At 31.1% G+C, this 62,760-nt stretch overlaps 6 protein-coding genes across 8 annotated transcripts; 1 reads left to right on the forward strand and 5 right to left on the reverse strand.

Annotated features, from left to right (window-relative positions):
- Positions 1–20,552: 20,552 nt before the first annotated feature.
- Positions 20,553–22,488, forward strand: LOC8286425 (cyclin-D3-2). The gene is made up of 4 exons (XM_002524873.4): positions 20,553–21,386; positions 21,509–21,710; positions 21,845–21,975; positions 22,069–22,488. Exons 1-4 carry the CDS (start codon positions 20,877–20,879, stop codon positions 22,339–22,341), a joined length of 1,116 nt encoding a protein of 371 aa, XP_002524919.3. The 5' UTR covers positions 20,553–20,876; the 3' UTR covers positions 22,342–22,488.
- Positions 22,489–28,212: 5,724 nt separating this feature from the next.
- On the reverse strand, positions 28,213–29,796 carry LOC8259087 (ADP-ribosylation factor 1). 2 transcript variants are annotated; one of them, XM_015722811.3, is made up of 7 exons: positions 29,692–29,795; positions 29,422–29,577; positions 29,239–29,309; positions 29,007–29,126; positions 28,758–28,876; positions 28,515–28,596; positions 28,213–28,430 (listed from the first exon to the last, which is right to left on the reverse strand). In XM_015722811.3, exons 2-7 carry the CDS (start codon positions 29,567–29,569, stop codon positions 28,425–28,427), a joined length of 546 nt encoding a protein of 181 aa, XP_015578297.1. In that variant the 5' UTR covers positions 29,570–29,577; positions 29,692–29,795; the 3' UTR covers positions 28,213–28,424. The 2 variants fall into 2 exon arrangements, with proteins under 2 accessions (XP_015578297.1, XP_015578296.1); XM_015722810.3 differs by lacking the exon at positions 28,213–28,430 and having other exon boundaries at positions 28,506–28,596; positions 29,692–29,796.
- A 1,321-nt stretch (positions 29,797–31,117) lies between these two features.
- Positions 31,118–31,964, reverse strand: LOC8285587. Of its 2 annotated transcripts, none has more exons than XM_015722815.3 (2): positions 31,661–31,964; positions 31,118–31,552 (listed from the first exon to the last, which is right to left on the reverse strand). In XM_015722815.3, the coding sequence occupies exons 1-2, from the start codon at positions 31,670–31,672 to the stop codon at positions 31,322–31,324; spliced, it is 243 nt and encodes an 80-aa protein (XP_015578301.1). In that variant the 5' UTR covers positions 31,673–31,964; the 3' UTR covers positions 31,118–31,321. The 2 variants fall into 2 exon arrangements, with proteins under 2 accessions (XP_015578301.1, XP_002524921.1); XM_002524875.4 differs by having other exon boundaries at positions 31,652–31,923.
- Positions 31,965–32,773: 809 nt separating this feature from the next.
- On the reverse strand, positions 32,774–35,213 carry LOC8285588 (microtubule-associated protein RP/EB family member 1C). The gene is made up of 6 exons (XM_048376309.1): positions 34,955–35,213; positions 34,687–34,842; positions 34,488–34,591; positions 33,564–33,783; positions 33,374–33,487; positions 32,774–33,298 (listed from the first exon to the last, which is right to left on the reverse strand). Exons 1-6 carry the CDS (start codon positions 35,060–35,062, stop codon positions 33,023–33,025), a joined length of 978 nt encoding a protein of 325 aa, XP_048232266.1. The 5' UTR covers positions 35,063–35,213; the 3' UTR covers positions 32,774–33,022.
- A 1,918-nt stretch (positions 35,214–37,131) lies between these two features.
- LOC8285589 (probable LRR receptor-like serine/threonine-protein kinase At4g37250) lies at positions 37,132–47,914 on the reverse strand. Its single transcript, XM_002524877.4, has 5 exons — positions 47,778–47,914; positions 45,555–45,611; positions 43,030–43,201; positions 38,320–40,205; positions 37,132–37,971 (listed from the first exon to the last, which is right to left on the reverse strand). The coding sequence occupies exons 4-5, from the start codon at positions 39,989–39,991 to the stop codon at positions 37,286–37,288; spliced, it is 2,358 nt and encodes a 785-aa protein (XP_002524923.1). The 5' UTR covers positions 39,992–40,205; positions 43,030–43,201; positions 45,555–45,611; positions 47,778–47,914; the 3' UTR covers positions 37,132–37,285.
- On the reverse strand, positions 46,827–48,729 carry LOC8285590 (putative oxidoreductase TDA3). Its single transcript, XM_002524878.4, is given in 3 exon segments — positions 46,827–47,280; positions 47,778–47,845; positions 47,847–48,729. Coding segments are annotated over 3 exon segments (1,257 nt in total). The 5' UTR covers positions 48,659–48,729; the 3' UTR covers positions 46,827–46,903.
- Positions 48,730–62,760: the final 14,031 nt, after the last annotated feature.

Genomic DNA, 62,760 nt, shown 5'->3' on the forward strand with positions numbered 1-62,760 from the left:
TTTAATTAAACATGTTGTAAATTTAATAATAGAAAAACTATAAAAAAAAAAAAAAAAAACTATATCTCCTTGTCAATTAAGAAAGTAAAATTAGGTTCTTTTTGTAAGCTGGAGAAGTGATAGGGAAGACTGCAGGGTAATTCACTTTGAAAAAAAAATGAATTGGAAAGTTACCATTTCTATGTCATAACGTCTTTATTGTTATTATTTCAAAAAAAGAAACTTCTTTATTGTTATTATTTCAGAAAAGAAAAATATCTTTAATGTTATAAAATATATATTTTTATTTTGATTAATTATCATCAATATCTTAAAATTTCATGACGAATATTAAAGAATGATGTTTCTATATTTGAATAGAATGAACATAATATTCACATATGTTGTGTTAATATTTTTTAAAAGAAATATGAATATTTCATTAAAAAGAATTAATAAGCACATCTTCATATAAAAAATAAAAATAAACATTAAACATCAAGAAATACAATTAAAGAAATCTACTCATAACAATTATCAATTGTGTTGATGGAACAGTAAATTGTAATTCTGCGATAATAATGCTCTACTCGATAGCACTAGACCACATATCTACTTTATAGATGTCTATTGACATACCTAATTGTTTGGATGTCGGATTTAATTTTTTATTCTTTTTACCGCTCCGATAGAGGGAGAACTCAACACCTCTGTAACGGATGATCATAAAATTCTTATAGAAGAAAAATTCAAAATTCTCATAATAAAAAAACATAAAATTCATAAAAAAAGCACTAATATTTATTTATCAAGATTAATTAATAATAAAAGAAATTATCATTGATCTAAAAATGATCGGCGGTGGGTCAAAAGATAAACATTTGATAAAGAATAACAAAATAAAAGAAACGTTATGGTTTTTTTTGTCTTACATTATGTTAATATTAGATAAAAAAACATGTGACTTTTTTCTCTTCTAAATGCCCCAAAAACAATTTATTCATAAAGTTTCTTTTTTCACAAATATTCTCATTCATTCTCAATTATGGACATCTTTTAAAAATTAAGTAATGTGAAATGTATTACATTTCTTTCATTCCACAAAATGTAACATTACATTTTAAATATCACACTATTCAAATTTATATTACTCAACCAATTCTATCTATTGGAATCTAAAATTGGTTTACTTAAATAACTTTAATAAGGTAAAACTTAAAAGAATACATAATAATTATTTATTCGAAACTGTTATGCAATTTAACTTCTAAAATTTTATTGTAGATATATTTAACCTTTGAAATCTTAACAAGTAAAATAAGTGTATTGAAGAATTTTGTATTGATAAAACCTTGATGAGTATGTTACAAATTCTGAGTTTATTTACAAATGATGAAGAGTTTATATTGATGCTTGTATATGTTCAACGGCTATTTTTCTGAGAGGGGAAAGGTAGAAGTGACCTTTCCTGCTTTGCAGGAAAGGTTGCTCCCTTTCACCCTTGGTCAGTAATGAGAAGCCTGCACAAGCAATCCAGCTTGTGCAGTCTCTGAGGCCATGCCTTCCATGTCCCTCTTTCTGTTTTCTTTAACACTCCCCCTCAATCTGGGTTCATATAGATTTATTGAACCCATCTTGCTGAGAATGGACTTATGACTCTGCTTGTCCAGAGCTTTTGTAAATATGTCTGCCAATTGATCTTGACTCTTGACGTAAGGAGTTTCAATTTCTCCTTTTTGAACCTTTTCTCGGATGAAATGACAGTCGACTTCGATGTGCTTGGTCCTTTCATGAAACACTGGGTTTGATGCTATGTGCCAAGCGGCGTGATTGTCATAAAACATTTTCATAGGCTCCATCGTTTCTACTTTCATGTCCTTGAGTACTTGCTTTACCCAAATGAGTTCACTAGCCGTGGATGCCATCGCACGATATTCTGCTTCGGCGCTTGATCTAGCAACTACGCTCTGTTTTTTGCTTTTCCATGTCACCAAGTTTCCCCCGACGAATATACAGAATCCAGTGGTTGACTTTCTATCACAACTTCCAGCCCAATCCACATCTGAGAAACCAACTACATTAGTGGAGCTATTTTTCTTCATCCAGATTTCCTGTCCGGGTGTTCCTTTTAGATATCTGAGGATCCGATCAATGGCTTCAAGGTGGCTGGTACGAGGAGCATGCATAAACTGACTTATCACACTAACTGCAAAAGAAATGTCAGGTCTAGTGACAGTTAAATAAATTAATTTCCCTACTAAATGCTGATAGTGTCCTATGTTGGTCAAAGGATCTCCGTCTTCTAAATTGAGTTTAGTTTTAGTTTCCATTGGAGAGAGAGAGCAGGTTTGGCTCCTATCTTGCCAGTTTCCTTTAATAGATCAAGGGTATATTTTCTTTGGGATAGATATAAACCTTTGCTGGACTTTGCTATTTCTATGTCTAGAAAGTATGACAACTGACCTAGATCTTTAATGTCAAATTCCCTTTTTAGACATTGTTTGACATTTTCTATCTCTCGATTATCACTCTCGGTTATTATGATGTCATCAACATATACCAAAATAATAATGGTGTGTGTGCGAGTGTATCTAACGAACATCGAAGAATCAGAATCACACTTATTGAAATTGATACTTAATAGAAAACAGCTGAGTTTAGCATACCATGCCCTTGGAGATTGTTTCAGACCATAAATTGCTTTCTTGAGCTTACATACCAGAGATAAGTCTGAGTTTATCTTATACCCTGGAGGAATGGCCATGTAAACTTCTTCTGCTAAGTTTCCTTGAAGGAAGGCGTTCTTGACATCCATTTGGAATAAATTCCAACCTTGATTAATTGCTACTGAGAGTAGGATCTTAACTGTGTTCATCTTAGCCACTGAAGCGAAGGTCTCTTGATAATCAACTCCGTAAGTTTGAGTGAAGCCTCTAGTCGGCCTTATGTCATCAATAGTTCACATCGCTATTGTGTTTGATCTTGTATACCCATTTGCACCCCACTGGTTTTTTATTTGGTGGAAGAGAGACAACGCTCCATGTATCATTCTTTTCCAGGGCTAGAAGTTCTTCTTCCATAGCTTTACACCATTTAGGATCGGCATTGGCTTCGTAGAAGTTTGTAGGTTCGAAATGATTGGAGAGCTGAGATAGATAATTGCGATATTGTTTAGATACAACATTATATGAAATAAAATTCTGAATGGGGTACGTCACCGTATGAGACACAGAGTCTCTAAATTTCACAGGTGGTCTGGTTTGTCGACTGGAACGTCTCAAGGCAGTTGCTTACTCTGAGACTTCGTGAAATGAAGCTTCTTGTTCTTGTGAGTGGTTATCTCCCCCTGAAGGAATGTGCCTTGAGATGTCAGGTGGCTGTTCTGGGAGTGGACTGTGATCAAAGCTGCTAAGAGAAATATCAGAGTTAAACGGAAAAAGAGAATGAAATTCGACACCGGTAGGGTTGGTATAATAGGACTCATTCTCGAGAAAAGTGACATCCCGAGAGACATAGGTCTTGTGAGTCAACGGATCATAGCACTTGTACCCTTTTTGGGTGGAGGAATATCCGAGGAAAAAGGTCATGACCGAGCACTTGTCTAGTTTGTGATGGCGAGTGACGTGCACATAGCACACCAACCCAAAGACTCGAAGGTGACCTAAATCGATTTTCTGACCTTTGAGAATTTCCAAGGGACTCATATTTTTTAAGGTGACTGAGGGAAGTCTATTAATAAGATAGGTAGCAGTCAGGAGGGCATCCGACCAAAAAGAGGAGGGAACATTATGTTGAAATAGGAAAGTACGGGTGACATTGAGGAGATGGTGATTCTTTCGCTCAGAGACTCCGTTTTGTTCGGGTGTATTGACACAAGTAGTTTGGTGAGTAATGCCATGTTGTTTAAAAAAGGTGGAAAAATTTTGATTGATGTACTCCGTACCATTATCGGAGCGAAAATTTTTTATATGAGCATTATACTGATTTTTGATAAAATAGTAAAATTCTTGGAATCGAGAGAAGACTTCGTTTTTGCCTTTTAACAAATAGAGTCATGTAGTTCGAAAATAATCATCAATAAAAGTAACAAAATATCGAAAATGATTGTATGAGGTAACGGGGGCAGGTCCCCAAACATCGGAATGTATTAATTCAAAAGGTTTTTCAGACATGCTTGAAGATAATGAAAAAGGAAGCCGTGTGTGTTTGGAAAATTTACATACATCACAGTGGCTAGAATCCAAGTTAAAACAAAATAATTTGTTGAGTACATGGTCGGAGGGATGCCCTAATCTTCGATGCATAAGCATGTCTTGGGGAGTTTTGGACACTAGACATTGCTGGGGAGGATCAGAAAGACAGTATAGGCCAGTTTCTAGGTGTCCCTTACCAATCATCTTCCCGGAAATTCGATCCTGAAAAAACACTGAGGATGGTGAGAAAATAACATTACAATTTAAATCGCGAGTGATTTTTCCAACAGATAACAGGTTAGATTTAAATTCTTGTAAGAATAAAATATTCGAAAGAGATGAATTAAATAAGTTTGAGGTGCCAAAACCCTGAATTTTAACTTGATTTCCATTGGCCATACGTCGAGAATCTTTGCTCTGGTAAATTTTCTTTAATTTTGCGGGATTCCAAGTCATGTGATCAGTAGCACCTGAGTCAATAATCCAGTCATGTTGATTAGATGCAGTATTATTTTTAAGTGACTGAGAATTAAATTGAACCAAACCTGACCCATCGGGTTGAGAAAATCCAAACTCGTGGGGTTGCTGGGCCAAGGCTTGGAGCTGGGCCACAATGTCCTGAATTTGGGCCTGGCGGGCCTGCTGAGAGGAGGGCAGATGGGCATGAGGTAAGCTGGGCTGAGGCGGATGTGGCCAGTTGAGGACATATAAGCCCGAGGCCGAGCCAGAGAAGGCGGGCTGGATCGGCATAGGGTCGAGCTACTGGGCCAGACTTCTGAGTCAGGTCGGTGGAGCCTAGCATGTCCGGGTCGGGTCTCGGGTCGGGGCATCATATAACTTTCAGCATATGACGCCCCCACACCCACACCTCTTCGCCTAGGGTTTTCTTTCTCCCCAAATTTTCTGCCTCCTTTCCTCCACGCTGCCGAGCCTTCCCGCCCCCGTGCAGCATGTCCGGGTCGGGTCTCGGGTCGGGGCGTCATATAACTTTCAGCATATGACGCCCCCACACCCACACCTCTTCGCCTAGGATTTTCTTTCTCCCCAAATTTTCTGCCTCCTTTCCTCCACGCTGCCGAGCCTTCCCACCCCCGTGCTAGTCGCAGCTAAGGGTAGAGGTGCCAGTAGCCGTCACGCTGGTGACCTTGCTTTTTGCAGTGGTTGCAGCGTTCGATGGCGCTGACTCCTCCCTTCTGTCGATCGAAGTCGCAGTGCGTGGAGTAGGCTCTGTTGTCGGTGGTCTCTAGAATCTCGTTCATCGAGTTCCTTCTTATTTCCTCACGCTGAATCGAGGCTATTATGGCTTCGATCGATGGTAGTTGAGGAGCGAGCAGGATCTGCGATCGCAAGCCCTTGAAGCTTGAATCCAGACCCCTCAGGTATGTGTAGATGAGATCTTGTTCCACTCTCCTCTGTAGTTCTTCCAAATCGTTTGATGGTGGGAGGTAGTTTTGTAACTCCTTCCACCTGGTTAGAATTTCTGTTAAATATTCGGTTGAGCTTTTGGTACCTTGAGCAATCTGGGACAGTTCTTGCTTTAATTTGAATATATGTGCAAAGTTATTTTGGTGGCCGTAGAGAGTCTTTATTTTTTTCCATATTGCTCTCGATGTCTCCATAAGGATACATAACCAAGCTATTTTGTTGTCCATTGCGTTGGTGAGCATGGACATGACCAAATGGTAAGATGATTGCCACTCTTCTAGTTTTTCTAATTCTTCTTCTGTTGGTGCTTCTGGAATTGCTGGTTTTGGCTTTTGTTTGTTGCCTGTGATGAATCTAATTTTTTTTCTGGCACTGAGGGCGATAAAGATGGATTTTGACCACTCGAAATAGTTGTGACTGCCCTGCAGCACAATATTGGTGATTTTGGTGGTTTCATTGTGAGCCATGATTTGAGTGTTGAGCTGTGATTTTTTTTTGTGGCTGGGTAGGTGATGACTGGCTTAAACCAGCTCTGATACCATGAAGAATTTTGTGTTGATAAAACAGTGATGAGTATGTTACAAATTCTGAGTTTATTTACAACTGATGAAGAGATTATATTGATGCTTGTATATGTTCAACGGCTATTTTTCTGAGAGGGGAAAGGTAGAAGTGACATTTCCTGCTTTGCAGGAAAGGTTGCTCCCTTTCACCCTTGGTCAGTGATGAGAAGCCTGCACAAGCAATTCAGCTTGTTCCATGTCCCTCTTTCTGTTTTCTTTAACATGTATCTTTATCTATTCATCAAATTATGTGCCTTTTCTTTCCCTAAAATAAAAGTAGTTTACCTTGATAGCCACTTTTTTCTTTCACATTACTTATACTTGCACAAATTGTATTACATTTCAACTGAATTTTTCTTTTTCCTATCGTTAAATCGAAGCAATTTGACTTTAGATTTGGTTTATGGGATTTATTTCATTTTCAGGAATGTTCTTTGTATTTTACAAAACAGGATGATATAAGAGTTGGTATAATTTTAAAAATCATATTATAATTTGTTGAGAATCAAAGCTCTCTATTAAGGAAGACATTTAAGCTTCTTATATCATATAATGGTTAGAAAGTTTTGAGATTTTATCTACTAAAAACATTTCATTACAATGAATAATAAGATTGATTCCAATAAAATATTTTACAAATTAGTTGGGTTGGATAAAAATAAAATGTTAATCACTAGAGGGGATTGTTGGTATAATTGAATTTTGATAGAGCTTGAGGCGTGCAAAAATGACATTATTTTTAAAAAATTTATTTTAATAATTCTCTAAAATTCAATAAGCAGTAGGAAAAACAAGTTGGTAGTTAATCCACCAGAGAAGAAAAAGAAAAGTAAGAAAGTTATGTATCAAAAAATTTAATAGATGGTTGGTATTTATAGAGTCAGGATCCGAAGGTGACAATACAACGTTTAAGAAAAATGATAAAAGATATTTTTTTAATAAATAAACATTAGGAAATAAATAAAATAATGGCTTAAGAATAGGTAACTAAAATGGTTAAATTAAAATATGAATGTTTTAAGATAAAGAAATAAAATTAAAAAATTAATAAAAATTAAAAAATTAGGTTAAATTAAGTTCAAGCTCATTTTGCGTGTAGAGGAAAAATCCACAAATTTATATTTCAATTAAATTCTTAATCTAATTTTTATGCGTGCTAGTTCACTATCCCACAAAACTCTTTACAAGTTTAAAAAGAATGATTTCTTTATAAACAAAAGTAGAGACTTGACTTTAAATATGTGAAATAAATAATTTGTTGAAATACAAGACATATATCCAACAATGATTAAGATTGAAAAGAAAAATCAAAATTATTAAGTCATATTAATAATGTTTTGGTATAATTTAAGAAAAAGACATTTCCCATTCTCTTGGTAGGTTGTAAAGAAGCCCAAGCTAGCATCAGCCTGACCCAACTCCAAGCTCTATTATAATAATAATTATTATATATTAAGACTAATATTTGGAGAGAAAGTGGGTCTGAAAAAGCTTTATGTTTGATATGAGCTTGAAAGCTATGGGCTGAAGACCCAGAATACAAAAATGAATGCTATTTGTATGGACAGTGGGGGTATCATATGAACTTCTTTGGTAGCCTAAGAGTACACATGTCGAATTAGATATCATCATCATCATCATCATCATCATCAACATCATGTGTTTGTTCAAAGTTCAAACACTACTGCAGTGATCATTAGCAGTTACCATTTTGCTTAATTAGATTAACAGACGCTCATTACTGTGTTTTGAGGGGCTCAAATGTACTAAATGAAACGACCAACCATTGGGTTTCTTTCTTATGCCTACTTCCTAGTGTAAGAAGACGAAAATTCAACTCATGATACTCATTATCCTTTAAACATTTCGGAAATACTAGTAAGATCGGAAAAAGAACAGGAAGTGTTTTTAATTCAATTAGGATTTAAACTAGCAATCTCCAAACTCTAAAAATGATTTTAGTATTAAAGGTAAATTTTAAATAACTATCATGTAATTTGTGACGGTTTTTATTTAAAGGACATGATTTTTTTTTTTTTTTATCAAATGAGTCATCCGTGTGTTTTTTTTTTAAGTATTTTTTAGATAAATATTTATATTTTTATTATTTAATATTATTAAATTATAATTTTTTAAGCAATTTAACATATAACAATGTATTAAGAAATTTATAGATATATCAACAATTTATATAACAATTTATTTTTTAAATTTGATTAAAATTAAAAAAATATATTTTCATAATTTTTTATAATAATAAAATATCTAACTCGATAATATATTAATTGAAAATATTTATTTTATCAAATATTTATATTTCTATTACAGTCTAAAAAATAAAAAAATTAAATATATGTAGAAAATATTAAAATATGAAACATATGTCACTCATTTAATACAAAAATATATTTATCCATCGGGTGTAAAAATATCAAACCAAAGAGTTAATTTTTAAAATTTATTTTAATTTTAATATACTTGATTGGTATAATTATGTATCCTATATGTTGGTTGTAATTGCTTTTAGATTACTCGTCTTTTATTTCTAATATTTTTTTATTGTCAACAACTCTAATTCTCTCTTTTAGTTTTGGGATTAAATGACTTGCATGTCAGATTTTTTTATTACATCATATTAAAAGAAAAGTCTTTATGCCTTTCCCCATTCAATCGCCTTCCATCTAGACACTTGTATAATTATATGTGGAATTTTGTTTCTGAACTTGATAAGATTATATGTGGTTATGACCAAGAACTCGTGTCCTTAAACTAGAGATGATTAATGAAGGATCTAAAATCAGCAGAAACATTAATGTCTATTTAACACAAAAAGATGGCTTCCCACCATCCACCATAAATTAGTCATCCTAAAGCAATGAACACCCACTAACCAAAAAGATGCTACGAGTTTTAAGTTGACAAATTCTTTCTTTTCTTTTATACCCTTTTTCTGTTTCTTTTGGGGTGAGCTTTACATTTAGTTCAGCATGCAACAGTGAAATCTCAACACCCACTGCAATGATATTAACCTTTTTTAATGATCAAATGTGGGTGAAGAATGAAGCAGGAAGCAAGCTATAGGTAGCACAGCATGGTGTGTGTAAGATTAGTCAAACTGGACAAAAGATCAGGTTACTGGTGTGTGGCTCATATTGAGCTCAGTCGAAACGATGGATGCCATGATTGTTTATAGATTCCAAATGAATATTTTGTTGCTCAGGTGGATGGCAGTGACTAAAGCATCCTTTCATGCCTCTATTTTTCCCTTTTTTTTCTTGTTGATTTACGGCTATGTGGGCATTGATATTAAATAGCCAACTAATACAGTGAAAGGACACGGTTGCGAGTGGAGTAGAAAAATCATGATTATTCACAGACCGGTCTCAATGGTGACCCGTTGGATTTATTTCTCAAAAATATCTCACCTGCATTGTCTTTTATTAGAAAAATTTATGTATGGATTTAATATAGCTGAGTTGATAGATAATTTATATATATATTTATTAATTTTAAATGATAAAATATATATTTATATTTAATATCAAAACGTAAAATATTCTATATATTAATTACGGTGTATATATAAAATCTAGATAAAAATTTACTATAAAACGAGAAAAATAAAGGGTTCAACTTAAAATATTCATCAAGAATTATAAAAAAAAAAAATGCTTTTGCAAGTTAGGCCTCAAATATTCAAATTTAAAAATATGATACTTAGATAGATACATATTACAATTTTATTACTAACTATACATTCTTATTTTCTATTAAAAAGAGTTTTAAAAAATTTATTATCAAAAACTAGAAAATTATAAGCAATTAGTACTAAACTGCAATATTTTTTCTTCTCCAAATCCAATACCATATAATCTATAATTAAATTGTAAACACATGGAAATATTTCTCTTCAATAAATCCAATATTTCTTCATATAAATAAAAGATGATGTTGCAGCCAGATTATATTTTAGTTAAGAAAATTAAAATTAAAATATTTTTAAGTAAATTTAAATAAAATGAGATAAAATTTTAAGAAGTTAAAAAAATAAGAGGTACTTTCAAGTAATTAATAAAAGTGTGTGGAAATTAGTATATGCAAAATGATGCTAAAAAAATAACCAAGTAAGAAAAAGGAGTTGAAGAAAGAACATTTGACTTCAAAAAATAATGATGAAGTGGAGAGAGAGTAGTACTAAATTGACTGATAACTAAAATGAAGTAACAGGCGGTATAATATATGATATTGGTGTTAGTTGTTGGGAAATCAAGATTAGGAAAAGGGCACATGATTCAACTCCAAAAAAGGAAAGGCAACGTTGAATGCAGAGAATTATAGTAATAGTACAGTAGTAAGCTTTGCTGTGTTTTTTAGTGGAAAGTTAAAATTGAGGTTTTGCTGGATAACACAACCACTGGCTCCTCTTCCTCTTTGTTTCACCTTCTGTTCTGCCTCGCACCTCGAGCCTTCAAAGTTCATAAAGACCCAAAAGCCAGAGAAAAAAAGAGAGAAATAATAGCTCTTGTATAGTATACCTGTGTGTTACTATTCCATTCATTTCAGCCTTATTAAAAGAAAACCCTGCATAGCCAATCAAAAGATGGTTTGTGTGTCTGTTATTGGCAACTGTGAGAATTTGGTTTATTACTATTGTATAGTGAGTAATAAAAAGGATTATTGATAAATGTGTTACCAATCCACTTATAAATACAATTTCTAACAATTACTATTTCTGCTGTATGATTTTATTAATAAAAATCATCTATCTTTATTTTTTAAGGAAAAGACAGAAAGAGATCCACCTTCTTTCCTTTTTTTTTTTTTTTTTCTTTTTATGACCTTCTATACAGTTCCTAGCTTTACAGTGAAACATACAATTAAAGAATGCAAAAGAGCAAAAAAGAAATGCAAATAATAAGTTTGGATACAAAACATGCCTAAAAAGATCATTAGAGAGTGGGAGACTTTCTTGGATAGGTTGTTTAACATCCAGGTTCTTGCATGAAAAATACAAAAATGACATTGGAAACGGCGACGGAAAGTGTATATATATGCATATCTCTTTAATCTGAAATAGTCATCATTACGCTTATAAAACCCTATACTAATATAAAGCATACAAAAACATTTTTGCTTTTGCTTTTGCTTTTCCTTTATATATATACACACACCAGAGATCAGCTGAAAATTTTGGGAGATGCATGCGCCTTTTTCTGGCTTTAGTTTGTCTCTGTAAAAGTTTTGTAAGAGATGGTTTAGGCTTATAATAATACTTAATTGACCAATTTTACATGCAAAACTTTAATTAAAGTATTAAATTTATGCATCTTATGTATTGTGAAATAATAATAGTATAGCAATTCATGTATCATGTCACTTGGTCATTAGTTTTCCTGGAAGGAGCTTGATCATTATAGTAAGAACAAAAAACTTGGTAGCTTGGTTAATAATTAACTAAAACTCAAGTTTGTTAGGTAACGATGGAGAAATGATTAAGCTTTTGCGTTCCTATTAATTCAAAGTTGCATGATTAAGATGCAAATATGTAATATATTTTTTTGTCATTAGGATATAATTAACCCATGTACGTATAACGTTGATATCTATATAAGTACACCTTATATATAATTGTTTATACTTATTACTTGGTCAAGATAATAATAATTGTACATTCGAAGGGAACAAATTTGGTGAAGCAACTTGACGGGTTCATATCATGTAAACAAAGGTACGATGAAAATGTAAGAACATATATGTATATGTGTTATACATATACCCACGTACACACACACACACACACATGTTGATAGAAGATTGATGATGAGATTAGTGGGTAAACGTTCATGCATGATGATGACGAGAATAATGATGTCAAAGGATATGTAAGCACAGAACAATGATGATGATAATTGATAATTGTTGATGTTGTTAGGTCATGATTGCTAGGTAATCAAACTTGTAAAAGCCCTCATTGACTTTGAGTTATTTTTTGTTAATTAATTAGGGCTACTTAATCTATCTATACATACTCGATAATCTTTATATAATCATTTGCTGTTAGACCAGTTAACGTACACTTCTTTTTGTTAGAACTACAATAATTTATACACCTAAACCATGTGTGTAAATATATTGATATATAAAGGTTTTTTTTCTTTCTTTTCTTTTCTTTTACGCTTGGAGACATTATGATTGAATACGAAGAAATTTTCAAATTTGTATTATTATACTTGTTTGAGTGACTGCCAATAGCACATGATCATCATTGTTCTCTATATAAATGAAATACCAACAAAAAACAACAACTAATTTAATAACATAACTAATAAATAACATTCTAGGTATATGGAAATTTAAAAAAAAAAAGGGCATTAACATAAAATTTGGAATAATTCTTTTTTTTTTTTTCTGAGTTATAAATAAGAAAATGGAAATTTGAATTTAAAATATACAACTACGGCGATACTTTAGATTTTAAGTTTGGGAACTTGAAATTGGGAAAGGTTCAACATATATAACACTATACTACTACATGATGCAGATGAATCCATCGACCTAACCTTTTTGCAAAAGATTAGGTTAACCCATAACTAATGCCATTGTTACATTTTAAACAATCTGGAAGTCTTCATCCAACTTGGAGGCCCCACGCTTTTATATATGAAACCCACTAATAACTATATTTTCTATGGATAAAACAATCTTTATTTTACTATCTCCTATTTTAAAACACTTTCACCCTAATAACTATACTTTTATAAATAATAATAAAGAAAGATGACATATGATATTTTAATTTTGTGAGAATTAAGTAATGTAGCTCCACTAAGAAAAAGAAGAACTAAACTAAAAAACTACAAGTAATAGAAATTAAAAAAATTATGAACTTACTAATTTCATTAATATACAAAATATCTAACAACATTTGTCATATATTTACAATACATTAAAATTTAAGTTTTTTTTATTGAAATATTATATCTGTTTATATTATGAGTATACTAAAAATAAATATAAAAAATTTACTCATAAATATTCACTAATTAAAAATTTTAATAAGATTCTACCGTTTCCTCCTTAGACGGACCTGTCCAAAAAATAAATTCAAAATTTGATGTATTAATCAACACCTAACATGTACTACTACCACCAGATTATTCTTGTTCAAAATCATAGTCTCCTATATTTGCAAATTGATAATGTTGTCTATTGTTTGCCATATGCCATTATCACCTCTGCTCTCATCTGTTTCTATTTCACCAACCTAAAGAAATTGAAATATAAAAGGAACATGTTATATTTTTCACTATTTTTTTAATCAAAATTAAAGTATGAAAAATATTAATAAAAATTTATTGTCCAAAGCTTTATTAATTGTACCTCTTCAATATACAATAATTTCACCGATAAGATAATCTTCTATAGCTAGTCATAATAAATAAGACCTTCATGAATGGTAAAATAATTTAGATTATTACGTTTGTAAAATTAATATAATTAAAAGAGAGTGTTTGGTTAATGTAAAATACAATACAACCATTAAAGTGGGTTTAGGGGTTTAATTTGAAAGTGTGGTAATAGGTTCAGGGGATTTTTGTAGTTAACCCTTCTCTTCTCTTTTTCTCACTTTTCCAATAAGAAATTGGCACACATTACTCAAAAACAATAACGATGGGAACTAAAATAGTAAATTGAATTTTACATTTTAAACCGATACGAAATTTTCATTTAAAATCAGTTCTGCATTTATTTTATGTAGCACCCTGAACATTAATTGTGTTTGGTAAAATAAATTTCATAAAATTTAATAAAACTCTTATTTTTAAATTTAAATTTTGTATTCACTTGAAATAAAAATACATTTAGAATTTTACTTAATTAAATTTATAGAATGGATTAATAAAAAAATTTAAATTAATTTTTTATTAGTAAGTTAATATATTTTATAAGACTAAAATATCTTATTTAACTTTAATGATTCTCTTAGATCTTTTCTTTTTATAATTTTATAATTATAATTTATTCAAATATAATATTTATTTCATTTAAAATGAAATAATTTTTTCGCATAGACTTAGTATATATCCTCACTTATACACTAAACCGATAGATGATTGGCACATATTCATTAATTTTAAATAATGAAGTATGTTTCAATCATCCAATGCCATAATGTAAAATACTCATACATACATACGTGTTCCTCTTTTATTAGTTGTGGTGTATACACCAAGTCTAGATAAAAATCTCCCGTAAGTGAATTCTATAATAATTATTAAACTTACTATACATAAAAATAATTTATAAATAAAATAAAATTTTTAATAAATTTCAATTAAACATTCATCTACAAATAAATTTTTCATAAAATTAAAAGCCAACAGAACTGGATAACAAGTTCAGAAGAGGGGCAGTGAATAAATGAATAAATTAAGGAAAGGGAGTGTATGGGAAGAAGTAAACATTGGAGATATATATAGGAGAAAGGAAGGAGACAGCAAAGGATGCGTACGGCGTATGTTTCTGGCAGAGAAGGCTTCATCAATTATGATAATTATTGATAACACAACATAAAAGAGGGTTTATTTGTTTGTTTACAATGTCCATTATTTTCTTCCACTTTTCTCATTTTGCTTTCCAATACAAAAACTATATAACAACTTTCTACAGTGAGCTGTCCCTTTTGATGGTATTTTTTCTGTCCCTCAACTTTAAATTTGTAATTAAATACTACAAATAGTATAAATTTTAATTAAATACAATGTAAATTTAAATTAATGCCTTTTATTTTATGTGTGATCGTGTCCGTATACCTCTTAGCTAATGCTTTCATTATTTGTAATTGAGCCAATCTAATGGTTTAAATAAATACTTAATACATGATAAAAAAAAGATATTAATATAAGTAATCGGATAATCATACAATGAGAATCGAGATATACATGCAACCGACTAACAAAATGAAATTGAAGGGCATAATTCAAGCATTCCACACTACGGAGTGAAAAGTTGAAATGATTGACATTTGATGAAGACGTTGGTAGGATTCAAAAAGGAAGACAACTAATATTCTTTCAATAAATTTATAAGACAAAGGGGTTTCGGAAAATGTTGTAACAAAAAACCAAAAGAAATTATTTAAGTTCTCCAAATATATATATATGCAAGCATATGGTTGTGGACCTTCTGTCTACTTGAATTAGTCTTCTGCACAATGATAGAGATGTCGATATTAATGTGTTCTTTTGTCTTTATTGTCCTATCTCATCTTTAAGATTTTAATTAACCAATCCAAATCTTATGTTTTCTCATAAAAACAATAATCCCACATAAAATAAAATAAATGTACAAGTCTACTGCAGGCTTTTGATGGCAATCTAAAATTAATGCTGCCTGTGTATGCAAGTGAAGTTTTAAAATGGGAAAAGGTCCCGACAGGACCCTAAACAATAGTATTGGGCTCAAGTAAGCCCTTATTATTATTTTTGTTCCCATTTATATTCCCTTCTTCTAACAAAATTTGTACATTGATGCCCTTATGTACAGAGATGTTAAGCGGACGTCTATCTTTGCATACATAGACTAACAGGACCCACACCATTCTTCATTTATACCACCTAATTGTATAATTTTACATCAAATTCACAATACTAAAAGAAACATACATAAATAACCTAGTTCATATAAAACAAGATTCAACTATCCTCAAATAAACATATTAGGAAAAAGTTTCCCATATATTACAACCAACTACCTACAACTATTTTCCATATATGAACACTAAAAATAAGATAAAGACCCATGACAACACAAGTACAATATATGCTCCAAGTAATTTCTTCCTAGTTTTCCTGCATTCAACATGTCTCATCAATTTCAGCTGCCTCAATTCATAACCTAACTCCTCAATTTCATATGAGATATCACCTCTTAACAGTTCCTTTTTGTCCTTCACGATTTTTTTTATTTACCATCTTCAACTGATTTATGACTTTTTTAGCTCTGCTACACATCTCACTATCATACCATGTAAAATGATCACATCCTTTTTTCTGTACCCTTTCCCTAGGTGGCTGCAAACACACTTAAACATCTAAATTAACTTTTAGCCAAAGCAGTTTTATAAATAAAATAAATTCAAGTCCAAGGTTTACATTATTTACACTGTAATTATGACATCCATAGAACCTTCTTCCAAGGTTGCTTGTTATTCATGAAGTCCATAACACTTCTTTATCCCCACAAACACAATTTTATGGCCCTTTTTCGAATTCTAACAATCCTCTTCTTCGTGCTCTTTCTGTCCTAAATGTAGACGATGAATCCATCATAACTTTCAACCTTCTCTTAAAAATTTATTCGAACTAAGAAAACTAAACAATTGAATCTGTTACAAGTTTTACAAAAAGAAATGAAGAGAATTGAATGTGTTCATTTTTAGGGTTTGTCATTCTTTGATTTGGAAATTTATTTAAAATAGGGTAAATTGTTTACTTGTAACGATAATAAGAGTGAATGAGTCCCATTAGTCCATGTCAGCAGCATATAAGTAGAAATGGTGTGGGGCCCATTAGTCTATGTATGTAAAAATAGACGTCCGTTTAATGTCTCTGTTATAGAAGGCTATCAATGTATAAATTTCATTATAAGAAAGGCATAATGGGAAAAGAAAAAGGGCTTACTTGAGCCTAGTACTATTGTTTAAGGGCCTATCTGGACCTTTTTCCTTTTAAAATCTAGCATTTTATACATAATGAAGCATCATGTGAGATCCTGTTTACATAGTAGCAGTATCCAAACATGATTTTAAGACATAGTAGGTTGCTTTTCAATTGAAAGAAAGTAAAAGGTACAAAAATGCTCTTCAACTTATTATAAAAGTCCAATTAAGTTTTTATTTTTTTTGCTCAATTAAACCTATTAACTTTTATAAAAAGTTCAATTAAGTTTCTAATTTTTTTTACTAACTAAATCCATTAACTTTTATAAAAGGTCCAACTAATCCTTAATACTAATAGCATTCTGAATGTTGTTAAGTGTAAGTGTCCTATTATTTTGAAAACGCGAATAATAACCGCTCTGAATATTTTAAAGTCACGCCTATATCACATGAAGGAGAGAAAGCCATTTCTTTTTCTTTATTTAACTTACATCATAGTTCCTAAAACTGTAGAACCTCCTTCGAGAATTGGTTCCTTCCATCAAGTGTACATTTTTATGGTTTTATTGTAAAAACATATTGGAAGTGATGAGACGTAATCTAACTCAACAACTTGCACTCACCCTCTACTTACAAACGAGTGTGATGAAAAAGACGAAAATGTTGTTGCCATTTCAGTTGAAGAAAGAAATCACTGCTCTTTTTTGTAAATTAGAATTTATATATACTAATTGTACAAAATTAAAGAAGAAGAAGAGGCTTTTCCTTCGTCACGTGATATAGGCATGACTTTAAAATATTCAGAGCGGCTATTATTCGCGCTCTGAAAATAATGAGACCTTTACACTTAACGACATTTTGAACGTTGTTAGCATTATAGGTTAATTAGACATTTTATAAAAATTGATGGGTTTAATTGAGCTAAAAAAATAGAATGAGAACTTAATTAGACCTTTTATAAAAATTAATGGATTTAATTGAAAAAAATCGCTTGCATGAACAACTAGACTACCGATTTTCAAAAAATAATGTGGAAGTTTCAAAGAAAATGAAAGATAAAATTGAAAAAAATCAGAAGGAAAAAGAAAATGAAAAAAAAAAAAAAATCGAAAAGAATCAGAGAGTACAAAGAAAAAACCGTGATAAAACAGAAGATTTAGTATAAAAAGAAATCAGTTATAGGCAAAAGAGAAAACAATAGCACCTCAATAACGTAAAAAAAATATAAACATAAAAATTCAAAACGCAGCATATGAAAGTAAAGGAGAAAAAAATAGCATGTGCTAAGGTGATGATGCTTGCTGGTTATTGACTTGCTGACACAATTCATTTTCTCAATTAAAATAAAAGCTGTTTGTTAAGGACTTGCTATCAAATTAGCAGTGTATGTACAAATTTGCTTTTCTATATTTGGACTTTTCAAAGTCTTTTGGGCAGCTGGAAAACCTTCATTCTTTTTTAAAATTTCTTTTTTGTGAGAACTAGAGCTTGTAATTAATTTTGGGATAAAAGATTGCATGCCTACCAATTTGCAACTCGGCGTTAAACGAATTTAATTCTAGTTATATTAATAAAATAAATTTATAATTTTATTTAAGTGATGAATAGATTTTTAAATTTTAACTAAAATTGACATAATTAGTGGCAATATATAGTCTTAATGATGTTTGGCAAAGTTAATGCATCAATTGCTAATTGTAATTCTTTTAAAATAAAACAGATAAAAGTCTATTAAAATAGAAAAATTAAAAATTTGTAGTTAAAAAAATAGTATTTATAAATATATTTGATTATGTAATAGAAGTTTTGAGTTCATAATTTTTATAAAATTTATATATATTTAATTATATAATAGTTGAACTCAAATTTATTTAATTATAAATTATAAGTTAAAAGATTCAACTTTTATCGGTCAATCTTGTGGATAATTTAACCATTCTTCTTTCATAATAATCGTCATAATAAACAATTCTCATATATGCTTTTATACCAATCAAAATTGCCATATTAAAGCCACTTTTATTGCATAATTCATTTAATTAATCTTTCTGAATGAATCCAATAATCCATCTTCATATTAAACATTTATATTATTTCTGAAGTGTTTGATCCAAGAGTTGGAGATAATAAACAAAAAAACAAAAAGTATTTCTTTGGACTGACCCCTATAATTATTTATTCTAGCAGGTGATAGAGAACAACTTTAACTTCAAATTGTTGGGTAATCTTTTGCAAGCAATAACTGAAGAAATACTATTAATTATAACAGTAGATATGAGTAGAGTCGAGCCTTTGTAAAAATATAATTATTCATGTTATACTAACAATTGAGACTAGTTTTAATTTGAAAATAATTAGATTTAATTTTTGTGTACTTTTAATTTCAAATTTGATTAGCTTATTTTAATTTATAAGTACTTTAAGACTAAAATTTTATACAACAATGTAGACAAACTTCACATATAGCAGAAGCTTTCAGTGAAATAAATTATATATATAAATAGAGCAGAAGAAAGTTCAAGAAATCTGTATTCAAAATCCTACTCAAAAGTTGTTGGGAAATTATGTACTTTTTAATGGTCAATATTTTCAAATTTATTTCTTTTTCTAACAATATGGTTTATGTAGATAATTATACGACCAATCACATGCACCAAAATGGAATTTCTTTCTAGTGAAATGAGTGTTGATTGGTTTATTTTCTTTCACCTCTGTGATGAAATAGAGAGCAAAGCTTTGACCTTTTCATATATGTTGTTACTTTAAACAGCCTTAATACCTTAAGCTTAATTCAAATTTTGTTTTTTCTTTAATTCATTTTTTTTCATCTCGTTAAATAATAATTTAATATTTTTTTTATATTTTTATAAAAAAGTGTAATCTAAATTATAATTTTATTTTTAATTTATAAAAAATTCAAACACAGTAATAAATATTTAATTTGATATATTCACAATATTTTAGTCACGTTATAGATAAATGCATATAATATAGAATAAAATATAAAGAGTCTATTGGACTTAAATAAAATATTTTACTCTTTATATACAAATATTTCTTAAAATGCTCATTATAATAGAAATTATACTCTTTAAAATAAAAAGCACTACTAGAGATACTCTTACGCAAAAAAATAAAATAAAATTCATATGATATTTATATTTTTACCATCTAAACTATATTTTAAATATTTTAATAGGATACAATAAATTATTTACTTATATTGTTTCATACACAAAAAGTCTCGAAATGCAATAGAAAATTAGTGTCAACTAATTTTGAGGAACATACAAATTAGTGCCATTCTGAATTTTAGTGTTTAATTCTAAAATTATAATCGATTAATAATAAATAGAAAAAATGAACTGTTATATATTGCTCTAGTAAGAAATAAATCATGAAATTGGCTGTTCTTGGCGAAAGTCTTCCTAAAGTTCTCACAAGATTTTGTTTTTCTCTTTAAAAGAAATTCTGTATTGATGATAGTATAAATAGTACGTCTTTTTAAATTATTACTTATCATTTTCTGAATATAATACATGACTCCGCAGAGAAATTTCATTTTCTTGGAAAAAGCTCTAGGTAACTGTGCCCATTTTTTCAATGTGAGGATTTTCCATCCCGCCAAACGGTCACTCAAGAAATTATAAACTAAATTAAACAAAAAAAAGAAAAAAAAACTAATAAATAAAGAGTCTTTCTTGAGAATATTAATAATAAAGTGTTAAAGAAAATTAGAAAATTTTGCTAGCAAAGTATAAAAAGAAAAGAAAAGAAAAGAAAAGAAAAGAAAAGGGAAAAAAAGGACAGGCGTGAAGGCACTCTCAGATAAAAACTCTTCACTTGTTTACTCTATTTGTCACTCACTCTCTCTCTCTCTTACTCACTCACTGTCTTCTCTCTTTTCTCTTCATTTCTCTATTACATCTCTACATCACTAGACTCTATAGAGAGTAGAGAGATAGAGAAATGCAAGAAAGTTGAAGTCTAATGGTATAATGAGAAGAGGACTAAATCTCTTCTTCTTTGAAGAAGACTATCCTTATTATTATTATCATGGTTTTTCAAGAACAAGAAAATCAGGTGCTTCAGAGCCCAACATTAGTTCTTGATGGTTTATATTGTGAAGAGGAGTGTATTCAAGAAGATTATAATACCTGGGTTGATGATAAAATTGAAGTTTATGATCAGTATGCAAGAAAGGAGACACCTTTCTCCTGTTTCTTTCTTGAACAAGACTTGTTTTGGGAGGACGATGAGTTATTGAATCTGATCACTAAAGAAAAAGAGACCCATTTTGGTTATGATAATAGTAATTTAGTACCCTCTAATGGGTCTTTAATGTTGGCTCGTAAAGAAGCTGTTGATTGGGTTATGAGAGTAAAAGCACATTATGGATTTACAGCTTTGACTAGTGTTCTTGCTGTGAATTACTTTGACAGGTTTGTTTTGAGTTTAAAGTTTCCAAATGATAAGCCTTGGATGGGTCAACTTGCTGCTGTTGCTTGCTTGTCTCTGGCTGCTAAAGTAGAGGAAACCCAAGTGCCTCTTCTTCTAGACTTGCAAGTAGGTTTGCGAAAAAGAATTTGCAATCTTGGTGTTTGTTAAAATGCTGGTGGTTCTTGAACTATTTATTCTTTTTTTGTTATCAATGCTGGGTTTTATTTATGTTTGTGCCTTTTTTCTAGGTGGAGGAGGCTAAGTATGTTTTTGAAGCCAAGACTATAAAAAGAATGGAGCTTTTGGCGCTCTCCACTCTTCAATGGAGGATGAATCCTATCACCCCAATTTCATTCTTTGATCACATTATAAGGAGGCTTGGGTTAAAGAACCACTTGCATTGGGAGTTTCTTAGGAGGTGTGAGAGTTTACTTCTGTCTGTCATTTCTGGTAAGCAATTGAATAGATGTTTATTTTGTTGTCAATCCGTTAATCACTTAATTGCTCTGTAGCATATTGAATTCAAGAACAGGAATTTTTATTATCTCCTTAACTTGATTACAAATGTTTGATTTTGATTTCAGATTCAAGGTTTATGAGTTATCTTCCTTCTGTATTAGCTACTGCAATAATGCTGCATGTTATAAAGGAGGTTGAGCCATGTAATCAAGTGCAATATCAGAATCAACTTATGTCCGTGATCAAAATCAGCGAGGTTTGTGTCTTGTTAACTCGTTTCCTCTGTTTCAATACCATTCAGGATCTCTTGTAGCTCATAGGTTAAAGCCCCTTTACTTCATTTAAACAGAACAAAGTGAATGAGTGTTACAAGCTCATTTTGGAGCTCTCAGGCAACCAAAACAAAAGCTGCAAGCGCAAGCATCCATCAATGCCCAGAAGTCCAAATGGTATCATTGATGCATATTTCAGCTGTGATAGCTCGAATGATTCATGGAATCTATCGTCCACAGTCTCATCATCACCAGTGCCTCTGTTTAAAAGGAGTAGAACCCAGGATCAGCAGATGCGGTTGCCGTCACTAAATCGTATGTTTGTGGATGTGCTTAGCAGTCCTCATTAATTCTTTACTTCTCCTATTGTCTACTATAGAACATGTCATTATCATTTCCTCTATTTTCATATAAATTGTTCTATGCTGTTCCTAAGGCTCGGTCTTTTTGGGTTTTATTGATTATCAATATATTTCCTGCCTTATATTTGAAACTTACTCACTCTGATCTCTTTGTTAGAAAATGGAATGAGGGGATTGGTAATTTTTTTTCCCAGAATTGCATGCATAGTGTCTTTCCTTTCTATACTTTTTGATTGTTCTCTTCCTTTTATATAATGTCGCCGTTGCTGCTGTTGATTTATTGGCTTAATGTAGAAGTAAAACCATAGCTAGAGTTGAACCACTCAATTCCTTAGCTGTTTTTTCTTGAAGGAACAGATTATTGACTTGATAGTAGAATTTTAGTGACCATATAAAATGCTTGTTAACTTCTTTGTAGAGCAACGTCAAAGTGATGGAGGGACGGAAATTCGAAACCCTTAAGATTTAAAAGCATTATAATGTGAGGTTGGCCTTTCAACATTGTCAAAGAACATAGCAAAAGTCCTAACTAACCAACAACCAAAAGTCTGCTGGCAGACCATAGACTTCTGCCTATAGAGCTTTAGTAATATCTCCCTCTCTCTGCATAGTATCTTAGTGCGGGCTGGGTTAATTGCGGAGTAACTGCATGCAACTGCTTCTAGTGTTATCTGTCTCTGTTTAGCCATGATCCGTTAGGAAGAATGCTTCATTTTTGGGGAATGATAATAGTCAAAACCAATGTTTGTGACGTATCATGGCATCAATGCTATTCTAAGTATACCCAAAAACTGGCTCAAATGGTTGATTTAACTTGAATTACATTAATCCTTTATTTTACATTGGTAGTACTAGTAGTCTGGCCTTTGTATTTCGGACAATCCTGTAACTTTCACAATAGTAGTTCTTTGAATGTCATTCATCCAGCCACTGAACAAAGTGCTATCTGAGTGTTGGTTGTGCTTATTACTTGGATATCACTTTAGGTTGTTGTGAGTGCAGGAAAAGAATATCACTTTAGGTTGTTGTGAGTGCAGGAAAAGAAATAAGTAAACATTTTTTCTAAAGGTATTTTCATAATGATTCAGAAGTTCCACAGCAAAATTCATATAATTAAATTTTGCACGAAAAATGATTCAAACAGTTGACTTGGTTTTTCTGTAGTTTCTGGTAGTTGGCTTGGTGTATATACTCCAATATATTTCTCTGACCTTTCCCGTGAAAACAAGTATGCCATGGACGGAAGTCTAATTAGATAGCTTAATGTAAAACACCTTGCAACTCATGTTTCAGTATGTAAAACACCTTGCAACTCATGTTTCAGTATTTTTCACCTATATACACATATATATTACTTTTATGTAATCTTTTTTACCATAGAAGTAAATAAAATATAAAAATACATGTACAAAGATGAAAATGGTAAAAAGAGGAGGTGAGGACAATGTCTAAAATAAAAATTCAGTAGATTAAAATAATAATTAAGAGGTGTCGGAGGTTGTTAAATTGGTAAAGATTAGGAGCGAAATTATATATCCTAACTAATTAGATTGTCCCCCATATTATACAATCCTTTTCCACCCTTCTCTCCCCGGATCCTGACTGTGGGAATTTGTTATGACTTGTGGGCATTACAGCATATCTTATGTTATGACATTTCTACCAGTATGGTTATGGTATGTTGAAACATGAAAATGAAAGTGAAAGTTACATGAATATCTGCATTATTTGGGGAAACAAAAAAGAAGAGCAAGTGTTGATTTCTGGGGTGGAGTTTTGATTCCTCGAACTACTCATAACCTCTGCAAAGATGAGAGGTGGAAGCTTTTAGTATGCAAAGCTGAATTAAGTTAAGGTTTTTCTAGCAATGTTTGTTTGAACTATTTGCAACAAAAAGTGATATTGATTCTTGGGAGATATGTAATAGAAGAAAAAGGTGTGGGAAAGGACAGGGCAAAAGAAACTTAAGTCTTCTGGTGCATGCTGTTATTTAGAATTACTCAAACCTAAAAAAGATGAATTGGTGGACAATAGTGGAAACTCTTAAAGTAGAATTAGAGTGAACTTTGAGTGCGCCTCTTGGCTTTGTGAATGACCTCCTCGTTCCAGTGGTCCTGCCATTGCTACTTTCATTTTCTTTTTTTCCTTTATAACTTGAGTAGAGTTTTAGCCATTAAGAGATGTAATAATGCCTTAGGAACATAATTCGTGAGAAAGAGAGTGGAAGAAGAGGGAGAGTTATCAATGCAACAGCTAAGGCAATTGGTCCCACCCACTACTGATTCTGGAATCATGTGATAGTTACCCTTGTTTTAAATGATTGAGGAGATAGTTGATCTTTTCACATATTTTGGGTGCCATTAGGCATCTAAAACAAGTTCAAGTTTAGGAAGGTGATGATTTTGGCACAACTGGTGCAAAAACAGTTTTGGGTTTTGGTCTTTTCTTGTTCTTTAACATTTCTTTTTTTCTTTTTTCCGGATTCAAGAGCAATAGTGGCCATTTCATTGTCAAACATTATAGTCTCCGGGGAAAATATATTATATTCAAATTGTACCATTAGGCATGTATAGAAAAGGACAATAATGAAACTTACATGCGTTCCAAAGGTCAGAAATGTTTTCTTACCTGAAATTACTAGGCATGCCTAGAACTAAATGCATTGTCTACACTAGAGTACTCAACAATCAACATTTACAACCCAATACTTATTTGGTGATTCTGCCATGTTTCCCAAGTGGAATGAAAGCAAAGCTATCTTTTAACATGAGCTGAGCTAAATTGTCTTTAAAGATGCTACAGGCAAAGATTTGGAGCAGTGAATCAGTGTAAGAAATGAAATAGGGTGGATCTTCCTGATACAACTTCCTTTGTCTTTACTTGCTTTAAGATCATTTACTTGGAAAAAAAATAAAATAAAGCAAAAGTATTATGAAAAATAGGAGATAAATGAGTAGATAATGGTAAATACACAACAGGCTAAAAGATGAATATGATAAAACAATATGGTGAGTTCACATGAGGGTGAGTGTGTAAACATTGGAAAGAAAAAACACACAATAATATATGAAGCTGTTGAAAACAGCTAGAGAAAAGCTTGTCATTGACATGTTCTAAAGAAATTGTCAAAAAGCTTAGTACTCTCTTGTTTCTTCTTCGATGATGAATCTGAATGAGGAAAATTTTGTAGATTACAGAATCCTTGGTAGTGAGAAATTTCAGCCATTAACTTGGCTGGCTCAGTCCTGCCAATACCCTCAAGTCTATTCAAAGTAAAAGGGTCATGTTACGTTATGTGAAAAATGGTTAAATAGAAGGCAGACAGCTCTGTTCTACACTTCTCAACGACACAGTAAAATCCAACAAAAACATGCAAGGCACTAGTCCCTATTCATCCTTTCATTAGCTAGATATGAAAATGCATCTTTATAAGTAAGAAATAGTGTCCACTGTTCTCCAGTGCAAAAAAATGTTGAGAAGTGCTTTTTTTTTAACAGGAAAACTTTTGGCAGGCCTGATGTATTGTCGCCGCTTGTATACTAAATTAATAGGTGATTAATATATATTTATTATTTTTAAATAATAGAGGATGTGTCAATCATTTAATATCTAAATATAAAATACTTTTATATATATATATTTATTATGTTGTATACATCGTATCTAATCTAAAATTTCTGCTGTTATTATGAATAAAAATGGGCATCTAATGAAAGGTAAAAGACTCCACTAGATTCAAGATTTCACCTGCTGGAATGGAGAGACCATTCAAAAATCAAAGAAGAGTGGTTTTCACATGGACAGTATCTGAACCTGGACAGCTATATGACAGCCTCATTTCCTTTTACTTTACTAATGTTTGTACCAACCTGTTAAATTTTCTTAGCAGGAGAATGGGGAAATATTTATTGTAGGGGGGCATACTTAGTAAACACAATGTCATAACTTCAATCGAACACATTGATTTGGTTAGAAATTTAAGCAAAACAAAATTAATGATTTTATGCAGGACACATTGACTTGATTTGCTGCTTTGTTGACTCAATTTGTTGAAGATGCTTATTGCTGATCGCTACTTAGTAGGGTTCACTTCCACACAGCGATACTATATTTTAGTTTGTTTGGGTTTAATTTGTTTATTATGAAGTTAATGTTAAGCTGAAATTATTAAATTCTTTTTCATGTTTTTCGAGTCTAATTGAGTTTAATAATTATAAATTAACGGTTAGCAACAAAAATCATAATATATTTATTTATTCTTGTAAATAAGTCTAAGCAAGAAATGATTATTATAAATAAAAATACAATAACTCTTTTATTCATTTATAAAGTTATTGATACTTTAGTTTAGGAGAATTCACAAATCTAACGAGTTTTATCTTTTTTTTTTAGATTTACTTTCATTTATTTATTAAATAAGTATTATTAAATAAATTTAAAGTGAAATTTATCAAACCGAGCTCCAAATAATTGTAAACAGCTTGGCTTATTTGCAGCGATTTCTAATAGTTGATAAGATAATGACTAAAAATTAGACGTTTTACTCATCAAGCAGATCATGTAATTCTTATATCCACTTGGCAAAACAACTTATTTAATAAGACAATTCAGAGATGTATATAGTACAAGCAACTAAAGGTTCATTTATCATCCCACAAGAGTCTGCAGTTGTTATACTATTTTCTTTTCTTTTCTTTTCTTTTCTGGCAATCACTTTATACCTCCCTTAGACCTAAGACATCTAACTTGTGGAAATTGAAGTCCACCCAAAATATAAATAAATCAGAGCTAGTCCCACTTCACACATTGTAAATTCCTATAAATTAAATTATATTTGCCTTTAAACAAGTTTAATTAAGAGTTCAATATATTTAAGTGCTTGCTTTAAAATGAATTAATCAGAAAAAGAAACTGCTATAGTTTTCTTTTGGATTAATATAGAGAGAAAGAAATTTAAGCATGCCTGCCATAAATTCCAACTACAATTTGTCATGTTAGAAATGGAGGTCTCCTGCCACATCCACCTGTGCAATAGATGATCAACCAACATTTGCTGAAACATCATTGATAACTTCTGTAGTTATTAAATTATCATATTTCTTTTATTTTATATATATATATTTTTTTTTGGAAAATGGAAATTTATCATATCATTGGTAGCTGCATTAAATAAATAGCTTGCATATATTAATAGTAGTATAAAGCAGGAAAAAATGAGGTATCCATGAAACACAAGTGTCATAATTCGGGACCCTGAAGTACTATTATTTGATTCTGCTATTAAATTTGCCATGATAGGTCAGGTCTTTAATAAAGGATGTCCTTCGCTCCTTGGCATCAGTATCATGAATGCCTGCTAGAATCTTTGGTCTTCAGGAAATAGGATACTCAGCCCTAAATCTGCTGCAATCTTGTGATCATTTCCAGCTCGTATATGTAATGTTATGAATAAATTTATATGAACAGTACATCTTTTCTTAAGAAAATCATAGATGGCATTAAAAATGTTCTGCTACGTTATGATTGGGTAAATAAACAAGAACATGAAACTCATGTATGGAAAAAAAGAAAGAAGAAATCTTATGAAATATAGACTCAGTAAACCAAATTTTCTTTTTGAGAAAATGAAAATAAAAAATATAAACGTTATCAGTTGATCATGATAGTACTTTAGTGGTCCTAAAGCAAGTTATGGATCTTACACGTTTAATGTTATATATATTTTAGAGCCATTCGGTTTATTGTTTGGGTTATATATATAAATAGTTTAAGTTAGGATTATTGGTTGTACTCTTTGATAAGCTTTCACAGAAATAAGAATTCTCCCTCTGCTCATACATAGACATTGGTCGAACCATGTAAATCACTATGTTACTTTCTTGTTTGATTTCTTCCATTATTGCTGTTTGCTTGACAGTATTAATAGTTCACAACAATTGCTTTAAAATAATATATAATATGTGAAGTTGTAGTTACATGATTTTCTGTTCCTCTTGTGATAAGTGTTGAGTCTTTCTTTAGCATAGTAGTAACTTTCCGGATTGAGATGAGATGGTAATTTTGAACTCGGATTATCCCTGCTAGCCAACACAAAGATCATTGCTTAAGTTAATGAAATTCAGATGTTCATCAAGTTGAATGGAGCTTAAAAATTAGCTTGCCTTGCTAGAGATGTTGCTGGACAGCCAATCAAGACCCTCGTAAAGTCCTTGGCCAGAGGTAGCACAAGTAGCCTGAATGTACCTATACATGAAAATAACACATCTGATGATATTTGATAAAGCTGGGAGAATTTGTATCATCTATCCTAGCTACTGTGTTCATTCTGTTGTGTAGTTTCTTTTGTCACTTCCCAAATTAATCAGAAAAAATTTAAAGATCAAAGATAAAGGTTCAGTGTTTACCAACGGCGCTGGCGCAGTGAGTGCAGACCAAGTTTATCAGTGACTTCTGAAACAGTCATCGCATTTGGAAGATCTTGCTTATTGGCAAAAACGAGTAGAGTTGCATCCCTTAGTTCGTCCTGCAATGGTAAAATTCAGATTACTATAGTAGTTCCATCTGAAATTTAATGTCTAATTGGAGTAACATAATCTCCATTTTTGCTTGTGGAATTTCTGGTTATTGAGAATGATCATAAATGTGTAGCATACCTCACTCAACATCCGTTGAAGTTCATCTCTGGCTTCGGAAATCCTTTCCCTATCATTACTATCCACCACAAAGATAAGACCTTGTGTGTTCTGAAAGTAATGTCTCCATAGCGGTCGAATCTATGCATCAAATGATTAGAACAATAAGCTCTCTCTTTCGCACACTGAATATGAAATATGTATAGAACAGAAAATCGATTTTCCACCCAAGTAGAAAGACCATTGTCGGTACCTTATCCTGTCCTCCAACGTCCCAGACAGTGAAGCTAACATTTTTGTATTCAACAGTTTCAACATTGAACCCTGACCCATCATCAGAATAAACAATTGACTATCATGGTGCTAGCAGAAACATTTAATTAGGTTTTGAAAAGGCTACTAAACACAAGGCAAGTAGCAGGTAAATAGAGATTACCAATGGTAGGTATGGTAGTAACAATCTCTCCGAGCTTTAACTTGTAGAGGATGGTTGTTTTTCCTGCAGCATCTAAACCCACCATCAGAATTCTCATTTCTTTCTTTGCAAAGAGTAGCTTTATAAGCCTAGATATAGCCATACCCATTGCTATACCTAGTTCAAACAAAGATACATATTGATTAGAAATGACCAAGTTATATGAATAAAATGAGCACATAAGTTCAGACACCTCAGACTGGAAATAAAAGATGAATTTGATTTGCAAACCTTGAAAATGCAGGGCAGATAGAAGTTAAGCAAAAGAGACAGGTTTAGTTGCAAATTATATAAGCAACAATAGACAAGATCTATCATCTGATCTAAGGCATAAAGTGGAAAAGGAATAGGATTCTTTAAAGGATGTAGAAGAATAAAGTGAACTCGCTTTGTTCTGCTTTCGGTAGTGGGCACTGGCTATTCTTTAATTTGACATGGAATTCAGGTGTCGGCTGCTAGAATGCGAATCTGGGCGTTATTCCAAGTTGAGCATCAAAAGGAACGTAAATGTGTCCCATATTTGTTAAAGCTTTCCTTCTGTTCAACTTTACGAGTACAACTCTGGTCATAATAATGAAGTGTGTTTCAGTGCATGAACCTTCTTGCATTTCGAGGAATTTGTTTCTGTGATATCAAATGATGACTTTCAGGTCGTGCAACTTCGCATTAACAGAACTGCCTTCTCTTCCATCATTTTGTTCTTAGCTTATTTTAGTGGCTAGTAAGCAGATCATATAGTTTCAAATGAATCCTAGCACCCAATCTCGCGATGCAGAAGGGTCATTCTGAGTGCATATTATGCAGCAACCTTGTATCTGAAATTACCTGAGTTGTAATTCTTAATATATTCAAACCTTATCAAATAAAGCTAATTCAAGCAAATATTACTTCCTGAGCCAGTATTACAAGGCTGTGAATCTTGCTATTACTTTTGTTTCTCATTTGCTTTCCAGTTTGATCATTCTTCTCTCAGGAAACTTCAGGATAAGATAAGGGAACAGATTTCTCAATAATAAGTTTTTTTTTTAAAAACCCCAGATTTTTCTTGCTAAAATAGTAATCTCATTATTGCCTATTCTAGAAAACCGCCCATCAGCGGAAAAGCAAAGGCTAAATGAGGGAGAACAAAGGATTCTAAAATCATAATTCTTGATACGGGCCTGCAGCTCCTGCTTCCTCAGGTGGAACTCCAGCCTTTTTTTATTTTTAGAGGGGGGAGTTTCCTATTCGTGGGTCATTTATGGCACGCGGGAAGGGCTCGTGGCGTTGAGTTTCTCGGCCTTTTGCCTTAGGATTAGTCAGGACAAATTGGAACCATTAACTATTGACTGTGAATTCATAAACGATTCATGAAATTCGTTTTATTTATTATACCTTGCCCATTTTTTCACGAAAAAAAGCTACTCTAGGTTGGGGGGTAGGCCCTTGACACTGGCATGAATTCCGATCTCTTCGGTTCGTCGAGCTATTTTTTCGCAGGAACTCCCCGCAGAGAGCGGCTTTTGCTAAAACACGAGCAGCCTAGCAAAAGAAAAATTGGGATAGGATCAGTTTCATACGATAGCCGCGATCTTTCTTAGTGGCGGGGTCCGGAGAAAGGATAGGAAAGCAGATCTAATTATATTAGTGTCTATAATTTGATGAAAGGCAAAAAAGGTCATAATGAGTCAGAATGATACCAGAACCATCCATGATCTAACAAATCGTTTATATGAATGATTACTACAAGTTGCAAAACAAAAAAACAAAAAAAAGAATAGAGGACCAATCAAGATCGATAACGTTCAAGTAAACAGAAGTTAAGATACATAAATGAAGAAACTACGAGCAGACTCTGTTGTCATGTGTTCTTAAGAATTATTCAGCTGGAATTTCTGCTAATTGCCTCCTTAGCAGACTGAAGGGTGGAAGCCACGGAAGCTGCAGCATTCGACAGGACACCGCCACTGGTGTTTGACTTCTCCTTATTGGGATTTGACTGATGAATCACCTGCACGTTCCTCATCTCTTGGCCTTGCCCTGCCGATGACCGATAATCTATTGTTTCAATTCTTTTCTCCACATCACCTTGTGCATTAGTAGTCACTGTCTCCTGGCACAACAATAAAAACTCCATGAAACATTGAGAAGACAACCAAAAAAGTTAAATGAAAAATAACATATGGATCGATATGAAAGAGAGGGATCATACCTTTCTGACCTGTGAATTCATGGTGGAAATGAGGATGATTAATTCTGGGCTTAAAAGTGGAAAAATGAAATCTTTATATTGGATGCATAAACAGGAAGGTATATCTACGTTCTTCTTTGTTTAAAGAATATTTAGCCATTCATTTCTTGGTCTTCAGGAAACGATTAGTTAGCCTGAAGAGAAGGCCCTTATCTCAAGTAAACCTCCCCAGATGTCAACCTATTGTTGTAATTTACGTGCAAACAGATAATGAATGGCAGGAATTTAGCCAACGTCTAATGAATGAAATCATGAAAACAGATAATGCCAAGCTTTAGGGGGAAAGAAATCCGATTAATGTAATGCTTTGAAATTTATGCACCGCATAGACCAAAAATGGGAATTGGATATGAGACTCATTTTTTTGTTGTTACATAACTCATATTCTATGAACAAACAGTCACTGTGCTTGGTTGAAATATTTTGAGATATTCATTTTATTAAAAATGAGTTCTAATTAGATTTTATTTATAAGTAAATTTTTATATTCGATGTGTTAAATAATAAATACCAAAATACATTTCAAATAAAATGAATATTACTTTAGAAATAATATAATGAAAAAAAAAATTTAGAGAAAAGACATCAGAGAAAAAATAAAATAAAATAAGAGAATTTCAATAGATATTTTAATTTTATAAAATAAACAGACTTTTTAATATAAAATTTATTTGAAAATTTTGGCTATTTTATTATAGTTTAGTTTAATTCTAATAAATTCTAAATCAACTTTTATTACAACTAAATACCAACTTTTAAAATTTACAAATAAATTTTATAAAAATTTAATAAAATTCATTTGAATCAAACACAATCTTAATATGAAAATCCTCAAGAGAGAAATACATTAAACATTTTGCCAAAATACTTCAGAAATTACTAAAAAAAAAAACTCCATTCTGGCTTCTCAAAATTCTCCCAAAATGTTTTATTCTGGCCTTTTCCTGTATTTATGTTATTAACCTTACAGTATAGGTGTTCGGTGCCCCCTCATCCTCTCAATAATAATAGTCATCTCCTCTTATAAGAAAAATGTAGGCAAGGCTAATAAAGAAAATGTAGGCAAGGCTAATAAATCAGGCATAATGGGCTAAATATCAATGCTATTTCTTTTAATTGGAAAAAGGAGGACAATATAAGCAGAAAATGCTTTGTAAAATATACTTGGGCCTGAACATAAACCTTTCAATGCATGTCCCCCACTATTACTTGTTGAGTTACATATGTAAACACCAGAAGGAAATCTAGATTTAAAGGAGAAAGATTTTTGAAGAAAACTGTTTGGTAAAGCTGATGCAATTAAGAATACATTCTCTGATTTTGAGATATTAATCAGTAAGTCATAAGAGGTGACCCACTGCAATGAACATCGGTAGCATCCGAAAGCCTTTGTCTGGGTGACAACACCGTAATGCCTGTGGCTTCAACATCAAAGTTCACAATGTTTTTTCTCTTCTGAGAATCAGAGTTCATCTTTTCCTCTGATGATAGCTCAGCAATGGGGCTTAGATGATCTACTTCTGTTTGGTGAAGCATGGCTTGAGCTTCTGCAACCACTGACGCGTTATCATCGGCAGCATACAGGATTCTCTTTATTGCTGCAACAACCTGTAGCAATTTGTAAGTCAGTTTATCAATACAATCTACTTCGTAATTTTTCCAAAAAAGTAGAAGGATCATTACAGGTAGGTTTTCAATCTCAGGACTCTGGCACAAAATCTCAATATCCCTCAGCTTCCCAAAGTAGAAGTCCCTCTCCTTCTCAAGACTATCCACTGACAGCTTCAATTCTGTGATCTGCGTACATATCGAGTAGCATTAGAATCTAGAGGACACCATTAAAGAAGAGCTTTCAATCTTCACTTAATCATACCTGTGCATCATATGCAGGTACAGCACTAGGAGGTGGTTTAGAAGCCTTCGCGGATTGATTTGCAGAGTTGACAGACGTTGCATCATTTCTTCGTGCATTATGCGAGGACTGTGCTTTAGGGGCAGCTGTTGAACCTTTGGCAGAAGATTGAGATGGTGGACATTTCTTGGTTGTTTCTTTTCCTCCCTTGCAAGCCTCTCTCCTCTCCAATGGATTGTAGCTAACCACAAAGCAAAGAAGTAAATTATAGTTACTCTAATCACACAACTTATTTGACATAGACCCTGCTAGTTTATTTATGGGGACTCCGGTTCACGAGAAATCTACATATTCTTTAGGGATGTAATACATGCATGCAATTAAAAATTGCAGAGTTAGCTTTTCGTTTTCTTCCCAATTAAACAATCAAATGGCACATAGTAGCAGAGTTCAGGCATTTTCAAATACCCAAACATCAAATACATACTACTAAATGATTGATGCATCATAATCAATTGCACAAGACTAAAAGAATTACAGAATTTAAAGGAAACTTTGCTTTGAATTGACAGGCAATAAGAAACTTGAACATAAAAGGCCATGTTTGGATTAAATGATATGCTATTGAATTCTTGCAGAATCATGTCATTTGTTGCATCATTTCATTTGTTTCAAAATGCCTTTTATTTAGGTTAAAAGATTGAATTCTAGCAACTAAGGCCTTTCCAAACATGAAAATCAACTAAATAGAATAGAATTGATATGGAATTCTCACTTTTTTAGACTTCTCAATCATGCTAACTTACAAAGAAGTAAGCACTCCAGAAAACAAATGGATCGTGATTCTCTTCTAAAATCAGCACATATTGATTTTGTTTTCTTTTCTTAAATAATTCACAAAAAGAAAAATGCAAAAATCAAAGCTCAAAAAAGAAATAAAATTACTTGACAGCGCCACCATTGACAGAATCACAGTAACGCTTCATCCATTGCATGAACTCCAAATTATCAAGCGGTCTTCCTTTTATTAGCTTATTCACTTCAATATGCTTCAAAAATCATTAAAAAAAATTCCACATGAATAATAATTTTTTTTAAAAATAACAAAGATCTATTAACTTAAAAAGAGAAAACAATAACAAACCTTAGTGATCTTGAGTTTGTTAAAAACATCTTGAAGGACCTTATAATTCTGAATCATTTCATATTCACTTTTAGCGTCGAAATTGACTTTGTGCATAGGTACCATTCCTGGATGCACCGCGTCCATTAGCTGACAATGAACCGCGCCAGAACACGCCTAGCAGAAAAAAAAAAAAAAGATTCAATAGATCCAAAAACAAATCAAATGAGAAATGAAATACTTCATTTGTTAAATGAAGATATAAATCGAAGGAATTATAAAAGGAAACCTCTTCGACTTTAGAGAGATTGAGTTGAAGAGTGGAATTGATCCATGCCAGAATCTCTGATCTGCCAACGAAATATGCCGCATCCATCATTCCGATATTCGTCGCCATTTCTCAGCTTGATAGTGTTTATTTGTTCGTTTACTGTAGATAATTGATTCTCTATCTATGGATTCTAGAGAGAGAGAGAGAGAGAGAGATTGAGAGATGAGACGCTCTTTTGTTTTGTGTGGGAGAGGTAGAGAGAGAAAGGGTGGAATTTAAAAAAGAGTGACAGAGAGAGAGAGAGAGCGGGCACTTTTTGAATTCAAAATTTCGTGTCTGACGCGGACCTAACCGTTGTTGTGCTCTTCGGGTTATACGGGTAGGGTTCTTACTTATTAGGCGTTCAGTTCGGATGCGGGTAGTAATGCCCCGAATAGCCCAAATACAGCCGAATACTTTTGTTTTTGGGGTCTGTCTTTTATATCTTTGTTGGAAAAATATCAGAAACTTTTATATTTTTTTTATTTTTTATCAAATTTATGCTTTCTTTTTTAAAATTTTGCTGTATAAAATATTTAAAATATAATTTTTATTTTTTAAAACATATAGTTTTAATTGATTTTTAGTATTTTTTTCTTTTGAAACAATTAAAAATAACTAAAAAAAGTAAAAATGATAAAAAATAATTAAAATAAAACTACACTGTAAATTTAATAAAACTAAAAAATTATAATTTGTATAGAAAAATATTTATATGTAAAAATAAATTTTTTATTGATTTTAGTATATTTATGAGAAGTTCTCTTCTTTATTTATTAGAATATCAATGAAATTATTTATCATAATAAGAAAACTTATAATTCCTATAAGGAGAACTTGATGCATATTTAAAAGAAAATATTACATATATCATAATTTAAAAAAATATTAGTCATGTTGAATAAAGCTTAATTCATATTTAGATTTTTATATAGTCAAACCGGATTATAATACAAAATTTATAAATTTTTTAAAAATTTTGCGATTAATTTCTTTTTAAAAGAAAACTGCGATTAATTAAAATTTTTAAATGATGAGTTGGAAATGGATGACATTATTACAACTTTTCCTTTTTCTTATTCTTTTAAGTATTTTGGGTTTGGAAATTATACTTTTAAATTATATTAATAAAGAAAGTTGTAAAGTAGATTTGGTAATTGATAGAGAAATTCAATTATATTTTGAATCTAAGGTTTTTAAAATTGAGTTGCGACGGAAAGAAATTGCGGATAAAAGGATGAAGGCAAAACTCATTATTAAGTCCCTAAACTTTTTTATTTTATTTGATTACGTTTTTTAAATCTTTATTTATTTTGTTAAGTCTTTGTATTTTTGTTTTTAATTTTATTAAAAATTTATTATATATATTTCATAAAATTTTTATTTGTTTTATTAAGCTCTTATATTTTTATTTTTTCTTTGATTAAAAACTATTACGTTCTCAATATAAGAAAATATAAAAGTATAAGGGCTGAATGAAATAAATTAAAAATTAAAGAACTCAACGAAGTAAAATTGAAAAATTTAAGGATTTAAAATGTATTTTGCCAAGACTGAAGCGGAACTGAAAATTATTAAAAATGAGTTGCAAGTAGTTGAAAATTGAAATAGCCGTTTGTAGCGGTCAGTAAGTACGACTACTATGCATGAATGAATGATGATGCCGTTTTCTAGCAGAATTGGGCAATTATGGGAAGTTTGCCGTTTTGGTCGCACTGTCCCTTTTACCTCGAAGTCCAACACATCTAAACAGATGCACAGCTGGTAATACAACGGCTCGCGTTTCCATATTTTATTCTGTCCCTTGTATCTGATTCCTCTTAGTAAAAAAACTTACAATAGAACAATTGTAATTCTTATTATTAGAGTATGTAACCTAATTTAAATGATGATAATATTTTTCTCTAAATTTTTATATTCACATTTTTTTTTGTAATAAATATGTTATCTCTTTTATAATATCTTCCGACTTTATGTCTAATATAACACCACAGGCCTCTAAAAATAAAGCTTTTTTCTTAAAAAAGTTATTCATTGGTGGATTTATCTGAAAAAAACAACACTAAAATCGAGATGAACATAAACATAATATAGTGATCTGAATTCCAAAACCCAGTGACTAAAAACTAGTATGGGCTAATGGGCAAAGTCCAAGATTAGCAAATGTGAAAGATTAGTAACACAAAATTATACCAATGATATCAAGCAATTACAACAACATTGACATAAACAACCACCTATAAGTCAAATGATACAAACTCTCTCTCTCTCTCTACATAGTTGCTGGTCCAATTTTATCGTTATTATTCACTAGTGACCATACATGTATGAGGATGATTTAGATGGAATTTTCTCTAGAACTTGTAAAATTTCTTTCATTGTTGGCCTTTTCTGCGGGACTGGAGAGGCACAACTGTACCCTACCTTAAAGCAAGGCAGCAAGGCCTCCTCTTTACCCTCTACATCAGCCCGGATCGCCACATCAGCCATCCTTATCGCTCGGCTCTTATCATCAACTGTAATCCCATTGCTTCCTTGTCCCAACTCATCCACAACTATAACCTTCCCCGTTAGTAGTTCTAGTAATATAACCCCAAACGAGAACACATCCCACTTTGGGTTGGGCTTCAGGCTTCTCAGCGACTCCGGAGCATGGTAAGGGGATAAACCTCCGATCAAACTAGGACTTGGACTTGGGCTTGGGCTAGGCCCAATCGAAAATTCCTGGAAGCTATCTCGCGAGGCCGACGATCTCTTGCTCCCAAAATTTCGAGTGGATCCTCCGGCTTTCGAGCTTGAGTCACCAGTCACGAGCCTCTCCAGCCCAAAATCTCCAATTCTAGGCTCCATATCAGAACCCAAAAGAATATTACTGGGCTTTAAGTTTCCATGCACTTGCTTCTTATCATGAAGGTAAGAAAGCCCACGGGCCACACCTTTAGCAATCTTGAGTCGGGCCTCCCATGGTAAATGGCATGGTGATGAGCCCACTTTTCCTGAAAGGCACACATCAAGTTCAAGTTAGCCAGGTTATATCTTTAATCACACTTTTTCGCATAAAATAACAAAAGCCAGTCCCTTTCCATAGTAGAAAACGATCTCTTCTGGGAATACGGGTAACGTGTATCGCTATCGGACGCCGTGGGGCTAACGATAGCAAAATACGACCACATCAGAGACAGAAGTTGACTTCCTCTTTTCTCATGCATTAAAAACAAAGGTTTCAGTTGCACCTACTCCACCGTCAAAACTACCCAGTCTAACAAGTGCACATTAGCATAAACTTCGCCTATTTACTACCATGCGCATATTATATGAAAAGTCGAAGAGAAGAAAGAACTTACTGTAACGAGCACTGGCAAGGCTGCCATTAGGGACAAAGTCATAGATAATGAGCTTCTCATCGGCACCCCAATAAAACCCACGGATACGAACCAGATTTGGGTGAACCAACTTGGCTATGACTCGGACCTGGGTCTCGAAGTCCCTGAACCGCTCTACATGATTCTCGCCTATTCTACGAACTGCAAGTGAAGTCCCATCTTCAAGAACTGCTTTGTACATTATGCTAGACCCAGTAGCACCTAATATATATGCTGAGGCTTTAAGTAATGTTTCAAGCTCAAGTTCTTTTTCACCATCAACTGTCACTAATGTGCCTCCTTTGCTGCTTTGTTCTCGATGTTCTTGATTGTTTTCTTGAACTTTTGGGTGGTCATTGTCGTTGTTGTCATCTGAGCTAGTTGAATCAGACTCATCTTCGTTATCTGCTCCTCTTTTATTGCGTAGACAAGACCATCTTGTAAACCCTTTTGATTCTGATGAAGAAGATGACCAAGACTCATGATCCTTCGCTGTACTATTTGCTTCTTGATTCTTGAGTGTCGTTGTTTCTACATTCTTTTTCCTTTTCTTGAATTGGTATACATAAAAGAAAATCATTCCCAGAATTGCTACTCCTGCAATATCACCTAGTACGATTCCTATAACGGTTCCTTTTCTGAGCCCTTCTGACTCTGTTTCTTGACTTGGTGGTGATGTTGCCGGTGCAGAGGCTAATGTTTTTGGAATTGCAGCAATTGCTGGTGGAGAAGTAGGAGAAGTTATGTTTGGAAGAGAAGAAGGTGAACATGGAATTGGACATGGGTTTCTTGTCGGTTGGCCACAAAGATCAGGATTTCCGTTATAAGAAGTTATCTTTTGGTTCAAGAAAATGCTAGAATCTGGAATTTCACCTGTTAAATTGTTGAATGAAAGATCTATAGTGGCATTATCTGGAATTTGTGAAGCGAATTCTTGCGGAATTGACCCGGATAATCTGTTATATGAAATGTTCAAGTAATGGAGACTGTTACCACCAAAACCTTGTGGCAGAGATCCATTAATAAGATTTGAAGAAAGATCTAAAACTTGAACTGATACAAACCCACCAGGCAAAACACCGAAGAAATAATTGTTCTTTAAAGAAATAACAGTTAGATTATGAAGAGTAGCGAGACTAGCATGTAAAGTTCCCGCCATAGCATTATCAGAAAGGTTAAGAAACTCAAGGTTCTGTAATTGACCTACAGTTTCAGGTAACTCCCCGGAGATCAAATTATTAGACAAATCAAGAAACCGAAGATGGGTTGCATTGAAAAGGGAAAAAGGCAAAGATCCATTTAGAGAATTATTGGAAAGGTCAAGATTTTGAAGGTGTTCAATCATACCAAGATCAGCAGGAATTGAACCAAGAAGTTGAGAATTAGGGAGAGATAAACCAGTAACACGAGAGAAACTAGTAGCATCTAAACCTGGACCTCCACAAGTAACTCCATTCCAAGAACAAGGAGTTTCATCATTGTAACTCCAGCTTTCGAGAACACGAAGAGGGTCACTTAAAATAGAGAATTTCAAAGAAAGCAAAAGAATACCATCTGTGTTTAGTCCAAAAGATTGGACTACAAGAAGTAAAAGTACAAGTGCAAGAATTTTCCACCATAAATGGAAGACAATAACTCTTTGATGAGAACTCATGATTTCTCAGATTGATCCCACATCTCTCCTAAATGAAAAATAATCAAGAGAGAGAGACAGGGAGGAAAGTGTAAGTGAGAATTAGGAAGCCATGTGATTGAAGTTGTTAAACAAATAGAATAAAGAAATAAGAAATGTGACAGAGATACACAGCTCACCAAACAATATTTCTCACTACCAAAATGCTCTCTTTATTTTCTGGGTAGCTCTGATTCTGCAAGGGAATAAATCAATAAAATATAAAGGTTTTATTTGGTGCAGAAAAATAATAATAATATTGAATAATTAATTATCTCACAGTCTATTTCAATTAATTTCTCTCTCTTTCTTCACCTTCTCATGCTTGCATATAAGAAACAAGAAATGAAGACAAGAATAGCATCTTTGCTACAAGACACCCAGGTGGAGATACAAAGCTATTACTATTAGTGCAATCTCTGTTAGATTGACTTCACAAATCCTTTTTTGTTATATATTTCTACTATTATATTCTACTGTTTTTGTTTTCATATTATTGTCCGACACTGCTCAATTAATGGTAAAACTAGTGATGCTAAATTATACATACAGCTTTAATTTTACTGCTCCACAAGTCAAAATGGGCATATCCAACCCACATCTACATAAATGACTTCTTTCTTTTGTGATTCATTCAAAAATCGGCCATAAATCATTCAATATTATGAGATAATTATTCCTACATATGTATATATATATTCTATCAACATAGATGAGTAAAGAAGAAAAATATCTACATTCGAGCTTTTTCAATTTTTAAGCATAAAAGTAATACTTAGTTCAATCCTAATTATATAAACAAATACTTCACCACTATATTATTACAGTTTGTTTACAAACTTAAGGTTATTCTTAGTGGTAACTGAGAAAGGATCAGTTTTTTTCCCTGCAAATGTGATCGAGTGGGAGGGGGAAAAAAATTGAAGATGAGCAACCATTATTAATATATGGTAGGGTTGGTTCATGATGGTCCTTATTTACTAATACCATAGTATCACATCATCATTATTGGAGATTTATGATGATGATTTTTAGTCTTCATTCATTGCTCCACCGCTTGAAATTTTGACCAGCAGAAACTTATTGCTCTCCTTCCTACTGCTGTTCTCTTTCGTATATATCAGCAATCTTGTGTTTATGTCTGTGTAGATATTTTTTTTTAAATAATAATAAAAAAAAAAGATGAGGAGAACCCACAAATTGATAATGGAGCAATCTCCTGATATACGGAGATCCAGAATTGGAAAAAAAAAAAGAAAAGAGAATTATAATTATTTGCATGGCCAGCAATAAGCAAAGGCACTTAAACATGGATGTTTGTAAGATGGTCTGCTGATGGTACAAATTGATATATCAAATGTTTTTTTTCCTTATTCAGATACTTCTAATTAGTATTTTTCAAGCGCAAAATGCACATCAGCTAACTATATTATTGCCCATTCATATTTCAGTAGGGTATTGAGGATCATGAGACTTCACTTTCAAAAGATTAGGAATTATATATTCCTTTTGGCACATTATATGAGGACAGTCTAAATGTGAATAAAGAGTAATATTGCATGAATAATTGGATGAAAAATAAATTAATTCCTATTTCTTATGGTCTGTTGTTCTTTCATTGTCTAAAATGGGAAAAACAAAACAAGTACTGTATGGGTATAGCTAGAAAAAAGAAGAAGCAATTATTTAAAGAGTATCATGTGATAATGGTGTGCTACTTCAAGTTAATGCATTAAAGCCTATACAATAATCAAAAGACTTTTAAATTAATTGACTAAAAAACGTAGAGTAGACATTTTCTTTTGCCTTTGAGTTTTGACTAATTGAGAGGCTAAATGAATAATGATGTATGAATAGACTAGACTATAAAGAGGTAGTCATCCCTTATGCAATTGTTCTTTTCCTGAACAACCCTTTCGCAGTATTTCTTATAATGAAAATGATTATTTGTTTTTCAGTCTTTATTCATTGTAGAAGATGGATGAAATGACTAAACCTATGAACTTCAATCTCAGGCCAAGCCATAACCACAGTATGCCCCGGTACAGATTTTTAAAATGCAACCAAAATTTTTACATGTGCTATTATATGTACGATTCTACACAAAAATTGTCTTCATTTTTTTTTTTGACGGTGGACAAGATTTAGAGGTCCACACAGTTGCTGATTTTATCTTGGACATAATGTGAAAATTCAGTACAAGTTGTGGAAATTGCCATAAGCTTTACTGGCACGGAGCCATGTTGGAGTCTATTGACATATCATTGGCTTCTTGTGCATCATACACATGTTAGCTTCATGTTTGTGTTTTTGTTTTTTTAAGCTTTCTTTTGTTGTATTTTTGGTGTTGTCTTGTGGTAAAGAAAATCAGAAAGGAAAAAAGACAAGAAGAAAGATGGTGTTAAGTAAAAAGAGTGGTTTGGAGAATAGAGAGAGGAACCCTGTCCCTGTTTCTAGAATTTTTAGATCTGAAGTTGTGCACACATTGGAATGCACCATCTCAACCTATAATCATGGTTTCGTTTTTCTTCCTTTTTCTTCTTCTGCTTTTTCTAAAAAAGGGCTTTGTGGCAGCTTTACTTTATGTCTTATTAATTAATGCTAATCCTGCCAAGATTAAAACATCTTTGCTTTGCTTTGTTTGGTGGACTATTCACTTCGCAACACGTAATCAAGATCACTTTCTTTCATTTTCTTTTAGTATGTAATTAGAATAGTTGAATATCTAAATTTGAACGAGATTTTAGTCTCGAATTTTTTATTTTCTTCCATTTAAGCTAAAGAATGTCTCAAATTTTGCAAGCCTAAAAAGCTTGAAGAAACAGGGGTATTAACAGATAACAATCGACTCATTATTTCCGAAGAGTATTAATTGCTGGGTATCTTCTCTAATTTTTTTTATTGTTTTTCTCCTCCCCTAATACGAGCTCCTTTCTCTTGCTGGTTAAGCCTAAAAAAGGCCATCTTTTTCTCTATTGGCAGTAAAATAAAACAGGGAGTAAAAGCTATAAAGGCATTACCTTTTTCTTGCTTTTTTGTAGAAAGCTGGAAGCAGCAACTACAGTGAAGCAAATGCGAGTTGCTCATCAACCCCATTGTTTTTCTGTTTTTTTTTTTTTTATATTTGAAGATGACAGGCCAAACTGGATCACCATAGCCAACTGTCAGAAATTTATGGACAACGCCTTCAATCTGTTTATAATATAAAAACCAAAAATTTTCAGTTTCAGCTATTATCACTATTAGTTACATTCTGATTTTCCGCCTGCATATATGTTTCTATTCAACGTTTTGGACGTGACTATCCTTAGATTTCACATTTAACATATGATATTGAGAACAAAATATTATTGCTCTTTTAAGAAAGAAATTACTTTAGATATATAAGAAATTAAGAAGACCTGCCTATTTTCGTATTTAACTAACTTCTAAGTAACGGTAAACATTGAATAAATCCTTATTTACACTGTTTTAAAATACCATTTATGCATGCACGAGTTAAATAAAACATGCCCTTTAATTCATTAGAAAATAATGGATTAATCAAAATGAATATAAAGCTAACTCGAACACTATATATTATGACGTTATTTTAAAAAGAATTAATGCACTTCCACTATGTTTTAGTTTATGATACTAAAATGAACTTATGAAAGTTCTTCAAAAAAATATACATACATGTATATGACGGGTGCAGAGAAAGTAATTTAAGATGAGGAAAAATCATAGCTATAGAGTCGACAAACTCCATAAAAGGGGTTTCTTTGTTTTCTCTGCCCTAAGAGGACTGGGTCATTTCTTCTCCTCTCTTCATGGGCAAGTCAGAAATAGAATCTGTTGACATGATAGTAATTATAACTGCAAGTTGAACTCAACTGATAAATCTATTAGTTTATCTTCTGTCATGGCGGAAAAATACAACAAAATGACTGAAAAAATATATACAACACAAGTTCCACTGATTTTAGGCAAAAACCATACTATGTTCTTAAGCCATTTATTTGGCATGGATTTTCTATCTTTGGCAAAAAAAGAAAAATTCTGAACAAAATGCTTTTTTGTACTAGTCTTGTCCACACCAAATTCAGCCTTTTTAATGAACATTCTTTGCGCATTAGAAGTTAAAACCGATTTTAAATATATCTTTTTACGATATGAAGAAAAAGGCAAATAATGATCATGCGCAAGTAGGTCGATCTTTTCCTGATTTAGCCGATCTTTTCTATCTTAGGAATTACCTAACTGTAATTGATATGCAATTATCAATAACAGGTAACAATGAAATTTGTACAGCGAACAAACAGCAATCTTGGGTAAATAATTGAGCTCTTACTTAGTAAGGTAAAACAAATAAAGAAAATGCCATGAGCTTTAATTTAGTAACAGAAAACCAGTGCAATGAACAAAGGATGTTTGTGACATGTTGGTATATTTTCTGTGCATGGTAGGGTACTTGGGTCTGCTTTTTCTCTTAGGAAACCACTCTTTGCTTGATGGGCACCTCAGAAAAAGATCGACTTTATTACCTATTCTTTACAATAATAAAAAGCAAGTTGAATCTCATAAAAAAAGTTCACCCGGGTTGTGATTGCACGTGCTTTCGTTCCTTCTCAGTTAGTGTATAACATCCAGGTCAAGAGAGAGAGATAGAGAGTTTACATTGAAGTGAGTAAAAGAATTGGCTACAGCTTTGATTGATGGAGTCGACCCCGTGATATGAGAGGAAACTGGCCTTTAGACCAGCTTTAATACATCCACATGAACCTTACACTGAAAGGTTCTTAAATTGTTTTTTTATAGTAATGTGAATCTAATCTGTAATTTCTTAGTTAAGATAGGTTGGGAATGCTAGGGCTATGAGCTTTGTTTTAAGTTGTGTCTCATTAGATTGGGATTTGGAAAGATGGATGTACACATTATTTCAGAATCTAATTCCTAGTGCTTTTGACACTTTTGGGAACAAGGTTCCAATCTAATCCAATCCTAAAAGTTTATAGAAAAAGATTTTGTGATAGTGGTGATACTGATGTGTCTAACAGTAATACCCCTCAGGATATTCTGTCATCTTAGCTACTATATGCATGGTAAAATACCATACCAATTTAAATATAGTCTGTAATTTTTAATTAGTTATTTCTCTACATCTGTTATAAAAAGAATGAAAATTTACTAAAATAAATGTTTTTCTTTTTGCCACTTCAATTAGATTATCAAATTTCTTTTCCGAAGTGATAATACGTACATAATATTATATCTTATCTAGGGTAAAAGAAAGTGAAGGCAGTCCCCAGTTACCTAAAATCAGCTAGCAAAATTAATTGCACGTCTACCAACTATGTCATTCTGTTCTGATTGTGCAAGCACATGTTTTTGTAATTCCTATACATTCTTTGACTAAATAAAATACTAGATTCTCATAAGTTGAATCAATCATGGTTTTGACCAATACTATGTAAATTCTTGGTAAAATGCAATTTAACAAGTGAAATGAAGTTGCTGTAATATTATGGTTATCACAGAAACTTAAAATAATCAACTTCCAAACCTGTAAACACATGGATACCAAATTGTCCCGTATTATCACCAAAAAAGAAAGGGTCACCTGCAGACAAAACTACCATGGTTAAAAACAAGAGATAAAGACACCAAAACTGAGCCAGGATGGGTGAAAATTTTGTACAATTATGTAGTCAATAGAAACCATTTTCATAGCTTGCTTGAAGCAATCAACTTTCTTCTTTATTTCTGTCCCAGATGGGTGGATCATGTTCCCCTATCTTCATGGACAATTCAGGACACCAATCTACATTTATTTCTTTGACATGAACTACAAATTGTTTCCTCTATCATTATAATTACTATTTACCCTTGAATGCAGCACTGCACCTGCAGTACAAAAATCTCAACTTGAGTTAAATGTTTAAAAGGAAGTGGTATAAATGATCGCTATCAACTGTTTTCTTAGTACCCACTAATTTATTAAGGGAGATGGACAAGATTAGACAGCATTTAAGCTAATAAGCAAGGACAAATAATGTATAATTGAGCTTTAGTAAGAAAACCAGGGCCACATAAAGGTTGCTGATATTTATTTTTTTCCCTGCTTGGTGGGGTATCAGAGTCTACTTTTGTCTTAGGGAACCATATCATCAAGACCAACTTTATGACACCACACTGGTACACACTAGCAGAAGAGCTTTACATGGGCTCTCTAAATTGCAAATGCTTTGCGACTATTCAGATGCTTCCTGACTAGTTCAAGTGAAGAAGGATAGTTGCATAAAGGGGTGACTAGAGGAAATGGTCTGCATAGTATCAAAGGCTTCCAAGATTTCTCGACACAACTTGTGAATGCCAGGGTTGTGCCTTCCATATGTGATTTGTTTTATATATGTCCATATAAGATTTGAGTCTTTGAGAATACATGGGTACTACATTATTAGGGAATCTATTCCTCAGAACTGCCAAGTAACAAAAGTCCAATTCTACAGAGAATTAAAATTAATTTTTTTTATGACAGTGATACTCTGAAATCTTAGCAACTATGATGACAGACGCAGATTAATTGGACAACCTTATTAATTCCAAATCTTGCTCTCTTTGTTTCCCTTTTCTTTTTCTTTCCCTCTCTAGTTAATGGAGCCACAGCCCACTTCTTAAAAGACCAGATGTCCAACCAGTATGGCTTGCACGTGCCTACCATCAAATTAATGAGACAGGGACGCAGACCCAATTAAACTGCAACTTGAACATTTCCAACTTAGAGCATGGGGACTCAAACGGTAAGCAGAATTTGACGGATTGCTGATGGAATGAGTTTTGCTTGATAAGCAGATCTTTATTGCGAAAAGACGTTTCTAGTTATAATTTGTAAAATCTATACAATGATTGCATCTAGCCCTTTCTACGCCCAACAAATCTGGCAGGGCTGAACACAGAAAGATCAACAATGCTAGACTTTCCATCTACTACAAGTTCAGCCACTGCAGCCCCAGTAGCAGGACCATTCAGAATGCCCCAACAGTTATGTCCAGTAGCTACATAACAGCCTTTTACCCCTGGAATCTCTCCTATTACAGGGATATTATCATCAGTACATGGCAAGAAGCATGCTTGCTCTGCCTTCACTCGTGCCTTCCCTTCTGCTAAATGACTGGAAACATTTCTAGCCACCCTCTTTAAAACCCTTATTGACTCTGGGTCACCCACAATCTCCTCGGGATCCTCTGGTACCTCTACCTCCGATGACATTCCACACACATACACCTCCCCTAACAAACCAATACAAATTCAGTTTTGTTGTAATACCAAGATACAAATAAGAATTATGTACCAATAAGATCATAGGTACGTAAATTCCTCTTGAACTATTCAGATTCAATTTGCAAAATTTGTGATATCAAGTTCGTTTACAAATGAAACGAATTTCATAATTTGATTTGAAGTAAACAATATGCCAGACTCCAGACTTCTTGAATATTTTAAATATTTTTCCTTGTACAATGTAAAATATTTACCTCAAGTCTCATAACTAAACAATAAAAATCATGATAAATTACTAATGTACAGAAAATTAAATGCTAGCTAATTCGAGCTCAAACTCGGATTTGACTCAACTTTCAATCCTAACTTCTTCTTTTTTTCTCTATTAATGAAGTTTTAGTAGTATAGTGTACGATAACTTAGTTTCAACATTCTTCACTTGCAGAGAAATCCAAATGCACGAAAACTTAATTTAAATTAAATTTTTGAAAATAAGGAAAAATACCTGAAGAACGAGGATAGACTTCAGGGTCCATGGGCCTGCCACCTTGTCCATCATAATAACTCAAAAAGCGTTACAACGTCTCTATCCTTGGGCTCAAAAACTACACTATGAGCCTTCAACCCATAAATCCTAAAAAACTCCCGCAACATTTCAAATTTCCCCGACCAAGGCCCAAGCGCTAATACGACGCCGTCCGCTTCAATCACTCTCCCTCCTTCCACCATCACCGCCGCCTCCACTCTCCCTCCTTCCTCCGCCACCGCCACTTCAACTCTCTCGACTTTTCCAATCACCACCTCAACGCCGTATGCCTCCACCGCCTTTGATAAAACCGTCTCCGTAAACAATTTCGGATGCACCTGCGCCGTTGTTTCGGTCGACCCGATTGTTCTCGGAGCTCGGGCCGGTCCATCAATCCATGAAGGAAGAAGATCTTTCTTAATCCGGTTTTGATTTTGTGATTCAGTGACGGTAAGGCTGAGAGTAGTTAGGGCACGGTAACCGTATAATTCGGCGCCGTTTAGCTCTTGGGATAATGAGCGGTGGAGATTGAAGCTGGTGCGAGCGAGAGAGGAGAGGGGACCGCCATCGCACCAGTCAAGGGCGAGAAATCCTCCGGATTTTCCGGAAGCAGCGCACGCTATTGATGCTTTTTCGATAAGTGTGACGGAAACGCCTTTTTTGGCTAAGAAGTAAGCTGTGCATACTCCGATTATTCCACCGCCGCAAACTACTATGTGTTTCTGTGGTTTTTGGCGCAGGTCCGTGGATGATGAGGAGGAGGAGGAGGAGGAGGAGCACTGAATCAACGGAATATAACAGTTTTGGTTTCCCGGAGAGGTGGAGAGAGGGAAAAATGGCGATGATGATGTTGCCGCCATTATCTAACCTGTGTTTAGTACACTTGGTAGGAAAACATACTTTGGTAATGACACGTGTATAATTAGAAAAGTTTTACCTGGAAGTTTAGATGAAATCTTGGACCCAAAAGGCCTACTAATATTTGATTCTTGTCTCTTCAGGCCCATTTCTTACTCCATATATATATATACTCCTCGGAAAAGCCTATATTACTCACCTTTTTTCTTTTTGGGCTTATAGCCATAAAATCTAAGCAAATAGGAAATTTATGACGTTTTTTTTAGAAAAAAAAAAAAATCATTGGGGTCCAATGAATTAGATGAAACAAATAGCTATATTTTACACTTACTATAAAATTAATATAAGATTGATGAGTAATGACGAAGAAATGTAATTCAACTTATATTATTTTAATTGTATTATTTTTAACATTAATAAATTTATACTATCAATTCGTTAAGTCTTAATCTATTTTTCATACTATGTTTCACCCTTTTTTTTTTCCCTCTTCTATGAAACATTTTTTTTTTCCAAAAAGAAAATTATGATTGTATCATTCTGGTTCTCTGTGGACTCATATTTCATGTTTATAGAAATATGAATGGGTTGCTTATACAAAAACTATCCTACGATAACATAAAATAGGAGGTGGGGAAAATGAAGAGAAGAAAAGAAGAAAAATGTGAAATCTTTGTAACGATGGAATTGATGGAGTATGTTCCAGTGTGCTTACCACATAACAGGATGTATCATGTCATAATCACTTGAAGGATTATCTTAAAATCATGCAGTGAGTGGGAAATGACCTGTCTATTTTTTAGTATTTGATTCCCAAGTTGCAAGACAAATTGATTTATTTTTCTTTATTTTCCCCCTTCTTTTTTGTTTTGAAAAAAGAAAAAAAAAAAAAAAATCAGAGGTAGCATTATGTTTATATATTAGATATAAAATAGAAGCCTCTTGCCTGCTAGTAGTTGTCGTTATTTATTAGGACCCGTAGCCTTGGGCTTTTTACTAGCACTAAGGCGACAAGAATTCATCAACCAATTAGTCTTCTTCCCCATCCCAAGTATTAGGTGAATTATTGCTTCTGTTTGTCACTAATTGCTTGCTTTTCTTTTCTTTCCTGTTAATTTTTTGTTTATATTATTATATGGTGTTGCGCAATTCAACTGCATGATGCCTACAGCGATTCTGAATTTGTTTTTCATCTGATCAAACTTTTTTTTGGTTTTATCTATTTTATATTTTGTTTTAAGAATGTGTTCGGAGATAAGTCTTTCTTATAATTTATTTTTGTCTTTTTTATGGGTTGATCTCCCCATCATACTGGGATTAGAAACATTTGTTTTCTTCGTAAAATTAGGGGTGCCAATGTTGAGTACCTAACCTACTGCTGCATTATTGATCTAATGATTTCTAATCATTATTCATTTCATAAAGATAAACTAGCATTACTTCTGATTACAATTTAGCAAAATATGCCACTATTTCTATTGCTTTATATATATATATATATATAGTTGTTGAAATTTATTAAGGAATTCATTTCTATTAAGAAGAATACATAATAGACGAAATAAAATAAAAATAATTAATTAAAAAATATATTTTAGTGTTATGAAATATATTGGTAAATTAATGTAAAATTAATTTAAAAAATTTATCTATTTTATTAAAATTTAGTTTAGTTATAACTAATTTTATATAAATTTAGCTATGTAGAATTTTAAATTAATTTTTATTTTTATTCAAATGATATAAACTTTAAATTTATTAATTAATTTCATAAATTTTATAAATTTTAACAGAACACAGTGTAAATGACAGTTCTTTAGTAAATCGGGTTCTTAAAAATGAATTAAAAAATGGAAAATCGATATCTTATTCTTCTAAGTTTTCTACAGTAATTAACCAAAAAAATTTGAAATGGTTATCAAAAAAATCATATCGGAACGTGTATTCCAAGTAAAAGGTCTATTCAAATGACGGCTTTATTTTACTATTTAAAGGATTATTGTTGTTGGAAGTACAAAGACAGGCTGAATACGTAATGGCGCCAACTTTGCTATGTGGATTACTTATATACTACGTAGAGCAATTGTGTAATTAATTAGGTCAATAAACAACAATTGCTTTGAGTAATCTCCCATTCCTATTATAACTTTAGAGTATATTACTTACATTTTTAATAATCACAAGATTATATTTGTACAATAACCGGCTAAAGCAAATTGATTAAAAAATCTATATAAATTGAGAAAAAAGAATCGGTTAACCAAATTCAGGTTTTTTTTTTATTCTTTCAGACAATTTAAATGACTATTTCTTTTTAAAAAAATGATGACTAATCGAATTGGTTGATTTTATTTTTCTTGTACTTTTATGATTTATATGCATTTACATAAATGTATTATATCTCAAAAATTAAATTTTATTAATAGAAATTTTTTTAAAAATCCAGTCAATTTGATCCTTTTTTTTTTTTGCATTAAGTGAAATAGTTAATCCACTGATTTTTTAATTAATTGAATAAATATTTTTTGTTTGAATTTTAATTCAAATAAAAGAAAATTAGTCTCATAAATATTTTTATGACAACCAAATCGGGATCAACCTAGTTATGAGTTGGACGTAAAAGAATGTAGTGGGTACCACTCGACTCATAAAATGATGTTTTTACTTTTGTTTCTACGAACTTTCAGTCTATCTAAAGGGTCATGTGGAAATTAATCTGACCTAACTGGGATACATCTCTATAAACCAAAAAAAGAAAGAAGAAGAAGAAGAAGAAAGAGGAGGAGGAAAGAACCAATTAGAAATGTGATGTGTTAAAACAAGGGGCATGGAAAAAGAGTAATTTGAAGCTTCTTTCTTCTGCTTTCATTGGATGGTTTCTGGTTTTATAATAAACATACATATAACAGGAAAAAAAGAAATCAGCTCAACTAAGTTGCAAGTTGCAAGTTGCAAGGAATCCAAATCTCACTTGTCCTTCTATTTAGCTATTGGCAACTATTTATATTTATATAGTCAGTGGTTAGTTAGGAGGGGTCAACTGGGGTCTATTTAAGTGGCCTCAACTCAAACACATAATTTCTTAAATTTGATCACCAAATTAGACTGGGTCAAACATAACAACAGTTCCCCAAATTACATCCTAAAAATAAATTAAGCATATACAGTTTAAAGTCCTTTTCTTTTATATATTATAATATATATATTAAAATCTGTGCCACCAAACTAATTGACCTAATTGAGATATCTTTCATCTAATTTTAAAAATGTGAAAATGAAAGAAATTTTGAATTCAATTGAATCCATTAATATTGAAGAGGATTTATTATTTTATTAAAATGAAGGGTTGTTTTGAATATAATAAAATCTTTTTATAGTTTTACTTTTGGTACCAAATAAAATTAATGATAATGAGGAGGTTATAATTCAATGGATATTTACGTACTAAAATTTAATTTTATTAATAAAATGATAGCAACTAAAAATAAAATATATTGATATTATATTATATTATATAAATGAGATTGAATAGATAAAATAATAAAATAAATATATAGTATAATATTTTTTTAATATATATATTATATATATTATAATTTATTTTTTTAAGATGTGATTTAAATAATTTATAATTTATTATAATATAAGATTTATTTATATAAAATCCGAATGAGGAGGGGTTTCACTGAATGTAAAACTTACTGAGAAGAAGATAGTCAGAAGACCCAATAATTACAAATGTAAGACTCGGCGTCGGCGGCCACAAAACTACAAGAAAGAACCACCCTAACAGATAGGCCCTCCGTTCTCATGAAAAGAGCTAAGCATGAAAACAGGAAAAAAAGAGAAAGATGGTGCAAAATTTCTCAATGTTCACACCCCCACAAGACCAAACCTCCTCTCCATTAACATAGTTCTCAAATCACGACCTAAGTTAGGTACTGTGGTTAGGGTTAAGTAGGGATATGGAGTTTTCTTCTCTCCTTTTTTTCTTTTTCAGTTTGGTTGCCAAGAAAACTACAGGTGCAGTATAAAGGGGAAAAAGAAACACATATATTTCAAGAAACTTGGTCTGATATAATCATGGAAACTGAATTAAAAATGTGATGGAGATGCATGTACTGGAGTTGAACCATAGGTTAGGCAAAACTTGTATGTCTTATTGATGAAAGTGCCAAACTTGATTTGGTAAAGGAGAGTATGATTGTAATTTAGACAATACAAGGTTTTTCACTGAAAAGAATCAATGCAAAATTTGGACACAACATATAGGCTATAGGTATCTAGTATGAAAAAAAAAAAAAAACAAATAAAAGTAAAAGAAAGCAAAAATACTAGATGGAAGTAACTCCCAAGTGACTAACATATTTGGAAATTTCAACCAAAACAATTTAGACCCAAATTGCATTTAGGTTGTGTGAAGTTATTCCAAACATAAAAAAACATGATAAGTAGATAAGAGTTTGGACATGCCCTAATGTTTTAAAAGAATGACCACATTCATCACAATATATGCAATTGGATTATGATTATGATTTATGAGTGCTCTCAATTGTTAGGCCTTTTTTTCTTTTTTCTGTTGGATTATCTTAGTACTATGTCTAAATTGATTAGCTGAATTAAGCTCTCAAAGCTCTATGAAGGAAAATGACACCTGACCTAACCACAGGCCACATGAAAGGGAGACACAGGGCTCCACCACTTTGACAAAAAGCCCATATCATTGGGTGGCAATGGGTTACACTCTAAATTCTAGAAAAGGGGTTTTACATATATAGAGAGAACAACTTCTTTTTAATTTATTTTTTTTCTAATATAAATTCTGAAAAGATTTTGTTTTCTTCTTCAACTATAGGTACATTTCTACTGCCTTTGGAGGACAATCATTAATGACATTGCTCAACTTTCTTTAGGCCAAGCATTGAGCTCTTTTGGTAGTTTCATATCCACTAACTAATGCCAGTTCATGGAAATGACATGTCCACTACCCTTTTGCTGTTTTATTTTTTATTTTGTTTTTGTTGTTGTCTTTAATATGAATCAAATGTTCAATCCGTAGTACTAAACTTGGGACATCAATTTTCCTCTTTGATTCTTCAATATCATGTGAGATTGTCTGGACCCATTTTTATTATCTCTTCAAGATGCTTTAACTGATTTTTCATGTTCAAAATTTTATGGTTAGTAGCAACTTCCAGTTATTAAATTAATTTGAAAGATTTATTGTTTATGGTTAGTAGCAACATATGTCATTTATTCTGATGATTAAATTACACAAAATATTAGAGAAAAGATAATAAAAAATTACAATTTTATAAAAAATTAAAGAATAAGATATCATATCCTTATCTTATTTTATCAGGCTTACTTTCACTCATACTAAACTCGTATTATTTGTAAATCTATGTGGAGCAATTGAGCATAGTGATTTATTAATAATATATTTATGATGTTCAGTTATCAACTTGAATAGTATAAGATAGAATCAGAAAAGCATCTCTCATTGTAGAATTTATTTTATTGAAAGAAAAACAGTCAATTATTTGTGCTCTAAATGAAAATAAACAAATAAATTTAGGGTTGTTGCTTAGATACCGTCAATGGGTCATTGCAAGAAAGAATATGGGCTAAAGCTTAAGAAGAAAAGAGGAAAATTGGACAAATGATCCTTAGTTATCCTTAATTAATCATGAGGCTCTATACTTTACATTTGCAAATTGAGTATTATATTAATCACTAACTTAACTAATTAATGAAAAGCTTCAGAATAGTAATCTGATAAAGAAAGAAAGCAGAAAGAGACTGACTGCGCCCACAAATTCTTTTGAAAAGAGCATATTATAATAATATAGATGCATGCGTTTTAAATGTAGAAATGATTAAAGTAAAAAACAATCTTATTCCTGAATGTTATACAAAGTGCCATACAACTAGTTTCATTAATTTACAAGTAAGTTATTTAATGTGAGTGCTTAGACTTTTATATTATGTTTCTATAACAAAGTTGTAGATGATGTGGCATGCTCATTGATGAGCATATTCCTAATAGGTGAGGAATTTTTATAGTTTTAATTTCTATTATAATGCTGTTAACATTAATTAAATAATTTTATAATATCATATTTTAGAAAAAAAAATGTAAACATGGATGAACATTATATATTTGCATCATTCTCATGAATGGACAACCATAAATGTATATATTCATATGATTGATAATTTTAAAATACCATCATCAGATATTTTTCGCTTCAATTTTTATTTATGGTTTTGTTATAGTGGTGATTCAAGAGATTACTTTTTTTAAAATTTAATACATCTAATTTTAGAGTTATTTTAAATTTCTAATTAAATTATTAAATGTGATAAATATAGATTTTTCATACGTTATCATGAATTATTTATTTATGTCTTTCGGCGTGTAACTCGATTTATTGATATATATCAGTGTGCCAAAATGCTACTATCTTAAACAGTTTGCTAAAAACTGCTTCTTATTCAAACATTGCATTATGTTTCATCACATCGTATGGGTTTATATTATAATGAATTAATTTATATATTTGAAGAGAAATATTTATTCAAAAAAGCTTCCTGATAGCGAGCAAAGGCGGCTACAGATCCTAATTCTTAATATGTTATCTTGTCAGCTGTTTATTATTCTCAACTATATTTGTAGATGCTATTTGGATGGAGATCATCATCATCTATTTTACCTTGTGCTCTTTCCCCATGAAATGAAATGAATCTTACAACTAGGTGATCTTTTCATTCAAATATGGTTTATGGAATAATTTAGACCAAAATGTCCAATCAAACCATCTATTCTTCCATGACCCATTGAAATGTATGTATGTACATTTTTCTCTTTCTTTTATCTAAAAAATTAGAATGATCATAAGAACCATCCTAGTCAACTAAATTTCACTTATATACATACATACATGTTAAAGTCATGGAATTAAAAGCAATGGTCCATAAATTTTGATATATATGGTTTAAATGGAATACATGTGTTATATAGTGAAAAGGACTTGAGTTTTTCTTCAGCAATAAAAAAAGAAATTTGTTGGTGCATGCAATTATTGTTGTCTGGATTGGATAGCTGAAGCCATCACCAAGAAAAGCACCTTGTATCAGGCTACTAACATCTATATGCAATGCATGCCAAAGAGTAGGTAACGTTCTGGTGTTGAAGATATTTGATGTGATTGCTGAAAGATTTCATATTTTTGTGTCTTTCTCAGCAGTATACATTTTTATATTCTTACCAACAAACAGTTAAAATCTAGAAAATAGCATATTGTTTCTTTTCTAAGAAAAAACAGTTACGGTAAATTATTCGTTACTTAAAAATAAATAAAATACTCCACCTTTAGTCTTTTTAATTTTTTATTTTTAAAATCATAAATGTGAGAATATTTCTAACAAAAACATACTAAAAAATAATTAAATTAAATTATTTTTAATTTTAGTTTTCAATAATTCAAGATAAATTTTTTAAAAGAAACCTAGTTATTAATGGGATGTGCCTCCACAATTGAAATCTTTTCTGAAATAACTGCTATTAGTAGTTTTGATTTAAAAATTTAATTTTTTTTTTATTTTGTCTCTTAATAACTTAGAAATATTAACTATGATAATTATATGATATCTATAGAATTTTATTTTAAATACATTACTTTAATTTTAACTAAATAAATAATAACCGAATATTTTTATTTATTACATTTGTAATTTTGATTTAGCTTATCATTTCTGACACACGTTTGAAAAGACAAACTGTAAGATTATTGAATTTTCTCATTTGAGTTAGGTCTAATTTAATTTCACGCTGGCCCCACTATAAAAAAAGAAGGAAAAATCAACAATGAAATAGAAATAATATAAAAAGAAGATGGTAACCCACTGAAAATTAGTTAAATCAAGAAAAATTAGGCAAATAACCCACCCAAGTTGTAAGGGCATGGATTCAGGTCGATGCAGCATTGTGAATTTCCCATTTTACATGTGTGTAATTGTTCTTAATATTTTATTTGTTATTTTTATAATTATATTTAATTTTCTTATATAAATTTTTGGATAATAATTAATAAAGTATAAAATTCAGAATTTTTTATATTCAATATTTGATAAATTAATAATTTTATTAAATATTAGATGTTTAAAATAATTTTTTTTATTAAATATCTATTATTTACTTATTTAAAGTATTATTGATAGTTACTTTCTCTTCGTTCCATACTAATTGATATTTTTTAGTAATTTATTTAGATTAAGAAAGTATTTGATAGATTTAATTAAATAAAATAAATAACTAAATGAAATAAATATTAATGTTATATTATATAAATGAACCTCAAGTGTATATTTGATAAATTTATAGTTTATAGATAATAAATTTATTATTTTTAATCTATGAATACTAATTTGTTTTATACATAGACGATATGTTTATAATTTATAAAGTATATATTTATTTATTATTAATGTCAGGTTTATTAAATATAAAATTTAAATTTATCATTTATAAAATATATATTCATTTATTATTAGCGTTAGATTTATTACACATAATTTTAAATTAATTACTTATAAATTGTATATTCATTTGTTGTTAGTGTAAAATCCATCAAATATATAAAGTAAAGTTTATTAAATATAAAGTGTATATTCATAAATGTTTTACCTATAGACTTGTTCTTGACATATGAATATATTATTCATTACTTATAAAGTGTATATCTATTAATTATTAAATTTATTATTCATAAAATATATATTCATATATTATTAATGTCAGATTTAGTAAATATAAAATTTAGGTTCATTATTTATAAATCATATATTTATCTATTTATTAGTATATAAGTTATTAAAATGTAAAATGTATATTCATTAATTTTTAATGATGAACTTGTTCTTAACATATAAATCTATCTTTTAGTTTATGATTTTTAGGTTATAATTATAAATGTCGAATATACGTGCGATGAATCTATAATTTACAACATATATCATTTAATAAATTTAAATTATAATATTAATATTTGAAAAAAAGTTTAAATTATTTTTATTTTTATTTATAATTATGTTAGATTAAAATTTCTACTAGTTTAATATATAATTTTTTCTTGTAAAAATGCTAACATATCTTTAAGAGTTTTGCTAGAGTATTACTATGGCACCCTACCATTATAAGTCTATTTCTTAGTTATAAATTATTACTTAATTTTATTTTAAATAATTTATTTATTTTGCATACTTTTTTATAAATATAGATTGCCAATGAATTCATATATAATTTTTAGTTATTTATACGAGTTTTAATTTTATAATTAAATTTTATAGTTGTCAAGTACCGGTAACTAAATTTTAAGAGTAAATAAAAATAATTTATTTAATTAATAATAATTAAATACTATATATAATTGACTAATTTAGTATTTAACTATATAAAAAAATACTAAAATTAAAATAATATTAATATCTATAGACTTATATGATATCATACAGCTACAGTACATTAGAATGGCTCTATATTTAACTATAAATTTATAAACATAAAAATAAAAATATAATAGTAATTTTTTATAATAATATAATGCAAATTTAAGGTAGGAGATTATTTTATAGTATGTTAATTTATAAAGTGTCAATTTGCTTTTATTTATTATTTAATGATATAAAATTATATAATTAATATTAATTAAATAAATATAACTTTATAATTTATCAAGATATATATCTGATTTTATAATTTAACAAAACATATGTATTTTAATCTTAGATATATAATTCATAACGTTGTAAGATCCATCACATAACAATCCACTGGTAAGTCGTAGCTATAAACAAGTTCGTTTTGAGTGCTGCGTGTTTAATGTCACAGAGGTTGCACAAAGAAAGAATATCCAGTAGCAGCAGCAGTAGTTGGATAGGCAAAATCAAAGCAAAGACCTCTGTGACATTAAACAATGTGTCCTCCTTTTTCTGTGGTCAGTCAGTTTCTAATTAAAACACGTCTTTGAATTTTAACCTTATGATTTTCTACCAAATTTATACTGTTTTCTATTGCTTTGCTTTGCTTTTCCTTTTATTATTACTTAATCCTACATATAATAAATAATTTAATTAAAACTATTTATTTCACGTTCTGAATATTTAACATGTCTGTAAATCGATAATTATATGTTAATTTATACAATCTATTAATAAATTTAGAGTATTATAATAATTATTTTAACTAGTTATTTTTAATTATAAAATTAAATTAATAGATAAAATTTAATAATATTTAATATTTAATATTTATTTTAGAAAATATTATAAATTAATTATTTTTAAATGTCGTTAATTTCGTTGGATACTGTAATAGTTATTTTAATGTATTAACTTTTTTATTGAAGATAAACTGATTGCATCCTACATAATCCAAACTCTAAAGAACGGTTAGGGTTGGGATAAAAGATTAAAAATTCCTTACATGATTCATTCATTACTTGTCTGTTACTCTGAGTCAATAATAAAGTTAGTTAGCAATTATTATGGAAAATGACACCTCATACCCTAATTTATTGGCCATGAATACATATCCTTTTATATTATAGTTCTTGCCTAAAATTAGAACCACACTGTAATATTTCTCCATTGATTTACCAGAAAATGAAATTGTTACTACTGATAGATACGTATTAATTAAAAAATTATTTTATTTATTTATTTTTTGCTTGAGTTTTGTTGTATGAAAGACAGGTGACCATTAAGCCGCCGGTGAAGAAAACATAAGTTTTATTAGAGAGAGAGAGAGAACAAATGGATGGTTCATAAGGCTTAAAATAGCACTAGACAACAAAATTACTTAGATGACGTCGTTTTCGTTAAAATTAAACAAACTCCCAACAGAAAAGTAAAATAAAAATCCATTAAAAATGATTTTTAAGAAAGAAAACAAAAGGTCCAACAAACAGACAAATCCCTCCATTTATGCGTTGTAGCTGGCAAGAGCTTTCCCTTCTTATGACGTGGCGGCCCCGCCCTTTCCTTTCGTTTCCTCTTTGGTCTTATCTCATTCACGGCTCTCAAGAGAGGAGACCAAAAGAATTCAAATAACATATATATATATACAATATCCCTCTAAATTATACTCTCCCTTTTATTCATCTTAAATTTTTAATTATATTTTAAGTATATTAATATTATTTGATATTCAATATTATTGAATATATCTGATTAAGATTTTAGTTCTTATGACAAATTTAATAAATAAAAATAAAATAATAAAGATAATTACATTAACAAGAAAATTCACTACTTTTTTTCCGGAGAAAATACCCTATTTTTATTTAATAATTACTTAGAAATAATATTTCCTTAATTAGTATACGTATTATCAGATATAATATATTTTTAAGAAAATAATGATGAAAATTAATTGACCTTATATTCAAATAGTTTATATAAAAAATATATGAATTTACTACGTCATGAAGAAAACGACAGAGTTTAGAGTTGATGACGTGGCAAAAGGACAGCGGACATGAGCGACATACAAGGGACGCGTGTGTCTGAGGTTGAACTATCAATTCCAGTACTGACGTGGATCCTGTTACTATTTACCACGTTGCGAATAGTCTGCTTTCATTTACAACTGTCTTCTCTGTCCGTTAGTAGATGCGGTGCCTAATAAAGCTCGTTTTCCACGTGCCCCCAAAATATGGTGGGTCCCCTTATTTTGGACGGTAAATTTTGGGCCTCGTGTTTTCAACCAATGGTTCATTTTATTTTTATTTTATCTTTACGAAGAATTAATTTTAGTGGGATCAAATATTTCTGTGTAACAAAGATTATGATAATCGCTCTACATTTTAATTTTTTATAAGAATATAAAGAAATGTCTATTTGATCTGTCAATTCACCAAAGCTTAGACTTTTTGGGCTATAAGGCGGACTACAAATTCAGCTGAATCAACAAACTACTACAAATTAAGAGTCCCAGCAACAAATGAAAAATAGGGATAAGTTGTGTATAAAATGTTTCTTTTGGTTATTTTCTGTTAAATGATTAGTGATTTTTATCGAGAACAGATAAATTCATGGATATTTTAGTAATATGAATAAATTGATTTATATAAAAAATTAAATAAAAATAAAAATTTAAACAAATTGCACAAATAAATTTGTTAAAAAATTTAAACAATTTATCTCAAGGAAAAACCATTGATACAATAAATTTAGTCGATAGTCAACTTATTATATTTTGTTCTGCATTTTTTAAATTTATATGATAATGCTAAACTTACACGTGATTCGGCATATGTGTATCCACTAGTGAAAGTCTACGGTCACCCCAACATGGATAGGGTTTATGTAGAAGTTGGTCTACAAGACTTCCTTCCATAAACAAAGGATGGATTGGAAGTGCCTAAGTGAAAGAAGGGCTACTATAAAGAATGTATCAATCTTTTTCTAAGATACAATGTGGCCAAAAGTAAACGACCGCAAGGGGAAAGGAAGCACACACTTATTTTAGTAACTCCTCTTAACAATATTTTAAGATGATTCTTTGTATTGAAATTAAAAATTAAGGAAATATGATATCACACGTGTGAAAAAATCTATTTTAAAATTTATATATATTTAGTATATTCAATTTCAGAGTATTCTAATTCTAGAGTCAAATAACTAAAAAAGCGCCTAATAACTATTGATATGTCTTTTTTAGTACTCGCAAATGCACGAACCGTTCCTATAGTAAGGGTAAGTTCACCACGAGATCGATCTCTCAAGGAACTATGATGCCACTTATTTTAAAAACTAATTATCAACATAAAATAATAAAAGTAAATCTAAACACTCTAAATCAATATTTTGAGAGAATGATATTTATAAAGTAAAGTAACTAAAGAATAAATAAATATGCAGTGCAATGCAAATGCAAATGCTTATGATCTAAAACTATATGCTAAAAATAGTATTTAATCTAGCCATTTACTTAGTAATCTCTTTGTTTTACTTTAAGCCTAGATCTAATGAATGAGATAGTGATGTGCCTTTTTCCTAAATCACTCAAGCTAATTTTACAATTTAGGTTTTCTTATACCAACATAGATCAAAGTAAAGATGATGTTTCAAATACTTTTAAACCTAAAGATTTTCATAACAATTACTATTGCTAAATTAAAATGATGGTTAACTAGCAATAATAACTGAAACTAATAAATATATGAAGGTAAATAAATCATTCATTAAATAAATAAATAACAAGGTTCATACAAAAGTAGAAAGACTAAACTAAACACTTATGAAAACTAGCCTAACATATTTAACCCAATGATCATGGTGTTAAATAGAAAGACATAAAAAGTAAAAACTCCATCTAGATCAAAGATTTCTTCAAGTAGGAAGAAAATTGGTTATCAGTCTCCACTTCTTGAAAGCTACTTAGATCCTAAAAAGAGTAATGAAAACTAAAACTATATGTTTATGGAAAACTGTAAAGAATTATGGAGAGAATAATAGTACCAGGTGTAGAGACCAGGTAGGAGAAAACTCCCATCCTTCTTCCTTCCTTCTTCTTCCCTCTTTCTTTTTTAGGGTTTTGCAGAGATTTATATAGAGGTGAGTCCTCCTCTCAATAAATCTCTCTAGAGATGAGTCCTCCTCTCAATAAATCTCTCTAGAGATGAGTATGCTAATATAAATCTATCTAATATATAAGACTGTAAGTATCTTAATCTTCACCAAATACTATCTCATAAATAACTCTTAATATAAATCCTAACAATAATAAAAAATGACTAAAATATCCCTTGGGCCTTGTAATTAGCAGTCCATGCGTCTTAATCTTGGGTCTTGGCACAAACATGTCCAATTAAACTTCTTTTAGCTCCATATTTTTCTCTTTTTACTAATATTCCTGAAAATAGACAATTAAGCTTAAGTGATGTCAAAACACATATTTTCACCATTATATATATAAAAATATATCATTAAACCTTTAAAATACCCTTAAATATCTATATATAATATGGACCGATCAACTATTTATATATATATAATCAGCTGTTGTAATATGCAATTCGATTCGCTTATGCATTTTCAT

Source organism: Ricinus communis, chromosome 7 (assembly GCF_019578655.1).
Source record: "Ricinus communis isolate WT05 ecotype wild-type chromosome 7, ASM1957865v1, whole genome shotgun sequence".
Lineage (NCBI taxonomy): Eukaryota > Viridiplantae > Streptophyta > Magnoliopsida > Malpighiales > Euphorbiaceae > Ricinus > Ricinus communis.

Coding starts and splice junctions, on each gene's coding strand:
- LOC8285587 (XM_002524875.4), bottom strand. CDS start 31,672: ATGAATTCACAGGTCAGAAAG. Junction 31,553..31,651: donor TGAATTCACAGGTCAGAAAG/GTATGATCCCTC, acceptor TTGTTGTGCCAG/GAGACAGTGACTACTAATGC.
- LOC8259087 (XM_015722810.3), bottom strand. CDS start 29,569: ATGGGTATGGCTATATCTAGGCTTATAAAGCTACTCTTTGCAAAGAAA. Junction 29,310..29,421: donor TACTACCATACCTACCATTG/GTAATCTCTATT, acceptor ATGATGGGTCAG/GGTTCAATGTTGAAACTGTT. Junction 28,597..28,757: donor TCACTGCGCCAGCGCCGTTG/GTAAACACTGAA, acceptor TTTCATGTATAG/GTACATTCAGGCTACTTGTG.
- LOC8286425 (XM_002524873.4), top strand. CDS start 20,877: ATGGTTTTTCAAGAACAAGAAAATCAGGTGCTTCAGAGCCCAACATTA. Junction 21,387..21,508: donor CTCTTCTTCTAGACTTGCAA/GTAGGTTTGCGA, acceptor CCTTTTTTCTAG/GTGGAGGAGGCTAAGTATGT. Junction 21,711..21,844: donor ACTTCTGTCTGTCATTTCTG/GTAAGCAATTGA, acceptor TTTTGATTTCAG/ATTCAAGGTTTATGAGTTAT.
- LOC8285589 (XM_002524877.4), bottom strand. CDS start 39,991: ATGAGTTCTCATCAAAGAGTTATTGTCTTCCATTTATGGTGGAAAATT. Junction 37,972..38,319: donor CCTTGCCAGTGCTCGTTACA/GTAAGTTCTTTC, acceptor TGTGCCTTTCAG/GAAAAGTGGGCTCATCACCA.
- LOC8285588 (XM_048376309.1), bottom strand. CDS start 35,062: ATGGCGACGAATATCGGAATGATGGATGCGGCATATTTCGTTGGCAGA. Junction 34,843..34,954: donor ATCTCTCTAAAGTCGAAGAG/GTTTCCTTTTAT, acceptor TTTTTCTGCTAG/GCGTGTTCTGGCGCGGTTCA. Junction 33,488..33,563: donor TACCTGCATATGATGCACAG/GTATGATTAAGT, acceptor ATATGTACGCAG/ATCACAGAATTGAAGCTGTC.